Source organism: Loxodonta africana, chromosome 5 (genome assembly GCF_030014295.1).
Source record: "Loxodonta africana isolate mLoxAfr1 chromosome 5, mLoxAfr1.hap2, whole genome shotgun sequence".
Taxonomy (NCBI): domain Eukaryota; kingdom Metazoa; phylum Chordata; class Mammalia; order Proboscidea; family Elephantidae; genus Loxodonta; species Loxodonta africana.
This window is the reverse complement of record NC_087346.1, coordinates 121,281,410-121,353,498: the sequence shown is the minus strand read 5'-3', so window position 1 is coordinate 121,353,498 and position 72,089 is coordinate 121,281,410. Positions and strand designations below refer to the sequence as shown.

The 72,089-nt window shown below is 37.8% G+C and overlaps 1 pseudogene; it reads left to right on the top strand.

Moving 5' to 3' along the window:
* Positions 1 to 47,301: 47,301 nt before the first annotated feature.
* Positions 47,302 to 48,284, top strand: LOC100657540 (large ribosomal subunit protein bL19m-like; annotated as a pseudogene).
* The last annotated feature ends 23,805 nt before the right edge of the window (positions 48,285 to 72,089 follow it).

Sequence of the window (72,089 nt, the reverse complement as noted above, 5' to 3'; positions counted from 1 at the left end):
GGAGGCTTGAATTTTTCTTTAGTTCTTTCAGTTTGAGAAATGCCAAGTATGTTCTTCCTTTTTGGTTTTGTATCTCCAGGACTTTACACATTTCATTACAATACTTTGTCTTCTCAAGCTGCCCTTTGAAATCTTCCATTCAGCTCTTCTACTTCATCATTTCTTTGATTTGCTTTAGCTATTCAACTATAAAGGAAGTTGGTAAAGGTGGCTGCTGTAGTTACCTAGTGCTGCCATAACAAAATACCACTAAGTGGGTGGCTTTAAAGAAATTGATTTTCTCACAGTTCAGGAACCTACAAGTCTGAAGGGAGGTCTTGGCAGTGTCAATTCCTTCTGTGAGTCTCTCTTCTAGTTTCTGGAATCTGTTGGCAATCCTTGCCTTTCGTTTGTTTGTAGACAGGTTCTCATATGGCATCTGTCTTCACCCTTTGTGTTTGTCTCTATGTCTACTCTACTCTTTTTATAAGACAGCTCTCAAAAGTGATTAGGTTTAGGCCCCATTCCACTTTGGCATGGTCTCATTAACATAAAAAAAGAAAGCCCCTGTGTCCAAACAGGTCATATTTACAGGTACAGGGGTTAGGCCTTCAATATAACTTTTGGGGGGACACAATGCAATCCTGGGTGGCTATGTACCCAGGAGGAAAAGGTAGTAGATTTCAATTAACAACTAGCTATCTCAGCTACACTTGATTTAGGGCCAACTCTTTTCTCTTATGTAGAGCCCTCGTGGCACAGTGGCTAATAGCAAAGGCTGCTAGCCAAAAGGTTGGCAGTTTGAAACCACCAGGCACTCCTTGGAAAGTCTATGGGGCAGTTCTTTCTACTCTGTGCTATAGGTCGCCCTGAGTTGGAATCGACTCGACAGCTGTGGGCTTGTGTTTTTTGTTTTTCCTTTTCTCTGTATGCAGAGCCCTGGTGGCACAGTGGTTAACAGTAAAGGCTATTAACCAAAAGATCAGCAGTCCGAATCCACCAGCCCTTCCTCAGAAGCCCTGTGGGACAGTTCTACTCTGTCTACAGGGTTGCTATGAGTCAAAATCAACTTGACAGAAATGGGTTTGATCTTTTCTTAGATAGAAAACCCATATAAGTGATATCCACCAACTTAGAACCAACTCCAAGTCTACTTACAAATATTGTGGTCTCTGCAAAGATATATATATATTTTTTTTGTTTGGATTTGTTTTTTCTTACCACCTGCTATCCTAAGTAAAAGCAAGCTAGTTGTAACTTTGATCAAGTAAGATACCTGGTAGTCTAAAAGTATGAGAATGATTTTTCTAAGCTTTGTTATATCTTACCAACTCTTGGCATTTTTCATGCTTGACTGACAAGCTGTTTGTGATTGAACCGTCTTTAGCAAAACAGCCCTTATGGTTCTGGAACTCTTCTTAAAGAGTATTAGACCTTTAATATTAACCATCCTAACTCTCCTCCCCTGTTAATTAAGCAATGGACCCTTTTATTCTCACTGTTTTGACATTTACAAAGTATGAAAAGCATAGTGAACTAATAGAGTTATCTGCTTCAATTTCTTATGTATGCACCTCTTTGGCCCTTTAGGAACATTTCTTAATGAGATTATCAGGCATATATACCAATAAGATTGGGATTTATGCAATTACCTCTCTAATCTCAGCTCCTCATTAGCAAACAGCCTCTTCATCAGTTCAGTGAATTAACTGTTTAGCAAAGGAGAGCTTTCATTGCTTTACCCATTTTTATTTCTAGCTTTTAAGTATGCCATAACAAGACATCTCATTTTCATTATACAGCTGATGTGTTCTGAGCAAGCCTCCTTACATTTAATAAAGAAGAAAAAAAAAAAAACTTCACCATCGAGTCGATTCCAACTCATACCGACCCTATAGGACAGAGTAAAACTGCCCCATAGGGTTTCCAAGGAGCACCTGGTAGATTCCAACTGTGGATCTTTTGGCTAGCAGATGTAGCTGCTGTAGTTCTTAACTACTGCACCACCAACAGACATTAAAGTTAATTTTTGATTAATGTCAAGTCTTTTCCACCTGTCTCCCATACCCCCACGCCATCCCACTTTTTTACATTTCGCCAGCATAGGTGCACTGTAGCTGTCAAAATGAAGCTTACCCCTCCCGAATACTTGTTAACAAACCTAAAGATACACTTTATCTTTATTTGTGAGGAAGAATCATCCCTGTAACCCACATGCATTGGCTCCTAAACTTGTTCCCAAAACAGTATCTTGAGAAGATATATATCAACATTACTCAGAAAAAAATAAAAAGGATGAGGACTGGTATATTCTATCTTTAAAAAAAAAAAAAAAACTGCTGGGCATAAATATGTTTGGTAGGTAAAGCATCAAATAGACCTTGTTGTTGAAAGGGTTTATCTATAGGAATAACCATTCTAAGGCATTATGCTTTTGGAAGGTGCTATGCGTGTAACACAGAAACTCTGGAGACATAGTGGTTAAGAGCTACGGCTGCTAACCAAAAGGTCAGCAGTTTGAATCCACCAGGTACACCTTGGAAATTCTACAGTGCAGTTCTACTCTGTCCTAAAGGGTCCGCTGTAAGCCAGAATCGACTTGATGGCAACAGGTTTTTGTTATGCATGTAACACAGTTTCGAAAGTGCTTGATCTTTTCCCACTCCTGGCCTGTTTCAGCCATTCACTTTTGATTACTTCTCTGTGATATCCAGCATCTGAGAATATCTTGAATTTCCCAAATTTTTAGGTCAAAACATGATGATTAATATGTAATAGGATATTTCCATTATTCCACAAAACTCATACCTTGACAACACTCCTTATATGCTATTATAAGTAAAATATAAATAAAAAGCTATGGATTGCAATGTCAACTTTCTTTCTAAATGATTTTTTTTTTTTAATTGCAGCAGGAGAAAGATTTCTAGGCCTCTCACCTTGCTTATTTCTTTTCTCTTTACCATTAATGAAAGGGGAGCCTTTTAGTATGAAAATGTATTGACGTCATTCTATGAAAGGTATTATACACTGGCTAAGGAAAAGTTTGTTTGCCTCATAGATGCTTCATTCTGCAGGCTCTACCACAACAGGAATTGTGACTATTATTGCCCAGAGACCTGCTGTTGCCATCCTAAGACAAAGCCAGCAGGGAAGACAATCTTCAGAATGGAGCTAGGACTCCAAGGAGAAGGGTGATAGAGAGGAATGATAGAAAAGAAAGACCATGGAAAGCCAGAAAATTAAGGGACTCCAGAAAATCAAGCAGTCAACCAAGGTCACACTGCACTGACTATAATACTAACACTGTCAGGGAAAAAAATCACAGAAAAAGCTAAAACAGCAAGGATGACTTTTATTTTTAAAGGATTATGATAAGAAAAGGAGAAAGACAAGGAGGAAGAAACATTGCAAAGGAAGGGAACCATCACAATGAGAAGGGAAACCAGAAGGGAGTCTGAGTTCCTACTCCGCCTGAAGCAGAGAACTGAGAGTCTGTTAAAAGAAAGGGAGATTGAGCAGTAGTGTGCACAAGTGATTTGCTAAGATTGTGATGGTGTCCATTCTGTCCAGAATCTTCTCTTTTCTTATGATAAGTTCACATGGATCCTGAGAAACACTGGGGGAAAGAGGTCTAGAGACAAAGGTTGGGCACTTGGTAAATAAATAATGTTATTTTCAAAGGTCAGTGACAAAATCTATCAGTGGTAAAAGTAAAATAAATTGAATGCATTCATTTATTTGACAAAAACCAATTAGACAAAAAAAAAAGTGTTCTGATATTGACTGGGTGAGCCTACACTTCCTAATGGAACGATCAGCTTTGACCTTCTAGTAATCCTATGAGCAATCAGATTTAAGATGTTTTCATGCCTCTGCTATCGCTGTCAGTTATTAGAAGCAATTCTCCAAAAAAAAAAAAAAAAAAAGTATTTTGGTCACATATACTCACAATGCCATACAGAAAACGGTAGTGTGAATTCAAGAAGATAAAAATATCAAACCAAACCCATTGCTGTCAAATCAATTCCTTCTCATGGCAACCCTATAGAACAGAGTTGAACTGCCCCATAGGGTTTTCCAAGGAGCAGCTGGTCAATCTGAACTACCCACCTTTTGGTTAGTAGCCGTATCTTGCCATAGCTCTTAACCACTGTGAGAATAAACAAAAAAGAAAACCCGTTGTGGTCCAGTTGATTCTGACTCACAGCAACCCTATAGGACAGAGTAGAACTGCCCCATAGAGTTTCCAAGAAATACCTGGATTCTAACTGCCAACCTTTTGGTTAGTAGCCATAGCACTTAACCACTGCACCACAAGAGCTTCCTACAAGAATAGCTGCTACTTATTCTCAGGGATAGCGTTAATATTTCTCACATGCCTTTTCAATTTGAAATCCCTATGATTCTGAGGAGCCCTGGTAGTCAAGTGGTTAAGCAGTCAGCCGCGAACTGAAAGGGCTGCAGTTCTACTCCACCAGCTGCCTTGCAGGAGAAAGATGCGACAATCTGCTCCCGTAAAGATTTATAGCCTCGGAACCCCCATGGAGGTGATTCTACTGTGTCCTGTGGGGATGCTATGAGTTGGAATTGACTCAGCTGCAATGGGTTTGGTTTCTTTTTTTTTTTTTTAATGATTCTGGGGATGATTCTTGTGGCTTTTTGCATCGAACTTATCAACATATCCTATTTTCCAACTTTCACTTATCTTGCTAACTTCATAATCAAAAGACTGGGCACAGAAGGACAGATAAGAGAGAATTTTGGTTCATTCTGTTCCTGTGACTTGCCTATTACCATGAATACAAATCAACACCGGTAAAGTGAACAACTGACCTTGGTCTTACAACAGAGCTGTAAGGAAATTATCTCATAGCATGAGATTCATCCCCTAAGTAAATGCATCCCTCACTCCTTGGACAGATTACAGAATTATTTCATGAGGAGTTTCACCTTAGAGGAAAAATCTCTAGCAAATGAGTTTTCATTATTTTTTTTTCAAGTAGTACTTTCAATCAATTGCTACATCATCATCTAGAAATAATCTTAGTTGATAAAAAGATGCATATTACTGGCAATGGAAAAAATGTTTCTGTAAGTGATAAACGATTTTCCCACATTTATGTACAAGTCAAAATTATACACACACATACACTCATGTATACATATACATTAGTTGAAGATAACCTAAATTCTTTTGAAATATATAATCACAGGTGTATTATTTCTTAAAATAGTGTCTTAAATTTCTGCAGTAAAAAAAAAAAAATAGATTAACAATCTGAAGTGTAATCTAAAAAAAAACTTATGATTTCCACATTTACATCCTTGTACCAGGCCAATAATATTCAGTGACTGTAAACCAGATAGTTGTTACAGATTTCCTTTATTCTGAAAGCCTACAGTTTATGACCCAAAAATAGAAAAAGAAGAAGAAAGTCAGTGTCTCACATCATCCACACCATAACAGAAATAACAGGAGAGGATTCAAACTAAAACAATAAAGCAACTCTGATGTCCGAGTATTGCATAACTAGGACCCAAGCCCTTTGTGATCTCAGAGCCGTCACGTGTTATTATTGTTGTTAGTTGCCATCAAGTCCATTCTGACTCATGGCCACACCATGTGTGCAGAGTAGAGCTACTCCAAACTGTTTGCAAGGCTGTGACCTTTCAGAAGCAGAATATCATAAGGTGAAAATAGATCTCCACAATTCATTTTAGGGTCACTTGCTATAAAATTTTTAATGAAAGCAATTACTGAGCTCATCCAAGTTAGTCAGATGACATATACGTGTCATTCTTAGGCAGATTGCAAAAAGCAAAGGAGATTTTTGTAGAATACCTTGATAACATATTCAGGCCATGCGTATGAGCAACAGTTGAAAAATAGCTACTCACTCAGTTGAGAAAATTAAAGCTAAACCCTTAGCTTACACTTAAACATTATGTATAAAATTATAAAGAAAATTTTATAACTTATCATAAATTATAAAAGAATATCATGTGTTATAGTGTGAGTTTTTTTTTTTTTAATGAAATCATGATAGTACAAAAGAGAATGAAAAAACAGATGACTTTAACTTCATCAGTATTAAGGATTTATACTCAATGAAGTATGCCAAACTTAAGAGATGAGAAACTAGCAAAGCAATTGCCAGCTCTGACATGTAAAGAGTGTGGAAGCCAGTACTCCCATTCTCACAGGAGAAAACCTCAACAAACTGAAAATCAATGACTTTTCTTAGATTTATCACAGAATTGAGGTCACAGGGATAAACTGATACCCTGAAATATGAAGAGACAGGCAAAGAGATCAGCTTACCTGAAACGAAAGCTGCTGGATCTAGACTAATTGCTGGAGGCTGAGTGTGGACTAGCATGAGGTTTAAAACTCCTGGAGGCTCAGTTTGTGGAAGACCCTTCAATTTTCATGAATTTTACCTGCAGGAACGCCACCAGATTTTCACAGTGAAAATCTGAGAAAAATCTCTTCCTGCTTAGGAGAAAATTTAACATTTTGAAATATGCCTACTGTGTGCCAGAATTTTAGTAACTTTTAAAGGAAGGTACATATAGCAGAGTCTTATCTGACCTGTGGACGGGCAATTAACCAACTGCAATCCCCTGTAGCTTTTGTGTCTCACTTGTCGTTAGTTGCCTTTGAGTCAGCTCTGACTCAGGGTGACCCCATGTACAATGGAAGGAAACCTTGCCCAGTCTGGAACCATCTTTATGATTGCTTGTATGTTTGAGTCCATTGTTGCTGCTGTTGTGCCAATCCATCACATTGAGGGTTACCCTCATTTTTGCTGACACTGTACTTTACCAAACATGATGTCCTACCCTAGAAATTTGTTGCTCCTGATGACATGTCCAAAGTAAGTGAGCTGGAGTCTCTTCATTCTTGAAACCCTGGTGGCGTAGTGGTTAAGTGCTATGGCTGCTAACCAAGAGGTCAGCAGTTCAAGTCCGCCAGGCGCTCCTTGGAAACTCTATGGGGCAGTTCTACTCTGTCCAATAGGGTTGCTATGAGTCTGAATCGACTCGACGGCAGTGGGTTGGGTTAAGGAGAATTCTAGTTGTATTTCTTCTAAGACTGATTTGTTTATTCTTCTGGAAGTCCACAGCATATTCAATATTCTTTGTCAACACCACAGTTCAAATGCATCAATTCTTCTGTCTTCTTTCTTCATTGCCCAGCTTTCGTGTGTATATGAAGTGAAGGAAAAGACCATGGCTTGGGTCAAGCACCTCTTAGTCATCAAAGTGACATCTTTGCTTTTTAAAACTTTGAAGAAGTCTTTTGTAGGAGATCTGCTTAATGCAATATGTCACTGATTTCTTGATGGTTGCTTCCTTAGATGTTGATTGTTGATCTGTGTAAAATAAAATTATTGACAATTTCAGTTTCTTCTTCATTTATCATTACGTTGTTTTATCAGTTCAAGCAGTGACAATTTTTATTTTCTTTATGTGCAGGTGTAATCCACACTGAAGGCTGCAGTCTTTTACCTTCATCAATAAGTGCTTCCATCCATCTTCATTTTTGGCAAGGAAGGTTGTATCATATGCATATCACAAATTGTTAATGTGTCTTCCTCCTCCAATCCTGATGCTATATTCTTCTTCATATACTACAGCTGGACTGTCGTACATAAGGGGAGGGGGAAAAAAAGTCTAGAAACACTTTTGAATAACACTATGCAGGTACTTAGGCTAACTAAAACACTGAGATTTAATCATAAGGTTAGCGAATGCTTCCCCTCTTCCACAGTTTACCACCACATCAACAGGGCTTTAATGTGATAATAAAACTCAGACCAAACCCATTGCCCTCAAGTCAATTCCAACTCATAAGGACCCTATAGGACAGAGAAGTACTGTACCGTAGGGCTTCTAAGGAGTGGCTGTGGATTTGAACTGCTGACCTTTTCGTTAGCAGCCAAATGCTTAACCATCGCGCCACCAGGGCCTCAATGTAATGAGTGAATTACAAATGACAGAGTTGTAAAACACAAGGCTCTATTTAAGAAAGGGTTCTTAGGTACACTCCAAGGCAACAGGGGAGGAAGAAAGACCACAAGAACACTTGAGGAACTGAAGCTTCTAGAACCTTCAGCTACAGCAAACATTAAACACAGTCTAGCTCCTAGGTACAGCCTAATTAGCTTGGTTCCAATTACCTGGTGTATCATGTCTGACTTTCAACAAGCAAATTATAAAGCATGCTAAAATGCAAAAAACAAAATCTGAAGAGACAAAGCAAGCATCAGAACCAGACTCAGGTGTGAAACAAGTTTTAGAATTAACAAACTGGAAATTTATGAAAACTATGATTAATATATTTAGAGCTCTAAAGGGGAAAGTACGTGACATGCACGAACAAATTTATAATGTAAGCAGTGAGATAGAAATTCTAAGAACAATTAAAAAAAATGCTAGAAATCAAAAACACTGTATCAACAATGAAGAATGCCTTTGATAGGCTCATCAGTAGACTGGACGTATCCAAGGAAACAATCACCGAATTTAAAGATGTCAATAGAAACTCTCATACCAAATTAAAGAGAAAACATGAATGAAAAAAAAAGTACAAAATGGAAATACCAGAAGGAGAAGAAAGAGAGAAAGGATCTAAAGAAATATTTGAAGTATTACTGGCTGAGAATTTTTCAAAGTTAATGACAAAAATGAAAGCACAGATTCAGAAAGCTCAGATAACATCAAGCAGGATAAATACCAAAAAATTTACAGATATGCATCCTATATTTAAACTACAAAACCAAAGAAAAAGACAAAATCTTTTTTTTAATTTATTGTGTTTTAAATGAAAGTTTACAAATCAAGTGAGCCTCTCATACAAAAAGTTATACCCACATTGCTCTGTACTCCTAGTTGCTCTCCCCCTAATGAGACAGCACGCTCCTCCTCTCCAACCTGTATTCCCCGTGTCCATTCGACCAGCTCCTGTCCCCTCTGCCTTCTGATCTCGCCTCCAGACAGTAGCTGCCCACAGAGACTCATGTGAAAAGACAAAATCTTGAAAGAAGGCAGAAGAAAAAAATATCACATCTATAGCGGAACAAAGATAAAATTACATCAGAATGAGAAACCACACACACGAAGGTGAGTAAAATATTTAAAGTGCTAAAAGAAAAAAAAAAACAAAACACTGCGTTAGTTTTCTAAGGCTGCTATAACAAGTTGCTATAAACTGGGTGACTTAAAACAACAGAAGTTTATTCTCTCACAGTTGTGGAGGCTGAAAGTCCAAAATCAAGGTGTTTTAAGAGTCATGCTTTCAGAAGACTTTAAGGAAACGTGTGATCCAATTCCTTTATCTTAGCTATTATGGTTGTTGTTAAAAAAAATAGGTGAGGTCAATTTGATTTCAACTCATAGCTACCTTATGTACCAACAAAATACTGTCTTGTTGGCACCATCCTCACAATCATTGCTATGCTTGAGCCCATTGTTGCTGCCACTGTGTCAACTCATCTCATAGAGGGTCTTCCTCTGTTTCACTTACCCTCTACTTTATCAAGCATGATATCCTTCTCCAGAGACTGGTCCCTCCTGATAACATGTACAAAGCATGTGAGATGAAGTCTCACCATCCCTGCTTCTAAGGAGCATTCTGGCTGTACTACTTCCAAGACAGATTTGTTTGTTCTTATGGCAGTCCACAGTATATGCAATATTCTTTACTAACACCATAATTCAAAAGCATCAATTCTTCTTTGGTCTTCCTGACTCATTGTCCAGCTTTCACATGCATATGAGATGACTGAAAACATCATGGCTTGAGTCAGGCGCACTTTAGTCCTCAAAGTGACATATTTGCTTTTTAGCACTTTAAAGAACTCTTGCAGATTTGCTCAATGCAATGCATCCTCTGATTTTTTCACTACTTCTTCCATGGCCTTTCAGTGTGGATCCAGGTAAAGGGAAATCCTTGACAACATCATTTTTTTCCTCTGATTATGATGATATTACTTATTGGTCCAGGTGTGAGGATTTTTGTTTTCTTTATGTTAAGGTGTAATATAAACTGAAGGCTATGGTTTTTGATCTTCATCAGTAAGTGCTTCAAGTCCTCTTCACTTTCAGCAAGCAAGGCTGTGTCATCTGCATAGGGCAGGTTGTTCATGAGTCTTCTACCAATCTTGATGCCCTACTCTGCTTTATATAGTCCAGCCTCTCAGATTATTTGCTGAATATAAAGATTGCATAAGTATGGTGAAAGGATACGACCCTGACACACACCTTCCCTGACTTTAAACCACACAGTATTCCCTTGCTCTTTTCAAACAACTGCCTCTTCGTCTATGCACAGGTTCTTCATGAGCACAATTAAGAATTCCCATTTTTCATTAAAGTTATCTACATAGTTGAATGCCTTTGCATGATCAGTAAAACACAAGTAAACATCTTTCTGGTACTCTCTGCTTTCAGCCAAGGTCCATCTGACATCAGCAATGATATCCCTGGCAGATCCCTTTCGATGTACTGCCATAACCACTTCTGAATGATCTGTAGCAAAATTTTACTTGCATGTGATATTAATTATATTGTTCAACAATTTCCGTATTCTATTGGATTTCATTTCTTTGGAATGGGTACAAGTACGAATTTCTTCCAGTCAGTTGGCCAGGTAGTTGTCTTCCAAAATTCTTGACATAGAAGAGTGAGCACCTCCAGTGTTTGTTGAAATATCTCAACTGATATTCTGTCAGTTCCTGGAGCCTTTTTTTTCACCAGTGCCTTCAGTGCAGTTTGGACCTCTTCCTTCAGTATCGTTGGTTCTTGATCATATGCTAACTCCCGAAATGTTTGAATGTTGACTAATTCTTTTTAGTACAATGACCCTGTAGTCCTTCCATCTTCTTTTGTTGCTTCCTGCATCATTTAATATTTTCCCTGTAGAATTCATCTATATTGCAACTGGGCTTGAACTTTTTCTTCAGTTCTTTCAGCTTGAGAAATGCCAAGTGTGTTCTTCCCTTTGGCATTCTATCTCCTGGTCTTTGCACATTTCATTATAATACTTTACTTTGTCTTCGCAAGTCGCCCTTTGAAATCTCTAAATTCAGACATCAATCCTTCTCTGATCTTCCTTATTCATTGTCCAGCTTTCTCATGCATATAAGATGATTGAAAATACCATGGCTTGGGTCTAAAGAGGTCTTTTGCAGAAGATTTTCCCAGTGCAATAAGTTATTTGATTTCTTGACTGCTGCTTCCATGGAATTTGATTGTGGATCCAAGTAAAATGAAATCCTTGACAACTTTGATATTTTCATATTTATGTATTTCATTAATTACATACAAAATGATGCTCAACATGATAAATTAAGAAATTGCAAAGTAAAGCAATAAAATATCACTGCACACCTATTGTTGTTGTTAGGTGTTATAGAGTCGGTTACAACTCATAGCGACCCTAATGTACTACAGAATGAAACACTGCCCAGTCCTGTGCCATACTCACAATTGTTGCTATGCTTGAGCCCATTGTTGCAGCCACTGTGTCAATCCATCTGGTTGAGGGTCTTCCTCTTCTTTGCTCACCCTGTACTTTACCAAGCATGATGTCCTTCTCCAGGGACTGATCCCTCCCGATAACATTTCCAAAGTAAGTAAGACATAGTCTTGCCATCCTTGCTTCTAAGGTGCATTCTGGTTGTACTTCCTCCAAAATAAATTTGTTCATTCTTTTGGAAGTCCATGGTATATTCCATATACAATATATTCAATACACCTATTAGAACAGCTAAAAATCCAAAGATTGACAGTACCAAATGTTGACAAGGATGTTGAGCAACAGGAGCTTGTGGGAATGCAATATAGTATAGCCACTTTTGAAGACAGGCTGGAAGCTTCTTATAAAGGTAAACATAGTCTTACCTCACGATCCTAGGTATTACACAAATAAGTTGAAAACTTATGCCCACACAAAACCTGCACACAAATACATATAAAAACTTATTCACAATTGCCAAGACATGGAAACGACCAAGATGTCCTTCCATAGGTGAATGAATAAACAACTGTGGTATATCCATACAATGGGATATTATTCAGCAGTAAAAACAAGACATGAAAAGTCATGAGGGAACCTTAAACGTGTATTGGCAAGTGAAAGAAGTCAATCTGAAAAGGCTGTACACTGTATGACTCCAAATACAAGGCAAAACTGTAGAGACAGTTAAAAGATCTATGGCTACCAGAGGTTTTAGGTAAGGGCTAGAGGGAAGAATGGTGAAGCACAAGGGTTTTCAGGGTGGTGAAATTCTTCTTTATGGTACTATAATGTCATGGTAGATACATGACATTTTGCGTTTATTAAATCCATAGAACTATAGAACACAAATTGTAACCATGGATTTTATGTAATAATTATATATCAATTTTGGTTCATTAATTGCAGTTGTTAATTACAATTGTAAAAATGTACTGTTCTAATTTTTTTTTTAATGTATTAATAATAAGCAAAACTGTGAGTCGATGGATATATGGATACTCTTTGTACTATCTGCTCAATTTTTCTGTAAACCGAAACAAAAAAAGTAATTATAGCATCTAAAATTAACAAAACAAAATTATATAGGTTATATGGGAAATTCCCAAATATAAAGATGAAAAACCAGAACATTTAGTAGAAAAATAGGTGAAGGTTATAAATAAGCAATTTGTAGAAGAGAAGTACAAAGAGCTAAAAAATATGTGGTGATGTCTAATTCTGCTAGTATTGAGAGTAATGCAAATTGAAACAAAATGAAATATTTGATAGAAACCTTTTTTTTTTTTTTTTAGTCAGTTAATACCACGTTGTAAGGTCATAAGAGAATGAGAACTACAACAAATACCATCTATGTAAATTAAACATAGAAATTCATCGAGCATCACATATATTTAAGAATGCATACATATACAAAGACATGTATTATACACATTATAGATGTCTATTGCGGAGAGGAAGTACAAGTCAAGATATAAATTGAAAAGAGAAATAACTAATAGTAGAAAGAAGCATACCAATGATGATAATATGCCATGAACTGAGGAATAGAATTACCATATTTTTACGTAAATAATCCATGCCTTCTACATTTGTTTGCCAACCATGCCTTCACCCCGAAGGTATTTTCATAAGTGCCACTATGCCAATTTTCTTTTACATGTTACTATAAAAAAAAATCAGCATAATGCACTTAAGAAAATACCTCACAGGAGGAGGGCGTGATTGGCAAACAAATATATAAGGCACACGTTACATGAGTAAAAATACGGTAATTCAATTCCACGCCTTAGGTTCAAAAATTAATAATAAAATATAATAGAAGGCCTTGCAAACTGAGAAAATTATGTACTATGTCCAAAGTGGCAGATGAAAGATATTTCTAAATGTCTCAGCACAAGCTGTTTCAATGAATGTTGGAAAGTTGGAAATCAAGATGGAAGAAAATAACCAGTGGTCAAAGTGTGCAATTGTAGAAACAATGCCAAAGGCCTAAAATCTCACAAAAATGAAGGAAATAATGAAAAGTTTTAAAGTTTAAGTGGGGCATGAAGGTATAATGATGAAATAATTTGAAATGTCTTCATTCTATTTTTACAATGGAAATGTCCAGTGCTAAAGAATTAAGAATTATGGTAGGGAAAGGATTTCAAAAAGAGATTTTTTTTTTTAATCTTATATGTGAACTGAAAATAATGCTCTCTACATTTTAAAATTGGCCTTGACATGTACATGACACTCAACAATTAACTTTGCATTTGATTATGTGGTGAAATAAGTTCCTTTACGTGGCCTTTTGCCTTTGTTCTTTGGAAAAGCAGTTCGTGACATTTTTCTCGTAAGTCCTGAGGAGTTACCTTTGCCTAGTTTTCTACTCCAGGAGATTTGTTACTTTTGTCCACATATAAGATGATTGAAGCCCAAAAAGAATAAAAAATATACACAAAGTCACACAGCATACTAGCATATCAAGGATTACCCCATTCCAAGTTGACAACTCCTTCTACCACACAAGGTACATTTCACCATTAAACATTACTACTTCCATTTATTCTTCATGAATATTCTGTAGGATGGAGTCTTTGTCAGTGCTAAAAGAGTAATGCTATGTGAGGTCGAAGTTTGCCAGGAGCACCAAGGTTATTCACATTGGGACGCGTCGTGGGAGAATTCAAGCAACATCTGCTGGTCCTCCATGGTCCAGCACACAGAACTATAAAAATGCAAAATGTTCTTTCTTTTTTTTTAAATGAACAACCAGTCCCAAAGGAATCAGTGAAGGGAGAAGGCAGGCTTTCAACTCAACCATAGAATCATTTCAAAACTAATTAGAAGCAACAAATGTGAAAAATAAAAATTTAGTACAGTGTTTTAGAGCAAGAAGAGAATGAATTGGCAGGCTCTGTTATATCCACTGCCAAAGGATATCATCCAGTCCAACACTACTCTGTTTTGTTTGATTAGCATGGCCTTCACTGTACTCATGAAGCAATGTGAAGAGCCTGGTGATACTCTCCTCTCTATCCATTGTAAAATGCCCCTTTGGACTAGTCAATCACTACGTGAAGAATTGTATTCAAAAGCTGAAACAGGCAGTGGAACCATAGCTGAGCCTTTGCGCATGGGTTGTAAGGAGCCCGTGAAATTAGGGGACTCTGAGTCAAAATCACACCCAGCTTCCCCCTTCAGTCCAGCCACTGCTGTCTCAGAATGTAGACCAACAGAAAATTATGACAGAAGAAAGCTAGAATTAGGGAAGACTTATGAGTGAAATAAGAGGTTAGGAGAGCTCCATGGGGACACAGCACCATCTTACAGCCCACAGTTTAATGTTCCATCTGTGATTGCTGATGGCTGACCACCACAATGCTTGATTTCAAGTCCAAAGCAACCTCAATCATTTCTGGAAAGTATCACAATAGCACTAAGGTCTTTTGAAACCACAGTACCTACAGTGGTGAGACATCATCCTACTCTACTCTTCTTCAGTAGATTTGCTTCCACCACTAATTGAAGAAATCAGTCCTTAGTCCTTCTTCTCACACCTATATGCCTAAGAGAAATATCATCTTTGCTAAAGTCAATCCATAGTATTTACCTAAAAAAGAAAGGAAGAAGGCTTTTTCTTTGAAGCAGATAATCACTTTTAAATTTGTATTATTAAATTTTATACTACTGGCTGAAATATACAATTTTAAATAAATGAAATGGCTAACAAATGTAGTATACATGAAGGAAAGCAACTGAAGTTGCAAAAACTCTTTTCAGGGTTGCCATAGCTCATTTATCTAGATGTCAACTGCCAACTTTGGCCCTCTGCCACATATGCCAGAGCTCACTGGCTTGAGAACTGGAACTAATACTCACCACTAAGCACTTTACAGAAAATTCAATTAATTAGCAGCTGGTTCAGAACCTACTATGTGATTGATATTAGGTTAAAATGTTTAGCAAGCATCCTGCCAACCCTTTCTCCTAGCCAACATTTGCCTGGGCACATTGCTGTTCAAAATAAAAGACCACATTTCCCAGACTCCCTTGCTGCTAGGGATGGTCATGTTGTTGAATTCTGATTAATGAGATGTAAGATGAGTGTGGTATGGAACTTGCAAGAAAGTTTCTAAAAGAAAAAGGCTGTACATTTCTCCACTTCCTTCATATAATTGATAAACTATATGAAAGAAGTGTCTAGATTTACAGTAGCCATTTTGAAACATGAAGTGGCATTAAAATCATTCTCTAAGATGGTAAGGTAGGAAATCCATCAATAGTAATATCTTAGGCTTTGTGGGCCATGAGGTCTCTGTTACAACTACTCAATTCTGCCATTTTACTGAGAAAGCAGCCATAGGCAATGTCTGCAAGAACAGACGAGGCTGTATACCAATAAAGCATTGTTTACAAAATAGATAGCCACCCATGAGCAGTAGTTTGCCAAACCATGAATAAGAGAGCAAAATGAGAAGATGGACAAAATTTGCATCTTGCCAATGGAAAAGTTGTTATATAAGCCTTAGAGTTTCTAACCTCTAGATACTATTTACGTGGAAAATAAATCAATGTATACCTTAAGTCACTTTCATTTGAGGATGTTTTTCTATTAAATAAAGTGAGAACTAAATGTAAGTATTATAAAAACACAGTTCCTGCATCAAAATTTTACAATTTTGTGGGTTAGTTAAACATTAAACTTTTATACAGTATGATAACTATTATGATAATGGAAGCAAAAAATATAGAGGAGAGGTATGTAATTTAGACAGAGGAGACACTGAAGATGAGTTTGAAGGGTGATGAGATATTATCCAAGTAAAGAACATGTAAAAAGAATGTTCCAGAAAGAAGCAGCAGTATGTACAAAGTTCCTCAAATGATAAGGAGCAAGTAAGCCATGTAATGAGGTGTCTTATATGCCAAATGAAAGAATTTGAACTTTATCCTAAAGGTATTAGCTCACTGAGGCATATTTAGGAGGAAATGATTGTATCAGGTTTGCATTTTAGGAAGATCAGTTTGACTGCAGGTGTGAGAGTGACAGGAAGTGGGCAAGATGGAAGATGGTGAGATCAGTTGTGAACTTGTTTCAATAATCCATGTAAAAGAGGGTGGGCCTGGTATGAAGGGGCTTGACTTGAGAGAGATTTAGAAGGTAGAATTTATGACATGATGATGGATTGGATTGAGGAAGAAGATGGTAAGAACAGAAAGAAATCCAAAATGAGGCTAAAGTCAGTGGTTTGAACAACTGGAAGCCTAGGTACCATTCATGGAGGTTGCAACAGGTGGTAAAATAAGAGATAAATATAGAGTTGAACTATCTGGGTTAAATTCCCAGCTCTGACCCATACTAGCTCCCTAAACTTCAGCAAGCCCCTCATTTTTCTGAGCCTCATCTAAATATGTGAGTAATAATACCTGGGTACTAGGACTGATGTGAGGCTAACAAGCACTAACCATAAGGCCTGGCACATATCAGACACCCAATAAATATTTGTGCCAAACTTCCTTCCTTGTTCATCCATCCAAATGTAAGACTTTTACCTAATATCAAGAATAAATTAAAATTAATGGTTTATTCAGTATTACAACTCTTCAGAAGTTTAGAAGCCATAAACTAGAAAAGGTGTTGGAAGGGTTTTTGAAGGCTTGTATTCTAACCTATCCAAAGTGGAGACAAATAATGACCTGCTATTGAGGAAAAGGGCCAAAGCTGGATTATCATGTAGGAAACCTACAGGTGTTCAGAATTATGACCCAAGGTCATCCACAAAAGCTAAAATTGCCTTCCATGGATTCCTAGTTAGAAGGCATCAATTCAAGTTACAGGTTTTAAAAATATATAACAAAAGTATTACAAGGGGCAGTGTTCATTTAATTGGAAATTTCACTTGTACTGTATACTTATTCTCCAAAGAAGTTAGCTAAATGAGGCATATGTCTATTAATAGTCTTTTGATAATTTAGGTTTTGAGTTCTCTTGCTTTTAATTGATTGTTTTAACGGATTTTTTTTTCACTGTTCTTATTAAACAGCAGGACTTCAGGGAATAGTGAAATGAATTAATTATATTGATGTGTTTAGAAGTGCAGGGCCAGAAAGGACCCTTAGAGGTCAAACAGCCTAGAATGTCCTCCCTCCTGCCTCCCTTACTCTCCTTCACTTGAATACTTGCTACTTAGCCTTTTAATAGCAGGTCTATTATTACCTCCCCTATATGGTCACTAAGAGTCAGAATCAAGTCAAAGGCAATGGGTTTAGATTCACTTCATTTTTCCTTGCTACCTCATGCATATCTCTTTCACTGCATTTGCTACCTCACATGATTTTTTTTCCAGTTGCCATCAAGTCAACTTTACTCATGGCTATCCCGTGTCAGAGTACAACTATGCTCCATAGGGTTTTCAATTACTTATTTTTTCGAAGTAGATTGACTGGTCTTTCTTCTGAGGTGACTCTGGATGGACATGAGTCCCCAAACTTTTGGATAGCAGTCTAGCAAAACTCTGCATACACAGAGACTCCCCTCATAGGATAATCACCTGTTAATGAGTGGGTTTCTTCCACTAGACTAAGAGTTCCTTGAGGGTAGAACTGCATCTTAATCATCTTTGTAAATTTGGTACAGCACAGTGCTTGGCACAAAGGAACTCCTCAATAAATGTTTAGTAAATAAGGCCATGAATAAAACCCAGCCTTTGCCTTCAGCTACAACTTTCTTTCAAACCATCCATGGAAAAATTAGAATGTAGCCTAGTTTGTGGTAAAGGGATATAATCACGTTTATGTTTTATTACATCAAACGTTAGAAGTCAGCTCCAGGAATGATTAAAACATACTTACGTTTGCTTTCCCAAAACTCTGCATGGAATTCTAAGAGTCTGATTCCACAATAGTTTCTTGTGGGAAAGCTTGGGTAAACCTTTGTGACCTATGAACTATGAAGGATCTGATCATATCCTAGTTAGTTTGAGGTTTTTTTTCCCCCTTTTTGCCATTTTTTGTTTTTAGTTTGGGCTTCAGAACGAATAATGGGGCACTCAACTCTTGTTACCTTGTGTCCTTGGTGAGAAAAATAATCATCTATTTTTTAAAAATTTCACTTCTACAGTATATTACTATGTTAAGATATTAACTCACCAGTCATTCCATTACGAAGATATCTCTTATCAGAAATATTCAAGTGATATAATACACCAAAAATCAAACCCACTGCCATCAAGTCGATTCCAACTATAATGAGCCCATAGGGTTTCCACGGCTGTAAATCCCTAAGGAAGCAGACTGCCGCATCTTTCTCCCTCAGAGCCCCTGGTGCTTTCGAACTGCCAAGCTTTCAGTTAGCAGTCAAGTGCTTTAACCACTGCACCACGGCTAGATTCTGCTTTTCTTTGAAAAATAAAAACATATTCCAGTGTTCCACAACCTACTCTTTTTTCTACTGAGAACCTGTCACAACTCACTTGACCAACAAATGCATCTATCTATTCACCCTAATTCTTTATTCACCTTCAAAATCAGACCCTCCAGAGGTGTATACAGATTGCATAGCTGAACCAACCCCACAGATCCAGTTAGCAATTCTATTTGTCCTGTCAGAAATCTACCCTGAAAAGATTGATCTTTGGGAGAATGGAAAAGACAATGTTTTGTAAAAGGTGATTGTGCGAATACAGATGTCTTAGTTGGAAGATATGGGTGACTCCTTATAAAGGATCAATGTAGATTTTCTGCCTCTGAACACTGGACACTAAGGATGGCCAATGAATGGTCCATAATAATGAGCACTGTAAGGTCCTCAAGTGCCCCAAATATAGTATGTTCTATTTCAGCATTGCCTATGGCTTGCTCTTCCCATGCTTTAGGCTTTCTATATACATTCTGATCCTAATCTTCAGTTGTTTCTTTTTTCCTACTCTGGACCTAACAAGAGTGCCAGATTGAACAGCATCTGTGCAGTCCCTATTTAAAAGTTCCACATTCTGAAAGGCTAAGGCAGGGAAAATCTTCCCCTTTCTGCCCCTTCCTCCAGGTACACTGTTCATTGTCAAGAACCATTAAATTGATATTTTGGAGTAATTTCCAAGAAAGGACAAAAGGATTCTTCAACTCATTCCCACTAGTCATTAAAAAAAGACATTGTTGTTTTTGTTCAGTGATGTTAATTCAGAGAAATTTAAACTTAGGTTTCTTTTTAAGTGGGAAAGGCAATTTAATTAACATGTCATATAGCATGAATGCAATACATTCTTGTACAGAGAACTGTCATCTTCCCGAGCGCTGAACATTCATTTTCTTGCATCACTTTGAGGTGGCTAGTTCCAGTAGTTTTTAGGATTCATATTGTATTCACAAGAAATATACATGACAGCTGTGGGTCTAAATAATTTTGTAATAGTAAACCACTAATATTACCTTTTTAAATATGTATATTGATTTGTCAGGAAATAACAGAAAACATTTGATACTGATTATTTGTATTACTGGATGAATCTAGTTATTGTTTTAAGAGATTTAAAAAAAATTTTAAGTAAATCATTACCTCCTTAATAATTTCCTCCAGTTCAATAACTCTCTTGTGCTTCTAGAAATTGGATTCACTGTACGTGTACTTTTTCATTCTCTTACCTGTGTCTCTTAACCTCTTTTTCTTAATTTCCATCTCCTTGTATCTCTGAGCTGAATTCTGGATAACTACTCAGTTATCTCTTCCAATTCAAGAATTCTTTTTTCATCTTTGCCTAATTTTGCTCTGAAATGCATCCATGAAGCTCTTGATTATGTAAGAATATTTTTTATTTCTAAAAGTACTTGTAAGTACTTTTAAAAACATGTGTTCTTTGTTTTGGTGATTGCTTATTCCCTGCTAAATTTTATTCTGTAATTTTAATTTTTAAAATATTATCCCTGGATATTTTACCACATCTAATGAATCCATAACTGATTTTATTTCAGATTCCAAAACTGCTGCTTGTTTTTTTTTCTACTGAATTTTACTCATGATTTGTTTTCTCATTTGCCGCATTTTCTCATGTGTTGCTAGTTCCCAGATGCCCCATACCAGTTGCCCTGATGTTAACATCTTACATTAGTAAGATACATTTCCCAAAATTAATGAAACAATATTGATACATTATTATTAACTGAAGTCCATGGTTCATTCGGATTTCCTTATTTTCTATCTAAAGCTCTGGATCCCATCCAGGATACCACATTACATTTAGTTGCCATGTTTCCTTACACATCTCTTAACACTGACACTTTCATAGAATTACCTTGTTTTTATGGCTGTGACAGTTTTTAGGAGTACTGATCAACTATTTTGGAATTTCCTGATGTTTTTCTCATGATTAGACTGAAGTTATGAGTTTTTAGAAAGGAGACTAAAGAAGTGAACTGGTCTTCTCATCACATGATATCAAGGGTATATGCTATCAACATAACTTAATCTTGATGACATTTATCTTGAACACCTGACCGAGGTAGTATTTGTCAGGTGTCTCCACTCGAAAGTTATTCTTTCTTCCCACTGCTCACACTGTACTTTTTGGGAGGAAGTCACTGTGTGCAGCCCACACATAAGGAGTGAGAAGTTGTGCTTTACCTTCTTAAAGGCAAAAAAAAAAAAAGCATCTTTAAAATATTGTTTGGAATCCTTCTACATGACAGATTTATCTCTTCTCCCCCATTTATTAATGTATTCAATTATTTATATCAGTATGGACTCCTGTATTCCTTTGACATAGCCCCATCATTGCATTTTGTTATTGTTATTGCTGTTGTTGTTATTGATGTTTGAGCACTTTCTTCCTTTCTGGCTGTAAGATGCACCATGCTTATATTGCATGTATCCTGCCCCAGTCCTAGAAACAGCCATTTCTCCAAGAAATCCAATTCTTTCCATTGGAGAAGGGTATTAGACCAAGATCTGGGAACTACATGTGTTTATTGTTAGGGAGGTGTTGTTACTTAGAGGTTCTCTCAGCTGACCAAAACCAAAAACCAAACCCAGTGCTGTCGAGTCAATTCTGACTCATAGCGACCCTATAGGACAGAGTAGAACCGCCCCATAGAGTTTCCAAGGAGCACCTGGCGGATTCGAACTGCCAACCCTTTGGTTAGCAGCCGCAGCACTTAACCACCATGCCGCCAGGATTTCCTCTCAGCTGACAGAGAAAGGAAATGTATATATGTATACTGATCTGTACACATATCTATACACATATCTATATATATTTCAATATGTATCTATTTGTATCTACATTAAGCTAAACATGAGTTTATACTGACATCTCTAATCCATTCCAGCATAGATCTTTCTAGCTTTCTCATTTTTCCTATCTGTAATCTTCCGTTCCAGCTGTGATTAATGCTACCCCCACCATCTGACAGCCATTTATTAATTGTTCAATTTCAATTTACATGTAGTGGTTTTAGAACTGTTAAATTGTTGTTGTTGTTCAGACTCATGATGACCCTATGTACAACAGAACAAAATACTGTCCGGCACTGCACCATCCTCACACCTCCCACTCGTTGCTCTGTTTGAGCCCACTGTTGCAGCCACTGTGTCAGTCAATCTCATTGAGAGTATTCCTCTTTTTTGCTGACCCTCTACTTTCGCAAGCATGATGTCCTTCTCCAGGCACTGATCCCTTCTAATAACATGTCCAAAGTATGTGAGACAAAGTCTTGAAATACTCTCTCCTAAGGAGAATTCTGGCTGTACTTCTTCCAAAACAGGTTTGTTTGTTCTTCCGGCAGTCAATGGTATATTCAATATTTTTCATCAACACCATAATTCCAGAGCATCAATTCTTTGGTCTTCCTTATTCATTGTCCAGCTTTCACATGCATGTGAGGCGACTGAAAATACCCTGGCTTGGGTCAGGTGCACCTTAGTCCTCAAACTGATATCTTTGCTTTATAACACTACGAAAAGGTCTCTTGTAACAGATACTCCCAGTCTAATACATCATTTGATTTCTTGACTGCTGCTTCCATGGGCGTTGATTGTGGATCCAAATAAAACGAAATCCTTGACAATTTCAGTATTTTATCCGTTTATCACCACCACTCATCTGTCAGTTTGTGGTACATGCTGGCTGCATGTTGCTGTGATGCTGGAAGCTATGCCACTGGTATTTCAAATACCAGCAGGGTCACTCATAGTGGACAAGTTTCAGCAGAGCTTCCAGACTAAGACAGAGTAGGAAGAATGACCTGGCAATCTACTTCTAAAAACAATTGGCCAGTGGAAACTTCATGAATAACAGCAGAACATTGTCTGACCTAGTGCTGGAAGATGAGCCCCTCTGGTTGGAAAGCACTTAAAATACCACTGGGAAAGATCTGCCTTCTCACAGTAGAGTTGACCTTAGTGGCACGGATGGAGTAAAGGTGTTGGAACCTTCATTGGCTGATGTGGATTACTCAAAACGGGAAGAAATAGCTGTAAACATCCATTAATAATCGGAACATAGAATGTATAAACTATAAATCTAGGAAAATTGGAAGTTTTAAAAAATGAAATGGAATGCTTGAAGACAGATATGTTAAGCTCACTTGAAGACAGATATGTTAAACAATACATGGGAAAGAACTTTATCAATAGTCCTTATGTGCAGTTCTATTTGCTCTTAGTCTTGCAGACTTCACTCATGCCCAAAGTTATTTAGGTCAGCAAATTTTTCTCCCACCCCCTTAAATAGATTCTTTCAGACATTTGTAATATACAATTAGATTCTTTTGTCACAGTCCACATTGCAGTCACCTGACCTCTTCAATGATTTTTTTTTTAATTTGCCTATATTAAGGTTCACCCTCCTGCTATAAAACTCCATGAGTTTTGAGACATGCACAGTGTCATATATCCACCACTACAGTATCATATAGAAGAGTTTCACCACCCTAAAACATCACTGTACTTCACTTATTCAACCCTCCCCCACTCCCTCAAGCCCCTGGAAAGCACTAATCTTTTTGCTATCTCTACAGCACTGCATTTTCCAGCATATCATATAATGGAAATCATACTGGCTTCTTTTGCTTACTCATATACATTTAAGATCCATCCATATCTTTGCAAGGCTAGATAGCGCATTCCCTTTTACCACTGAATAGTAGTATCACATTGAAGAGATGGACCACAGTTTATCTATTCACTTACTGAAGTACATCTTAATTGCTTCTAGCTTTTACCAATTATGAGCAAGGCTTCTATAAACATTCACTTGCAGGTTTTTATGAACATAAAATTGGGTAAGCACCTAGGACCATGATTACTGGATTTAATGGTAAGACTGCCATTTAACATTATATGCAAATATCAAACTATTTTTAAAAATGACTCTACAACTTTCATTTCCACCAGCAATGAATGAAAGATTCTATTGTTCCACATCCTTGCCAGCCATTGGTACTGTCACTTTTTTTTGGATTTTACCTGTTCTAATAGTATTTTTTGTTTTAATAGTATATACTGATATCTTACAGCTATGGATTTTTCATTTTCCTGATAATTAATGTTAAACATTTTTTCATATGCTTATTTGCCATCTATATAATTTCTTTGGTGAGGTGTCTATTCAAATCTTTTGACAACTTATTTTACTATTGTTGAGCTTTAAGATTTCTTTGCATATTTCCCATTAAAACCCTTTATCAGATTTTAATGTTTAGTAAATATTTTATCCAGAGTGGCTTGTTATTTCATTCTCTTAACAATATCTTTCATTCTTTACAAAGTTTTTAATTTTAACAAAATCTAACTTACATTTTTTTCTCTTACAGATCCTTTGTTTTGTGTCATATCTAAAAATAATCACCAAAAACAAGATCACATATATTTTTCCTATATTTTCTTCTATAAGATTTATAGATTTTTTGTTTTATATTTAGGTCTATGACCAATTTTAAGTTCATTTTGTGAAAGGTATAAGGTCTTAATCTAAGTTTATTTTTGGGAAGTGGACATTCAATCATTCCAGCACTATTGGTTGAAAAGTCCATATTTTTGTCATAGAACTGCCATTTTATCTCTTTGAAAAATAAATTTACCATACTTATATGCTTTTTCCTTTTGGTTTTTTGAGGGAAGAACACACTTGACATTTCTCAAGCTAAAAGAACTTCAGAAAAAATTCAAACCTCAAGTTGCAATATTGAAAGATTATATGGGCAAAATATTGAATGATGCAGGAAGCATCAAAAGAAGAGGGAAGGAATACACAAAGTCACTGTACCAAAAAGAATTGGCCGACATTCAGTCACTTCAGGAGGTAGCATGTGATCAAGAACCGGTGGTACTGAATGAAGATGTCCAAGCTGCACTACAGGCGTTGGAGAAAAACAAGGTTCCAGGAATTGATGGAATACCAACTGAGATGTTTCACCTAACGGATGCAACTCTGGAAGCACTCACTCATGTAGGCAAAGAAATTTGGAAGACAACTGCTTGACCAACCAAATTTGTGCCCATTCCAAAGAAAGCTGATCCAAAACAATGCATAAATTATCAATCAATATCTTTAATACCACACACGAGTAAAGTTTTCCTGAAGGTCATTCAAAAGAGGTTGCAGCAACACATTGACAAGAAAGAGCCAGAAATTCAACCACATGCAGAAGGGTTATGTGGAGCTAGGGTGTCAGATGGATCCTGGCTGAAAGCAGGTAATACCAGAAAGATGTTTACCTGTGTTTTATTGTCTAGGCAAAGGGATTTGACTGTGTGGATCATAACAAATTATGATAACATTGCCAAGAATGGGAATTCCAGAACACTTAATTGTGCTCATGAGAGATCAAGCAGTCATTTGAACAGAACAAGGGGACAGTGCATGGTTTACGATCAGGAAAGGTGTGTATCAGGCTTGTATCCTTTCACCATACTTATTCAATCTTTATGATGAGCAAGTTAATCCAAGAAGCTGGACTATATGAAGAACATATAGACCAAACTACTATTGCCTCCTAAGAAAACTCCCCTTTCAACTGATTGGCTGCTTATAGCAGATCTCATCATGAAGATGATTACATCACATCAGATCTCATCATGTTGGTAATTACATTATATTACATCATGGGAGAGCAATCAGTCCAATGTCTGCCAAACCACTAAGAATCATAGTCTAGCCAAGTTGGCACATAATGTTAACCATCACACCATATAAATTTTAGAATCAATTTGTTGAAATTTACAAAATGTTGTTGTTGTGTGCTACCAAATTGCATCCCATTCATAGCCACCCTGTGTAAAACGGAATGAAACACTGCACAGTCCCACATCATCCTCACAATCATTGTTATGCTTGCGCCCATTGTTCCAGCCATGGTGTCAGTCCATCTCCTTGAGTTCTTCCTTTTTTTCATTGACCCTCTAATTTACCAAGCATGATGTCCTTCTCCACTGAGTGGTACCTCCTGAGTACTTGTTCAAAATATGTGAGATGAAAGCTCCCCATTCTCGCTTCTAAGGAACATTCTGGCTATACTTCTTCCAATACAGATTTATTTGTTCTTCTGTCAGTCTATGGTATATTCAATATTCTTTGCCAACACCATAATTCAAAAGCATCAAGTCTTCTTCGGTCCTACTTATCCAGTGTCTAGCTTTCACATGCATATGAGGCAATTGAAAGCACCGTGGCTTGGGTCAGGCACCTTAGCCCACAAAGCGACATCTTTGCTTTTTAACACTTTAAAGAGGTCTTTTGTAGGAGATTAGTTCAATGTAATAAGTCATTTAATTTTTTGACTGCTACTTCCATGGATATTGATTGTGGATCAAAGTAAAATGAAGTCCTTTACAAATTTAATCTTTTCTGTGTTTATCATGATGTTGTTTACTGGTTGAGTTGTAAGGATTTTCGCTTTATGTTGAGATGTAATCCATACTAAAGGCTGTAGTCTTCTATCTTCATCAGAAAGTGCTACAAGTCCTCTTGATTTTCAGTAAGCAAGGTTGTGTCCTCTGCATATTGCAGGTTGTAAATGAGTCTTCTTCTAATCCTGATGCTGCATTCTTCTTCATATAGTCCAGCACCTTGAATTATTTGCTTAGCATACAGATTGAATAGGTATGGTGAAAGGCTACAACCCTGACGCACAACTTTCTGGATTTTAAATCACACAGTATCTCCTCGTTCTGTTTGAATGACTGCCTCTTGATCTATGTAGTTTCCTCATGAGCACAATTAAGTGTTCTGGAATTCTCATTTTTCAAGATGTTATCCATAGTTTTGTTAGGATCCACACAGTCGAATGCCTTAGCATAGTCAATAAAACACAGGTAAACATCTTTCTGGTATTCTCTGCTTTCAGCCAAGATCATCTGACACCAGAAACAATATTTATTGTTCCAACTCCTCTTCTGAAGCTGGCTTGAATTTCTGGCAGTTCCCTGTCAATGTACTGTTGCAACCACTTTTGAGTGATCTTTAGCAAGATTTTACTTGTGTGTGATATAATGATATTGTTAGATAATTTCCACGTTCTTTGGATCACCTTTCTTTGGAATGGGTACAAATATGGATCTCTTCCAGTTGTTCGGCCAGGTAGCTATCTTCCAAATTTCTTGTCTTCCAAATCTTATTTACAAAGTAGCCTGCTATTATTTTGACTGAGATTGCATTGAATCTATCCATCAAGTTGGGAAAAAGTGACACTTTAACAATACTGTGTCTTTAAATCCACAAACAAGGAATATCTCTTTGTTTAAATCTTGGATCTCTTTCATCTGTGTTTTATAATTTTCTTCACAAACATTCTATAAATATTTTGTTAATTTTACATCTAAGTATTTCATTTTGGAGGGTACTTTTGTAAGAATCCCTCGGTGGTGCAAATGGTTAATGTGCTCTCCTGCTAACGAAAAGCTTGGAGGTTTGAGCCCACCCAGAGGAGTTCAGAAGAAAGGAGGCCTGGTAATCTACTTCTGAAAAATCAGTCATTGAGACCCCTACAGAACACAGGTTTATTCTGACACACGTGAGGAAGCCATGCATCAGAATCAACTCAGTGACAACTGGTTTATTATAACTAGTAGTTTTGTTTTAATTTGAAATCCCAATTGTTCATTGTCAATATCTATTAAAACAATTGGCTTTTGTAAAGCATTTTTCATATCTGTTACACTAATTTTTGTTTCTGTCATTTCCTTTTGATTCATGCTTAGAGTTTCCCTTTATCTGCTTGTGTTGAGCATCTGTTCTTGCAAGTCATGTACTTTTTCCATTAGAGCACTTAGCATATTAATCACAGTTATTTTAAATTCTCTGTCTGGTAATTCCAACATCTGTGTTATATCTAAGTCTGGTTCTGATAATAGTTTTGATTGTTCAGACCGTGTTTTTCTTATCTATTGGCATGCCTGGTAATTTTTTGTTTAAAATCAGACACCTGTCTTAGGTAACAGTACTTGAGATAGTCATTTATGTTAATCTAGTTAGTATCTACAGGTTCCAGAGGTTACAAATTTTCCTAAGGTTCTTGTTTTTGTCTCTTTTCATTACCTTTTACTTCCTTGTTTTCCTATTCAAAAAGAGTCCATGTCTTACAGCTCTTTCAGCTGTAATACACTATTATTTTCCTGAAACCTTGGTGGTTCGATACTAAGGTATGAGGGAGGGAAGTATTTTATACTCTTCTAACTAAACTTGTCTTTTGTTTTGCCTGTGTCTCATGACTATAATTTTCAGAAGTGCTTTTTCCAATTTTTTTTTCTCCCTGCTCTCCCTCTTTTCCTTAGCTGTTATGTTTTCTATCCATTTCCCCAGATCCTTTTTGACTCTTTCCCCCCTGAGTTGAAATAAGAAGACTGGTAGGGACTTAAGTTGGAAAAAGGCCCTTCCTTCAGGTGAAATAAGGCCCTAACAAAGTCCTTTCCCCCTAAAGAGTTATTTGTCGTAAAGAAAACCCTAAGAAGATTTCATGGGGATAACTCTTTCATTTCCCCTTCCATGGCCATGAGGGGATTTTGGCCATGAGAACCTGGCAGGTTTTCAGAAGATAAAACATAGAAAATTTGTGCTCCCTCAAGTGTGAGGCTACCCAGGCATTTCTTATTCTCATTCTAGCCCACATTCAGCCTCCAGCAATTCATCATCAAAATTGCCATTCAGGTGTTCCTACTAGTTTACGGCTCCCAAGGCTTCTGTTCCAAGAAAATAGATCTCAGCTGTGACTCTCTGTATGCACCTGTCTCTCCAGATTTAGGTGTGACAGTCTGCCCTATGACCTTAGTTCTCTGATGTGGCCAAGAACAGTTGTTGATTTTCAGTATGCCTGGCTTTTTCTAAGAATGGGAGAGATGATTTCTGAACTCTTTATATTTCAGAGCTGAAATTGGAAACTGGAAGTTTAGTTTGCTATTCATTTCCTTATGCATTGCTGGCCTACTTGATAGTAAGAACAGACTTAAACACAATGGGGCTGGTGCCAAATCTTATCCAAATAGATAAATCTGCTGTCTGATCTTGCCTGCTGTCACCAAGTTCTGCTGCTGAAGTAGTTGCACATTATTCAGAGCTATGTGAAGACTCCAACATAAATTCTGGGCATTGCTTATGCATGCAGAGAACACTAGTGACTTGGTTAAGAATGTATCAGGAAAACAAGTGCAAATGCAAAAATCTCAGACAGAGCTTTGAATTGGATCAGTGTAAACTGTGTTTTAAAAATCAGAAATTTTTTCTGTAAAAACTGAGCATGCAGTTATAAACACAGTTTATGTACAGCCTTGATCTGAGAATCCATATTCTTACAAAATCTTAACAAAAATTTATGCTTTAAGTATGAATTTATGCATTTGTTCTGATTAATTCTATCAAAAACAGTATAACCAAACCAGTCTTCTTCTTACTAAAATAAAAAATCAAGGTAGAAAAGAAATGGGTCACTGGATTAGCTTTGTGGGAGGGTGTTATAGATTGAATTTTTTTTCTCCCCGTGAGAAATGTGGAAGTCTAAAACCCTACAGCTGTAAATATAATTTTATTTGGAAATACGGGATTTCTTTTGTTATGTTAATGAGGTCATGCCAGAGTAAGGTAAGCCCTAAACCTAAGACACTCAGAAGTGTCTTATGAAAAGAGCAGAATAGAAACAGAGAAGCATGCACACAGTGGGAAGAGAGACAGCATGTGAGGACTCATCTACATAGAAATGCCAAAGATTGCCAGCAGACACCAGAAGCTAGGAGAGAAGCACATAGAGAAACTGACACACCCAAGGCCCTCATTTGGACTTTTAGCCTCCAGAAATGTGAGAAAATAAATTTTTGTTCTTTAAAGCCATCCATTATGGCATTTTTATTTATGGCAGCACTAGATGACTAAAGTAGAGAGTAACTATATTTGATAAAGCAACTAAGATGGTGAAAATATTTGGTTTTCCAATTCTTTTACTTTCTCAATCACTAAATGCGCAACTATACTTGAACTAGACTTCGACTGTAGTCTGTTAGTTTGTTGTACTGTGGTGGCTGATGTGTTGCTGAGATGCTGGAAGCTATACCACCAGTATTTCAAATACCAGCAGGATTCCCCATGATGAACGGGTTTCGGTGGTGCTTCTAGACTAAGGCAAGGCTGGGAAGAAAGGCTTGGTCTTTTCAATCTCCACATATGCATGCAAAATCCAGACAATGAAAAAAGAAGACAGAAGAAGAATTGATGTATCGGAATTGTCGTGTTGCTGAAGAATATTGAATAGACCATGGACTGCCAGAAAAACAAACAAATCAGTCTCAGAAGAAATACAACTGGAATGCTGGAATGCACTTCAGCTTACTTTAGACACATCATCAGGAAAGATCAATCACTAGAAAAGGACATCATGTTTGACAAAGTAGGGGACCACTGAGAATGAGGAAAACCCTTAATGGGATGGACTGACACAATAGCCTCAGCAATGGGCTCTAACATACCAACAATCATGGAGATAGTGCAAGAACTGACAGTGTTCATTCTGTTGTATATAATGTCACCATGAGGTTGACTGGATGGCTACTAACAACAAAAGTATACTTGAACTACTGTTGTGAAATTATCTGGATCCAGTACAAACAGAAAGGAATATTTAACTTAATCCTTCTCTTATACTTGAAAGTAAGTAGCCTTGTCCTAAAATTTTTATCAGCCACACTAATTTTCCCTCCTCCCCTCACATTTTCAAAAATATTTGAGAATTAGAGCCACAGAAGTTATTGCTTGTAGGATCTTTACAGATAAGCCAGGGAAAAAAGAACATTTCTATTCATTTAACGATGGCTATTTTTTTTTTTATTATGAGCTAGGCATATAATAATATCTAATGCCAACTATTCTTTTGCATTGTGCTAAAAGTTATACAAGAATTAGCGGATAAACTCTCAGTGCTCATTTGTTCATTTTCATTTTGCACATAAGAAACTTCAAGCATAGAAAGAGAATGTTCCCACTGCCACCAAGTGTCTTAGTTATCTAACGCTGCTACAACAGAAATACTGCAAATGGGTGGCTTTAACGAATAGAAACGTATTTTCCCACAGTTTAGGAGGCTTGTTGTTATTGTTATTATTATTATTAGTGGCCATTGAGTTAATTTCAATTCATGATGACCCCATGTGTGCAGAGTAGAACTGCTCCATAGGCTTTTCAAGGCTGTGACCTTTCAAAAGCAGATGACCAGGCCTCTCTTTCAAGGTGCCTCTGAGTGGGTTTGAACTGCCAACTACCAACCTTCTGGCTCCTAGTTGAGCACTTAACAGTTTGCTATCATACGGGAGGCTAGAAGTCTCAATTCAGGATGTCCACTGTCAGGGAAGTCTCATTTCAGGATGTCCACTATGGGGGGAAATTCTTGTCTCATCTTCTCTAGAGTTCTTCCTTGTGTTCCTTGGAGATGTCCACATGGCCACTCCCCCCCCCCCCCAATTTGTGTTTGCTTCCTTCTGCCTAATCTTTCATCTTTATACCTAAAATGTGGTTAAGTTTAAGACACACCCTACACTGACAGGGCCTTAATAATGTAACAAGAAAAACCCTATTCTCAAATGAAATTACATCCACAGATACCTTGTTGTTCTTAGGTGCCACAAAGCTACAGTAATAAAGACATTGTGGTATTGGTTAAAGAATGGATACATGGAGCAGAATAAAGAGCCCAGAAATATACCCACATAAGTATGTAGTTGTTGTTGTTGTTAGATGCCATCCAGTTGGTTCCCATTTGTAATGGCCCTATGTACAACAGAATGAAACATTGTCTCATCCTGTGTCACCCTCAAAATCGTTGCTATGTTTAAGCCTATCTTTGCAACCACTGTGTCAATCCACCTCCTTGACGGTCTTCCGCTCCTTCTCTGACCCTCTACTTTTCCAAGCATGATGTCCTTCTCCACGGACTGATCCTTCCTGATAACATATCCAAAGTAAGTGAGAAGTCTCGCCAACCTCTCCTCTAGGGAGCATTCTGGCTGTACTTTTTCCAAGACAGATCTGTTTGTTCTGCTGACAGTCCATGGTATATTCAATATTCTTCACCAACACCATAATTCAAAGGCATCAATTCTTCGATCTTTTTTATTCATTGTCCAGCTTTCATATGCATATAAGGCAATTGAAAATAGCATGGCCTTGTCAGGTGTACCCTAGTCCTCATAGGGACATCTTTGCTTTTTTCCCCTACTATACAAATGCAGATTTATTTTACTTCCATTCATCCAAATTTTTGGAAAAGGTGAAGATTGTTATGAAACAAATTTATATACAAAACACCTCTGAGATTACACTTTATTTTTGCAATTTACAAAAAATAATAAATATTAAGAACTCAAGTCTTTTTAGTATTTTGTACTTCTAAATGTCAAAACTCCATGTTTCCTGAAAAAAAAAAAAAAACTCGTAAAGTGACACTGATTTGGATTCCATGGGATCCTGGACAAATACGTGTTTCCCTATAAAGTAAATTTGTTTGTTCTATATGGGCAAAACCACAGTAAAAATATGCTTCTCTGATTAACACTGAGATTTATTTTACTCTCCAGTCAATGTCTACAGAAGACTGTTGTTGTTGCTGTTAGGTGCTGTCGAGTCAGTTCCAACTCATAGGGACCTTATGTACCAAAGAAGGAAATGCTGCCTGGGCCTGCACCATGCTCACAATCATTGTTATGCTTGAGCCCATTGTTGCAGCCTCTGTGTCAATCCATCTTGTTGAGAGTCTTCCTCTTTTTCACTGACTCTCTACTTTACCAAGCATGATGTCCTTCTCCAGGGACTGATTCTTCTTGATGACACATCCAAAGTATGTGAGACGTAATCTCGCCATCCTTGCTTCTAAGGAGCTTTCTGGTTGTACGTTTTGCAGGACAGATTTGTTCGTCCTTTTGGCGGTCTGTGGTATATATTCAATATTCTTCATCAACACCACAATTCAAAGGCATCCATTCTTTTTTGGTCTTTCTTATTTATTCTCCAGCTTTCACATGCAATTGAAAATACCATGGCTTGGGTCAGGCGTTCTTTAGTCTTCAAGGTGACATCTTTGCTTTTTAACACTTTAAAGAGGTTCTTTGCAACAGATTTGCCCAATGCAATACGTCTTTTGATTTCTTGTCTGCTGCTTCCATGGCTGTTGATTGTGGATCCAAGTAAAATGAAATCCTTGACAACTTCAATCTTCTTCCGTTTATCATGATGTTGCTCATTGGTCCAGTGGTGAGGATTTTTGTTTTCTTTATACTGAGGTATAATCCATATTGAAGGCTGCCTTCTTTGGTCATCATCAGTAAGTGCTTCAAGTTCTCTTCACTTTCTACAAGCAAGGTTGTGTCATCTGCATACCACAGGTAGTTAATGAGTCTTCCTTCAATCCTGATGCCCCGTTCTTTTTCATATAGTCCAGTTTCTCGGGTTATTTGCTCAGCATACAGATTGAATAAGTACGGTGAAAGGACACAATCCTGACGCACACTTTTCCTGACTTTAAACCACACAGTATCTCCTTGCTCTTTCCTAACAACTGCTTCTTGATCTATGTACAGGGTCCTCATGAGCACAATTAAATGTCCTGGAATTTCCATTCTTCTCAATGTGATCCATAATTTGTTATGATCCACACAGTCAAATGCTTTTGCATCGTTAAAGAAACACAGGTAAAAATCTTTCTAGTATTCTCTGCTTTCAGCCAGGATCCACCTGACATCAGCAATGAAATTCCTGGCTCCACATCCGCTTCTGAATCCAGCCTGAATTTCTGGTAGTTCCCTGTCAATATACTGCTGCAGCCACTTTTGAATGATCTTCAGCAGAATTTTACTTGCCTGTGATATTAACGATATTGTTCGATAATGTCCACATTTGGTTGAATCACCTTTCTTGGAAATAGCCACAAATATGGATCTCTTCCAGTCAGTTGGCCAGGTAGCCGTCTTTCAAATTTCTTGGCATAGATGAGTGAGTCCTCCCAGTGCTGCATCTGTTTGTTGAAATATCTTGATTTATATTTCATCAGTTCCTGGAGCCTTGTTTTTCCCCAAAGCCTTCAGTGCAGCTTGGACTTCTCCCTACAATACCATCAGTTCCTGATCATATTCTACCTTTTGAAATGGTTGAACATCGACCAATTCTTTTTGATATAATGACTCTGTATATTCTTTCCATCTTCTTCTGATATTTCCTGCTTCATTTAATATTTTCCCCATAGACTCCTTCAGTATTGCAACTCAAGTCTTGAATTTTTTCTTCAGTTCTTTCAGCTTTAGAAATGCCCAGCATGCTCTTCCCTTTTGGTTTTCTAACATATCATTATAATATTTTACTTTGTCTTCTTGAACTGCCCTTTGAAATCTTCTGTTCAGTTCTTTTACTTCATCATTTCTTCCTTTCACTTTAGCTGTTTGACGATCAAGAGTAAGTTTCAGAGTCTCTTCTGACATCTATTGTGGTCTTTTCTTTCTTGCCTGTCTTTTTAATGACTGCTTGTTTTCTTCATGTATGATGTCATTCCACAACTTGCCTGGTCTTCCATCATTTGTGTTCAATATGTAAAATCTATTCTTGAGATGGTCTCAAAATTCAGGTGGGATATACTCAAGGTTGTCCTTTGGCTCTCGTGGACTTCTTCTAATTTTCTTCAGTTTCAACTTGAACTTGCATATGAGCAATTAATGGTCTGTTCCACAGTCGGCCCCTGGCCTTGTTCTGACTGATGATATTGAGTTTTTCCATCGTCTCTTTCCACAGATGTAGTTGATATGATTCCTGTGTATTCCATCTGGCAAGGTCCATGTATATATATATAGTCACGGTTTATGTTGGTGAAAAAAGCGTATTTGCAACGAAGAAGTTGTTGGTCTTGGAAAATTCTATCATGCGATCTCCAGCATCGTTTCTATCACTAACGCCATATTTTCCAACTACCGATCCTTATTCTTTGTTCCCAACTTTCCTATTCTATTCACCAGTAATTATCAATGCATCCTGATTGCATGTTTGATCAATTTCAGAGTGCAGAAGCTGGTAAAAATCTTCAGTTTTCATCTTTGGCCTTAGTGATTGGTGCATAACTTTGAATAATGGTCATAGTAAGTGGCCTTCCTTGTAGGTATATGGATATTATCCTATCACTGACATCATTGTTCTTCAGGATAGATCTTAAAATATTTTTCTTGACCAATGAATGCAACGTCATTCTTCTTCAAGTTGTCATTGCCAGCATAGTAGGACATATGATTTTCTGATCCAAAATGGCCAATACCAGTCCATTTCAGCTCGCTAATGCCCAGGATATAGATCTTTATGTGTTCCATTTAATTTTTGATGATTTCCAATTTTCCTACATTCATGCTTTGTACATTCTACCTTCCAATTTTTAATGGATGTTTGCAGCTGTTTATTCTCATTTTGAAGGGTCACCTTCTGGCACTGTATCAGACAACATTCCACTGCTATTCATAAGGTTTCCACTGGCCAATTTTTTAAGAAGTAGAAAGTCAGGTCCTTCTTCCTAGTCTGTCTTAGTCTGAAACCTATCCACCATGGCTGACTGTGCTGGTATTTGAATACCGGTGGCATAGTTTCCAGCATCACTGCAACAGGCAAGCCACCACAGTACAACAAACTAGCAGACAAGTGGTGTTCAAATGGTTTAGGGTTTAGGATTCCAACATACATATTTTCAGTACACAATTCAATCTATAACACTCCGTTATTAAAAAGAAAAAAAATACAGGATATTATGCTAACTCTTTTATAGAATTGTATTTATAATACTGTTATGTATGATTATTATATGGTAATATTGTTCAAAATATGATTGTTTATAGTTCGTGTTGCCATATAAGCAAATAAAAATACAGAACACCCAGTTAAGCAATAAATATCTTTTTAGTACAAGTATGTTTCAAATATTGCATGGGCCTACTTATACCAAAACTTACTGGTTATCTGAAATTCAAATTTAACTGACTTGTATTTTTTCTTACAGCCCTGTCTATAGTATTATTGTTTATCTCCATGTTAGAGATGAGAAAATCAAAGACTGGGGTAGAGCTGTTAAAGGAAAAGCAACATGCTTTAAAGGTACAACACTTATTGGTTTTTGCTAGTTGCAACCAGAGTAACATAATATTACTCTTCTAGTCATGTTGAAACTTTATTATGAGAAAAAGGCTGTAGTTTCATAACTCCTCTGCCCACCTGAGCTCTCCCAGGGCGAAGAGAGTTCACAGCTCACTGACCGCTTCCCAGCACAAGGGCCTTTTCTCTGTCTCTTTTCTCTCTGCCTGAGATTTCTCTTCAGGACCTCAGACCTTGCCAACCTGCACTCAGAGGCAACCTGAAAGAGCCAGGAAGTTAACACCTCTGGAAACAATGCACATTCAATGAGAGAAAGAAATGGGTAGAAAAATGTCCCAGACTCTCCAACTTTCTAGAAGATCCAGAGCAGAAGTGAGCCCAATGGTCCACCGAGATAATCTGCACATTAACACCCTCTCTTCTCTTCTCACCTGTCTCACTCCCCCACTTCCTCGATTGTGTCATTTGGGTGCAATAGCCAAATATACCATCTCTGCTCAAATCCTTGTTCCAAAGACTTTGTTTGGAGGGGCCCAAACCAAGATATTAGTCTAGTACATAAATTGATGGGGATGAAGAAGGCTATTTTCCAGCTGACAATTCTACTACATTAAAACCGTGAAAAGTCAAAAGAAATGCATTGTTCTTTTTATGAGGAAGCTTATAGGAAACCAGCCTCAGATCAACAGAGAAAGCAATAAAGCTGGCCAACTAGAAATAGAATATTGGGAGTTTAGGTTCAAAGTAATGGCAATTGAGAGAAAATAAGGGTCACAGTTAGCAGTCTTCTTTCCCTCAACTCTTGTGTTTTCCTTACCACTTTCTTCCCTAGGCCACAAACACCCGCTACCCTATCTCCTCCAGTGATTTTCCTTTATTATAACAGACTCAATCTTTAGTTTCAATGAAATATTAATGTGTTCTCCTGGAAGGGCAGCCCAAACTTTCATACTTTGTTTGAATTATGTGGCTGTTTTCTTCAGGCCAGTGTAGCACTACAGCTCTCTCTGAACGACCTCTTCCATTCCTCCTCGAGGAAAGCAGTTAATGTGCCTTCCAATTTCATGGAGCTATTACTTTTATTGACATTTATCCTGGAAGCCAAAGAAAGTTACATGATCTCACTAATGGCACAGTCACCCTGTGATATTGTGTAGGGCATAAATATTCATTAGAACCAAGCCTTGTCTCTTCCAGAAAGTTGACTAGATCGGGTCAATAAGAATTCATGCTGGAAAATGTGTTCATCTGAACCAAATAATAAATCCATTTGTCATAATGATTAACACGGAAAAAAAGGAGAAAAATGTTTTCATTTTTATCAGACTTTTATTTGTTTATAGTTTATCCTAACAATCAGCCACATAATTTATTTGTATAAGAATTACCAAGAAAACACAGTTCCATTCAGAAGAAAATTTATGCTTTTTTTCTAATTTATAATCCATTAAGCTTCTTGATAAACCCCTATCACTTGGAAAATCTTTATCACTTGGAAATTCCTATCCTCTTATAAACAGTTAGAGGAGAAACGGTTTCTGTATTTAAAATTTTCCAGTTTTCCAAAGATGCTAAGATCATATTTATCTCTAATAGTGCTTTTCATGTGATGCTGAAATGCCCTATTAAAAGCATTTCTGTAGCATTGCAACATTTCATTAATAAAATGTTGTCGAAAACTATCAGCTTTTAAATAAACAAATAAAAAAAAAGTTCTATTTGGAGCATGTATACATTTACGCTGTGACATTTAAAAATTTTTTTTTGTTCCTTAAGTATCACTAGTTATATACTTCAATAACTTCCCTGCTTCAAGAAGCCAAGTGTATATCTGATAATAATGAACCCTGAATAATGTCATTTAAAATGATTCTGTATTTTTATCATTAGGTACATACCTATCCATAACCAAACACTTTTGAGAATCTGAAATGTGTTTAAAGATTTTTGAAGCAAACTTAAGTCTATTTCAAGATAAAGTACATACTTGGGAGGAGTAAAGATATTCAGCTGATTTTTAAGAGGGCTACAATTTCTAAGCTTAGAATATATAAAACCAAGACTTATAACTAGTGAATGCAGAATGAAATGGATACTGCCCAGAGAAATAGGAATAATTCCTAAATGAGAGATATTTATTATCCATATTAATGGTTCTAGAATTTCCCTTTCTCTTTTCACTTTATAGCATCTTAGTTTCACCACCTCCAAAGGAAGTTTTAGGGGACTGTCTTGTCTCCATCTCCTGCAGAATATGTGAGTAATTTTCTGGAAGGGAATTGACAAGACTGATTTCAGCCCCATTCACTTAAACTGTATCTGCTAACTATTATTGTTTACGTCACATCACATCAGCTGGAAGATGAAATCTGAGTGTTTAGGTGACAAAAAAATCACCTACATTTTCTTCACCCTAGGGTATACGAAGGAGCCTGTTGGTGCAATAATTAAGTGCATGGCTGCTAACCAAAAGATCGGTAGTTCTAACTCACTCAGTGGATCTATGGAAGAAAGACCTGGTGATCTGCTACTATAAAGATTACAGCCTAGAAAACCCTATGGGACCGTTCTACTCTGTCGTATGGGGTCACTATGAATCAAAATCAACTCAACAGCACACAACAACAACAACACAGTATACAAGATGCTTATATGTTAGTGTGGATCATAAATAACCCACTAGGTACATAGTATTCATGACACTGTAAAGGCTGCTTAATTTTTTTCCCAGTCCAATCAATGAATCAGTGAGATATTCTTAGATCATACGGATACTCCAGTGCACTTGGGAATTTTGCCCTTTCTTCCAAGTCATTAGTGGTCTGCCTTTCTACTTATTGTTACATGTACAGCACAGCCATAATTAGGCTGGCCCCAATTAGCCACCTGACAACTAAATTACCATTAGCACTAGCAGAAGACATAAAATTACGGAGGTTGTTGCATGGGGTAGGGGACAGAGGAAGGGCCATATACAGATTTCCTGGGAAGAGCCAATGCAAGGAAGACTAAAACATAACCCCCCCCCCTTTTTTTTTTGAAAGCTCACAGAGAAAAGGAAGTTGCAGCCCAGAAAAGAGAAAAAAAAAAAAAAAAAAGGCTCTCACAAAGGAAAATGATGAATTTTCTCCCCAGCTATATTTAGAACTAGAAAGAGGGCCTTTTCATCCCATGATGTGTTGGATCTGGCTTGTACAGGCTTAGGAAAGCCAATTAAACCCATCTCTTCCCAACCCACATTCAATGACATTACATTGGTAGCTGGAAATCAGTCATGGTGGGAATATTTATACCATGGAAATGGTTAAATGCTACAAACCACATCTTTTTTCCCCAGGGAGCTGGTTCTTACACATGTACCAATACACCACATGTTTTGTTAAAGACATTACTTCATGAATTAACTACCTAAGGACATGTTGGAAGGGTGCCTGGCACAGGTGTGAGGCACACAGTACTCTGGCAGACAACAGTCCTTAAGCAGTTTTCACATGGGTTGGTTACCAATGATGAGGGATTCATCAAGTGAAAGCTTTAACCATGTCATCATTTTTACTTTCTTGGTGCTATCTATTCAAAAATTATATTTCATTTATCAGAATTCACACTACTGCTTCCACAATAACTATGCTTGACAACAGCAAAGCAGTCATTTGAAATGTATAATGTCAAAGGCCCATTTTTTTAAAACAAATTATAAATAACCACCTGTTTTGGCAAAGTATCAACTGGCTTACTTGGGACATGTCATCAGGAAAGACTACTCACTACAAAAGAACATCATGTTTGGAAAAGCAGAGGGTTAGAAAAAAAATGAGGGAAATCCTCAATGAGATGGAGTGACACAATAACCCCAACAATGGAATCAAACATAGCAATGATCATAAAGATTGCGCAGAATCAGGCAATGTTTCATTTCTTTCCATATAAGGTTGCCAAAAGTTCGAGCTAACTCTGTGAACCAAAAGTGACAACATAGTAGACCAAGGTAGAATGTATTCTGCTCACTTTCATGTACACTTTTTGTTTTTCCCCTTAAAGAATGTTTTGCCTTCTTTCTCTTGCAGACCTGAGAAGCTTGTAAAAAATTGTGGATGGCACGATTGCATTCGGTAACATTAGAGAAATGTTCAGAAGCCGTGAATAGACTGAATATTGGCACCCTGAGCATTAACTACGCATCTGTCAGTTTGTTGTACTGTGGAGACTTGTGTATTGCTGTGATGCTGGAAGTTTTACCACCAGTATTCAAATACCACCAGGGTTGCCTATGGTGGACAGGTTTCAGCTGAGCTTCCAGACTATGGCAGCCTAGGAAGGAGGACTTGGCAGTCTACTTCTGAAAAGAATTAGCCAGTGAAAACCTTATGAACAGCAGCGGAACGCTGTCCGATATAGTGCCAGAAGATGAGCCCTCAGGTTGAAAGGCCCTCAAATTACAACTGGGGAAGAACTGCCTCCTCAAATTAAAGTCGACGTTAATGACATGGATGGAGTCAAGTTTTCAGGACCTTCATTTGCTGATGTGGCATGACTCAAAATGAGAAGAAACAGCTGCAAAAACATCCATTAATAATTGGAACGTGGAATATACGAAGTATGAATCTAGGAAAATTGGCAATTGTCAAAAACAAAATGGAACACATAAAGATCAATATCCTAGGCATTAGTGAGCTGAAATGGACTGGTATTGGTCATTTTGAACTGGACAATCATATGGTCTACTATGCCGGGAACAACAACTTGCATTCATTGCCAAAAAGAATATTTCAAATCTATCCTGAAGTACAACGCTCTCAGTGATAGGATAATATCCATACACCTACAAGGAAGACCACTTAATACAAATATTACTCAAATTTACACACCAACCATTAAGGCCAATGACGAAGAAATTGAAAATTTTTACCAACTTCTACAGTCTGAAATTGATCAAACATGAAATCAGGATGCACTGATAATTACTAGTGGTTCGAATGCAAAAGCTGGAAACAAAGAAGAAGGATTGGTACTTGGAAAATACGGCCTTGATGATAGAAATGATGCCTGAGATCGTATAACTGAATTTTGCAAGACCAACGACTTCTTCATTCCAAATACCTTTTTTCATCAAAATAGATGGCGACTATATACATGGACCTTGCCACATGGAATACAAAGGAATCAAATCAACTACATCTGTGGAAAGAGAGGATGGAAAACCTCCATATAATCAGACAGGACAAGGCCAGGGGCTGACTGAGGATCAGACCAGCAATTGCTATTATGCAAGTTCAAGTTGAAACTGAAGAAAATTAGAACAAGTCCGCGAGAGCCAAAGTACAACTTTGAGTATACCCCACCAGAATACAGAGACCATCTCAAGAATAGATTTGACACATTGAACACAAAGGACTGAAGACCAGACGAGTTGTGGTATGACATCAAAGACATCACACATGAAGAAAGCAAGAGGTCATTAAAAAGAAAAGAGAGAAAGAAAAGACCTAAATGGATGTCAGAAGAGACTCCGAAACTTGCCCTTGAACATCAAGTAGCTAAAGCAAAAGGAAAAAATTGTGAAATAAAAAAGCTGAACTGAAGATTTCAAAGGGCAGCTTGAGAAGACAAAGTAAAGTATTATGATGACATGTGCAAAGACTTGGAGATAGAAAACCAGAAAGGAAAAACAAGCTCAGTATTTCTCAAGCTGAAAGAACTGAAGAAAAAATTCAAGCCTTGAGTTGCAATACTGAAAGATTCTACAGGAAAAATAAACGACACAGGAAGCATCAAAAGAAGATGGAAGGAATACAGAGTCACTGTATCAAAAAGAATTGGTCAACATTCAACCATTTCAGGAGGTAACATATGATCAGGAACCAATGATACTGAAGGAAGAAATCCAAACTGCACTGAAGGCATTGGCAAAAAACAAGGTTCCAGGAATTGATGGAATACTCATTGAGATGTTTCAACAAACAGATGCAGCACTAAAAGTGCTCACTCTTCTATGCCAAGAAGTTTGGAAGACAGCTACCTGGCCAACTGACTGAAAGAGATCAATATTTATGCCTATTTCCCAGAAGGGTAATCCAACCAATGCCGAAATTATAGAACAATATCATTAATATCACATGCAAGCAAAATCTTGCTGAAGATCATTCAAAAGCAGCTGCAGCAATAGAGTGACAGAGAACTACCAGAAATTCAAGCCAGATTTAGAAGAAGACATGGAACCAGGGATATCATTGCTGATGTCAGATGGATCCTGGCTGAAAGCAGAGAATACTAGAAAGGTGTTTACCTGTGTTTTATTGACTATGCTAAGGCATTCGATTCTGTGTATCATAACAAATTATGGATAACATTGTGGAGAACGGGAATTCCAGAGCACTTAATTGTGCTCATGAGGAATCTGTACACGGATCAAAAGGCAGTCATTCAAATAGAATAAGGGGATACTGCAGGGTTTAAAGTCAGGAAAAGTGTGTGTCAGGGTTTTATTCTTTCACCATACCTATTCAATCGGTATGCTGAGCAAATATTTCGAGAAGCTGAACTATATGAAGAAGAACAGGGCCTCAGGATTGGAGGAAGGCTCACTAACAACCTGCATTGTGCAGATAGCACAACTTTGCTTGCTGAAAGTGAAAAGGACTCGAAGCACTTACTGATGAAGACAAAAGACCACAGCCTTCAGTACGGATTACACCTCAACATAAAGAAAACAAAAATCCTTACAACTGGACCAAAAAGCAACATCATGATAGACGAAGAAAAGATTGAGGTTGTCAAGGATTTCATTTTACTTGGATCCACAATCAACACTCATGGAAGCAGCAGCCAAAAAATCAAAAGATGCATTGCACTGGGCAAATCAGTTGCAAGAGATCTCTTTAAAGTGTTTAAAAGCAAAGATGTCCCCTGGAGGACTAAGGTGCATCTGACCCAAGCCATGGTGTTTTCAATGGCCTCATATGCATGTGAAAGATGGACAACGAATAAGGAAGACCCAAGAAAACTTGACACCTTTGAATTGTGGTGTTGGCAAAAAATATTAAATATACCATGGACTGCCAAAAGAACAAACAAGTCTGTCTTGGAAGAAATACAGCCAGAATGCTCCTTAGAAGCAAGGATGTTGAGACTATGTCTCACGTACTTTGAACATGTTATCAGGAAGGATCAGTCCCTGGAGAAGTATATCATGCTTAGTAAAATAGAGGGTCAGTGAAAAAAAGGAAGCCCCTCAACCAGACGAATTGGCACAGTGGCTGCAACAATGGACTCAAGCATAGTAACAATTGTGAAGATGCCACAGGACCAGACAGTGTTTCATTCTGTTGTGTATTGGGTTGCTATTAGTTGGAACCAACTCAAGGGCACCTAATGACAACAACAACAGCATTAACTGACACAAATATCTACCCAGTGAAATTTAGTTTTGACTTATAGAAACAGGAATCATTTGTCCAGAGAAAAACTCACAGCACATGGCCTGACTTATAAATCAGAGATATCATGGGAAACTAAAGATGTGTGGCACTGTACCCACATGTTGCTGTTGTTAGGTGCCATCAACTCAGTTCTGACTCATATTTGACCCCATGTACAACAGAATGAAACACTGCTTGGTCCTGCACCATCCTCACAATCATTGCAATGTTTGAGCCCATTGTTGCAGCCACTATGTCAATCCACCTCCTTGAACGTCTTCCCCTTTTTAGCTGACTCTCTACTTTACCAAGCATGATGTCCTTCTCTAGGGACTAGACCCTCCTGACAACATTTCCAAAGTACATGAGATAAAGTCTCGCCATCCACTCTTCTAAGGAGCATTCTGGCTGTACTTCTTCCAAGACAGATTTGTTCATTCCTCTGGAAGACCGTGGTATTCGGTATTCTTTGCCAACACCATAATTCAGATGAGATCAGGAGCATTCAGGGTTGTGTGGCCATAGACTACCAACACTATAATTTAATGCATCAATTCTTCTTTGGTCTTCCTTATTCATTGTCCAACTTTCACACAGATGTGAGGCAACTGAAAATACCACGGCTTGGGTAAGGGACATCTTAGTCCTTAAAGTGACATCTTTGCTTTTTAACACTTTAAAGAGGTCTTTTTTTTTTTTTTTAGCAGCAGATTTTCCCAATGCGATATGTCGTTTGATTTCTTGACTGCTGCTTCCGTGGGCACTGATTGTGGATCCACGTAAAATGAAATCCTTGGCAACCTCGATGTTTTCTCCATTTATCACTCTGCTTATTGGTCCAGTTATGAGTATGTTTTCTCTATGTTGAGGTATAATCCATACTGAAGGCTGCAGTCTTTGATCTTTATCAGTAAGTGCTTCAAGTCCTCTTCACTTTCACCAATGTTGTGTCATCTGCATGACGCAGGTTGTTAATAAGTCTCCCTCCAATCTTGATGCCTTGCTCTTCTTCATAGACTTCAGCTTCTTGGATTATTTGCTCAGTACAGATTGAATAAGTATGGTGAAAGAATACAACCCTGACGTACACCTTTCCTGATTTTAAGGCATGCATTATCCCCTTGTTCTGTTTGAACAACCACCTCTTGGTCTGTGCACCTGACTTATAAATTGGAGATATCATGGGAAACTACAGATGTCTGGCACTATACCCACAAAAAAATACCCTAAAAAAAAAAAAAATGCTCATGAACATCTTCGAACTTGGTTGTACAAGTCCACTCTGAATAGATCTATCTAGTTTCTTATACGTGACACTACTGTTCCACAAAATGATTTTGAAAATTTTTTTAATATACTCTGTTAGTTCTAGGGACATGTAAGCTCTTTGCTATCTCAGAGCCTCGGTATTTGCTATTCCCTCTGACTGGAACACTATTCCCTTGGCTTTTCTCGTGACTGCAGCCTTCTAACCCTCAGGTCTCAGCTTAAATGCTTCCTTTCCAGAGAAGCTCAACAGCCTCCTAGGAAGCATCCTACTCTCACACACCCCATTGTTCTTAATCACTGTGTTATAAATTGAATTGTGTCCCCCCAAAATATGCATTGGGATTCTTACCCCTACACAGGTGAATGTGATCCCATTTGGGAGTAGGGTTTTCTTTGTTATGTTTTGAGGCCATGTCAGTGTAAGGTGTCTTAAGCCAATCACTTGTGAGATATAAAAGAACAGATTAGGCATATAGAGAAGCAAGCACAAAAGGAAGCACAAAAAAGATACACACCATATGAAGATCACCAAGGAACCCAGGAACAGAAACTATAAAAAGACAAGGAACTTCACTCAGAGCCAACAGAGAGAGAAAGCCTCCTCCTAGAGCTGGTGCTCTGAAGTCAGACTTTTAGCCTCCTAAACTGTGAGAAAATAAATTCTGTCCATTACAGTCACCCAATTGTGGTATTTCTGTCATAGCAGTACTAGATAACTAAGACACACAGTTCCCTGTTTACTTCTTCATAGCAATAAACTGAATTTGATATAAAAATGAATAAAATGTATACTTTTGAAATACATATTTCAATTCTGCCCAAAGGTTTATTTAGAATGAGGCTTGAGCCAATATAGCCACAAAAGCAATTAGTCAAAGCTTCATATACTGATGTGTTAAGACAGGGCTGACATCCACCCTGCATATATCACAACAGCTGGACAGTTTGTTAAAATGTTGAAATATGCCTGTACTGATTAGTAAACAACTGTTGCCCTGAGCCCCATCCCTGTAGTTTCTATTACTTAGGTTTCCCCAGATTTCCCAGGGAACCCTGTTAAAACTCCCTTTGATCCATAACTAAGAGTTAATGCTTGCACAAATGGGAACCTTGGGAACCTGATCCAAACTTCAAAGCCTGTACCCTTTCAGACTGATGGTTTCCAGTACCTTTCAGCTCCTCAAAGTCTTTCCATCTGGACCTTCTTTTTGGTTCTTCCTCCTGAGGACCACTGAGGATCATCCTGTGACCCACCCACTCCTGGGCCTACACCCAAGACACTTATGCATAATTCCTAGAGCCTGGAAGTCCACCGGAAACCCTGGTGGCATAGTGGTTAAAGTGCTACAGCTGTTAACCAAGAGGTCAGCAGTTCAAATCCACCAGGTATTCCTTGGAAACTCTGTGGAGCAGTTCTACTCTGTCCTATAGGGTCGCTATGAGTCGGAATCGACTCAACGGCACTGGGCGGGAAGCCCACAAGCTCATCAGACAGCCCTTTTCAGCAGCCAACAATCCCGCCCCCATCAACAATCCAGTACTCTTCCTGTGTGTGCTCCCCACTAAAGCAGTGCAGATGCACTCATGGGTCCATGGCCCTTCCAACAGCCCAGCACAGCGTCAGGCAAACACTTGCCTGTATACATCCAATAGTATAGACACTACCCCAGGGTTAAGTCACAGTAGCCTCATGGGGGACACATCTGTCCAGCAGATATGAATCATAAATTAGCAGATAATTTAGTTCCCCTTCTCTAACCCAGAAAACCAGTTGCAATCAAGTTGATTATGATTTATATTGACTCCATGTGTTCCAGAGTAGAACTGCACTCCATAGGGCTTTCACTGACTATGACTTCTCTGGAGTAGATTTCCAGGCCTTTCTTCTGAGGCACCACTGGGTGGATTCAAACCACTAAGCTTACAGCTAGTAGCCAAGAGCTTAACTGTATGTGGCACCAAGGGAGTCATTCTCTAACCCAGAGGAAGCTACTAATCAGAGTAAGAAATTGCCCTTTGGTAGACCTTAGCTTATTTATAAACGAAGCCCTAGGTTCAGAACTTCTTATTTTTCCAAGCCCAGTACTTTGTAACATGTTGTGTTGTAATAATATTTTTACTAACGTGCTTCCCCTCCCAGACAATAAACTCCTTGAGGACAAGGGTTGGGGCTTTTATTTCAGTATTCATGAAATCTCATAAAAAACCTGGCAAAGAGGAGGAACCGTTACATGTTTGATGAATGAATAAATGAACATCGCCGGCCTTAGTCAAAATAAGCTGCCAATTTTGGAGGACTCAGGGTGCAAATTTTGAGATCTCACAACTTCATTTCTGCAGAACAAGGAAGGCAAAAATTGACTGATAAATATTTTCAATTATTATTACACTGCACTCAGACTCTCATTTGCTGATATGGCATGACTCAAAATGAAAAGAAAAAAGCTGCAAACATCCACTAGTAATCAGAAGATGAAATATATGAGGTATGAATCTAGGAAAATTGGAAGCTAACAAAAATGAAATGGTAGTCTCCACCGGAGGAGCAGACATGGCAGCCTGCATTGCAGGGGGCTGTGGGGCCGCGGTGGGCCTGGCCCGGAGCTTCAGAACCGCCAGGGTACTGCTCCCTGCACCAGCCTCTGCTGTTTACCGCGCCCACGTGGGGCCGGGACGGCCGCAGAGTACTAGGCCTTTGCGGCCCGGCAGTTCCAGCCACCGCCCAAACCCGTCATCGTGGACAAGCGCCAGGTCCCGCGCCAGGAGAGGAGGTTCTTGAGTCCTGAATTCATTCCTCCAAGAGGAAGAACAAATCCTCTGAAATTTCAAATAGAAAGTAGAAAGGAGGAAGGTACTACACATTCCAGAGTTCTATGTCAGAAGCATACTTCGTGTTACTACAGCAGACTCTTATGCCGGTGGAAAAATCAGCCAGTTTCTGGGGATTTGCATCCAGAGATCAGAAAAAGGACTTGGAGCTACCTTTATCCTTAGGAATACTATTGAAGGACAAGGTGTTGAGATTTGCTTTCAACTTTATAATCCCCGAATTCAGGAGATCCAAGTGGTCAAATCAGAGAAACGGCTGGATGACAGCTTGCTGTACTTAAGAGATGCCCTTCCTGAATACAGCACTTTTGATAGGAACATGGAGCCAGTAGCACATGAATCTGACCAAGAAGTTCCTGTGAATCAGCTGAAAGTAAAAATGAAGCCTAAGCCCTGGTCCAAACGCTGGTAACGTCCAAAATTTAATGTGAAAGGAATCCAGTTTGATCTTTATTTAACTGAAGAGCAAATAAAAGAAGCTCAGAAGTGGGGTCAGCCTTGGCTTGAGTTTGATATGATGAGGGAATATGACACTTCACAAACTGAAGCTGCAATATGGGATGAAATCGAAGCATCGAATAAGTCCTGATTCTGCGAATCAGTTTGGTGACTCAGAGGATACACTGACTCTTCAGAAGATGTATTTAGAGGCCAATTTAATTTCATTTATAAGAACACAGTCATTAAATCAGTAAGCATTTCGAAAAAAAAAAAAAATGAAATGGGATACTTAAAGATCAATGTCCCAGGCATTCGTGAGCTGAAATGGACTGGTATTGGCCATTTTGGAGCACACAATCATATTTGTGGTCTACTATGCTGGGAATGGCAAATTGAAGACGAATAGTATCACAAACATTGTCAAAAAGAACATTTCAAGGTCTATCCTGGAGAACAGTGCTATCAATGATAGGATAATATCCATATACCAACAAGAAGACAGTTAATACAACTATTATTTAAATTTACACACCAACCACTAATGCCAAAGATGAAAAAATTTAAAACAATTACCAATTTCTGCAGTCTGAAATTAATCAAACATGCAATCAAAGTGCGTTGATATCACAGGTAATTGAAATGTGAAAGGTGGAAACAAAGAAGGATCGGTAGATGGAAAATATGGCCTTGGTTGACAAAGACTGAATAAGAATAAGGCCTTGGACACCCTTTTAGCTCAGTAATGAAGTCACCCTCAAGGTTCACCCTTCAGCCAAAGACTAGACAGGCCTGTAAAACAAAACAAGACTAAAAGGGAACAAGAGCCCAGGGGCAAGGACTAGAAGGCAGGAGAGGACAGGAAAGCTGGTAATAGGGAACCAAAGGTCAAGAAGGGAGAGTGCTGACATGTCATGGGGTTGTTAGCCAATGTCATAAAATAATATGTATACTAACTGTTTAATGAGAAACTAGTTTGTTCGGTAAAACTTCATCTAAAGTACAATAAAAAGAAAATAGACAGCCTTGGTGATAGAAACTATACTGACGACCCGAAGACCACATGATAGAATTTTGCAACACCAACAACCTACTCATTGCAATCTTTTTCCAACAACATAAACAGCAACTATACACATGGACCTCAGCAAATGAAATACACAGGAATCAAATCTACTACATCTGTGGAAAGATATAACAAAGAAGCACAATATCATCAGTCAAAGCAATGCCAGGGGATGACTGCAGAACAGACCATCAGTTGCTCACATGCAAGTTCCAGCTGAAGCTGAAGAAAATTAAAACAAGTCCATGAGAGCCAAAATAGGACTTGAGTATATCCCAACTCAAGAATAGGTTTGATGCACTGAACAATAATGAACAAAGACAGATAAGTTGTGGGATGACATCAAGGACCTCATACATCAAGAAAGCAAGAAGTCATTAAAAAGACAAGAAAGAAAGACCAAAATAGACGTCCAAAGAGACTCAGAAACTTGCTCTTGAACATAGAGCAGCTAAAGCAAAACAAAGAAATGATGACTTAAAACAGTTAAACAGAAGATTTCAATGGCCGGCTCAGGAAGACAAGGTAAAGTATTACGATGAAATGTGTAAAGATCTAGAGTTAGAAAACCAAAAGGGAAGAACATGCTTGGCATTTCTCAAGCTGAAAGAACTGAAGAAAAAATTCAAGTCTTGAGTTGCAACATTGAAGGATTCTCTGGGAAAAATATTGAATGCACAGGAAGCATCAAAAGATGGAAGTAACACACAGAGTCACAACACTAAAAACAATTGGTCAACATTCGACCATTTCAGGAGGTAGCATATGATCAAGAACCAATGGTACTAAAGGAAGAAGTCCAAGGTGTGCTGAGGCACTGGTGAAAAACAAAGCTCCAGGAACTGAACGAATACCAATTGAGATGTTCCAAAAAAAAAAAAAAAAAAAACTGCTGCAATGCTGGAAGCACTCATTTGTCTATGCCAAGAAATGTGGAAGGTAGCTACCTGGTTAACTGACTGGAAGAGATCCATCTTTGTGTCCATTCCAAAGAAAGGTGACTCAACAGAATGCAGAAATCATTAATATCACAGGCAAGTAAAATTTTTTCTGAAAATAATTCAAGAACAGTTGCAGCAGTGCCTCGACAGGGAGTTGCCAGTAATTCAAGCTGGGTTCAGAAGAGGATATGGAATGAGGGATATTATTGCTGATGTCAGACGGACCTTGGCTGAAAGCAGAGAATACCATAAAAATGTTTACCTGTGTTTAATTGACTACACAAAGGCATTTGACTACATGATAATGAAAAATTATGGATAACATTGTAAAGAATGCTAATTCCAGTACCCTTGATTGAGCTCATGAGGAACCTATACAGGCATACATCAGAGATATTGCAGGTTTGGTTCCAGATCACAATAATAAAACTAATATCAAAATAAAGTGAGTCACACAGATTTGTTGGTTTCCCAATACATAAAAAGTTATGTTTACACTATACTGTAGTCTAATAAGTGTGCAATAATATTATGCCAAAAAAATGTACATACCTTAATTAAAAAAATACTTAACTGCTAAAAATGCTAACCCTTATTTGAGCCTTCAGCTGTTGGAGGGGGTCTTGCCTCAGTGTTGATGGCTGCCGGCTGATCAGGGTGGTAGTTTGCTGAAGGTTGGGGTGGCTGTGGCAATTTCTTAAAACAATACAATAATGAAGTTTGCTGCATTGATTGACTCTTTCTTTCACAAAAGATTTTTCTGTAGCATGCAAAGCTTTTGATAGCATTTTACCTATGGTAGAACTTTCGAAATTGGAATCAATCCTCTCAAACCTTGCTACTGCTTTATCAACTAAGTTTATTAATATTCTAAATCCTTTGTTGTCATTTCAGCAATGTTCACAACATCTTCACCAGAAGTAGATCCCATCTTGGGAAACCAATTTCTTTGCTGATCCCTAAGAAGCAACTCCTCATCCATTAAAGTCTTAACACGAGATTGCACCAATTCAGTCCCATCTTCAGACCCCACTTCTAATTCTAGTTCTCTTAACGATTTCCACCAAATCTGCAATGACTTCTTCCACCGAAGTCTTGAACCCCTCAAAGTCATCAATGAGAGTTGGAATCAACTTCTTCCAAACACCTGTTAATATTGATATTTTGACCTCCTCCCACGAATCACAAATGTTCTTAACGGCATCTAGAATGATAAATCCTTTCCAGAAGGGTTTTCAATTTGCTTTGCCAAGATCCACCAGAGGAATCACTGTCTACGGCAGCTATAGCCTTACGAAATATATTTCCAAAATAATAAGACTTGAATGTCGAAATTACTCCTCGATCTATGCACTGCAGAATGGATGTTGTGTTAGCAGGCATGAAAACAACATTAATCTCCTTGTACATCTCTATCAGCTCTTGAGTGACCAGGTAAATTTTCAATGCTAAGTACTATTTTGGAAGGAATCTTTTTTTCTGAGCAGTAGTTCTCGGCAGTGAGCTTAAAATATTCAGTAAACCGTGTTCTAAACAGACATGCTGTCATCCAGGCTTTATTGTTCCATTAATAGAGCACAGGCAGAGTAGATTTAGCATAATTCTTAACGGCCTTAGGAATTTCAGAATGTTAAATTAGCATTGGCTTCAACTTAAAGTCACCACCTGTATTGGCCCCTAACAAGAGAGTTAGCCTGTCCTTTGGAGCTTTGAAGCCAGGCATTGGCTTCTCCTCTCTAACTGTGAAAATCCTAGACAGCATCTTCTTCCAATATAAGGCTGTGTCATCTACACTGAAAAATCTGTTTTTACTGTAGCCACCTTCATCATTTACCTTAGCTAGATCTTCTGGATAACTTTTTGCAGCTTGTACATCAACACGTGCTGCCTCATCTTGTACTTTTAGGTTATGGAGATGGCTTCTTTCCTTAAACCTCATGAACCAACCTCTGCTAGCTTCAAACTATTCTTCTACAGCTTCCTCACTTCTCTTGGCCTTCATAGAATTCAGGAGAGTTAGGGCTTTACTCTGGATTAGGCTTTGGCTTAAGGGAATGGTGTGGCTGGTTTGATCTCCTACCCAGGCCACTGAAACATTCTCCGTATCAGCAATAAGGCTGTTTTCTTTTCTTATTTGTGAATTCACTGGAGTAGCACTTTTAACTTCCTTCAAGAACTTTCCCTTTGCATTCACAGCTTGGCTAACTGTGGCACAAGACCCTAGGTCTCAGCCTATCTCGGTGTTCAGTATGCCTTCCTCACTAAGCTTAATCATTTCTAGGTTTTGATTTAAAATGAGAGACATGCAACTCTTCCTTTCACTTGAACACTTACAGGCCATTGTAGGATTATTAATTGGCCTAATTCCCATATCATCACGTCTCCGGGAATAGATAGGCCCAAGGAGGGTAGAGAGATGGGGAATGCCAGTCAGTAGTGCAGTCGGTGGAGCAATCAGAACATACACAATATTTATCAATTAAGTTTACTGTCTTATATGGGTGTGGTTCATAGCACCTCAAAACAATTATAGTAGTAATAATCAAAAATCACAGATAACCATAACAGATATAACAATAACGGGAAGTTTTGTATTGCGAGAGTTACCAAAATGTGACACAAAGAAATGAAGTGAGTATATGCTGTTGGAAAAATAGTGCTGATTCAGACTTGCTCAACACAGGGTTGACACAAACCTTCAATTTGTTGAAAAAAAAAAAAACACAGTGTCTACAAAGCACCATAAAACAAGGTATGCCTGTACATAGATTAAGAGATAGTCGTTTGAACAGAACAAGGGGATACTGCATGGTTTAAATTCAGGAAAGCTGTGCATTAGTGTTCTTTCCTTTCACCCACCATACCTGTTCAATTTGTGTGCTGAGCAAATAATCAGTGAAGCCGGACTATATGAATAAAAACACAGCATGAAGATGTGAGGAAGACTTATAAACAACCTGTGATATGCAGATGACATAATCTTGCTTGCTGAAAGCAAGGAGGACTTGAAGCATTTACTGTTGAAGAATAAAGACTACAGCCTCCGGTATGAGTTTAAAAAAAAAAAAAAAAAAACCATTGCTGTTGAATCGATTCCGACTCATAGCGACCCTATAGGACAAAGTAGAACTGCCCCTCAGGGTTTCCAAGGAGCAGCTGGTAGGTTTGAACTGCTGACCTTCTGGCTATCAGTTGATCTCTTAACCACTGTCCCACCAGGGCTCCTCAGTATGAATTACACCTCAAAATAAAGAAAACAAAAATCCTCACAACTTAACCAGTAAGCAACATCATGATAAATGGAGAAAAGATTGAAGTTGTCAAGGATTTCGCTTTACTTGGATCCACAATAAACACTCACAGAAGCAGCAGTAAAGAAATCAAACAACATATTGTTTTTGGCAAATCTGCTGCTAAAGTCCTCTTTAAAGTGTTCAAAAGCAAAGATGTCATTTTGAGGGCTAATGTGTGCCCAAGTCATGGTATTTTCAATCGCTTTATATGCATGTGACAGATGGACAATGAATAAGAAAGACTGAAGAAGAATTGAGGCCTCTGAATTTTGATGTTGGCAAAGAATATTGAATATATCATGGACTTCCAGAAGAATGAACAAATCTATCTTGGAAGCAGTACAACTAGAATGTTCCTTAGAAGGGAGGATGGTGAGACTTCATCTCATATACTTTGGGCATGCTATCAGAAGGGATCAGTCCCTGGAGAAGGACATCATGCTTAGTAAAGTAGAGAGTCAGCCAAAAATAGGAAGAGCCTCAACAAGATGGATTGACAGAGTGGCTGCAACAATGGGCTTAAATGTAGCAACGACTGTGAGGATGGTGCAAAACTGGACAGTGTTTCCTTCTGTTGTACGTGGGGCTGCTATGAGTGGAAACTGACTTGAGATCACCTAACAACAATAACAACACCCAGACCATGGGAAAGGCAATCAGTCTTAGTTATTTTCATTTACTGTAAATTAACCACTTGCTTTCTAAATACTATGGCATCAGAGAGAGTCAGTAACAGCACAAGTTGTACAATTTTTGCTATCAACTAGAGCACTGTGGTTGTTCAAATATTGATTACGGAGTATTTTATCGAAACACAGACAACTTTCCTTCTTTTTCAAAGTGATTAATTATTCACAAATAGTTTTAAACTGCCATTAAAAACAGCTATCTTTACAAATTATTCAGATTTATAGGATTTTATTAGAGTATCAACATAAATTCACACATGCAATAGGAAATTGATCCCTGAGAAACTTTATGACCTACTTTCTTAACTTTTCCCAGGGTGTGACACTGAACTCTCAGGAGGTAAAATGTTCCACTTTCTAGCTATTTGAGGCAAAAAATAAGAACAGTGAGCAACATTAATTTCTAAATATGGTTGTTGAGGTGAAAGATGAATGGTAAATTTTCTCATTATCTTTTAAAAGGTGAATAGAATACATTTTGTTTCTTAGAAGCTTTCTATTCCATGTGTATACATTAGGAACTGTGTATAATGTGCTTTTTGAGAGAAACAGGATTAAGATCAAGATTACATATCAAAACAAGAGGATTACAACCAATGTCTGAGACTTGTTATGTGCCATCAATCCATTCCAACCCATAGCAACCTTATGTGACAGAGTAGAACTGCTTCATAGGATTTTCTTGGCTGTAATCTTTACAGAAGCAGATCACCAGGTCTCTCTCCCATGGATTTGAACTGCCAACCTTTTGGTTAGCAGCCAAGCTCTTAACCCTTACACCACAACGGTTCCTTAACCAAAAAACAAATCTTTTGCAGTCAAGTCGGTTCCGACCCAATAGGACAGAGTAAAAATGCCCCATAGGGTTTCAAAGAAGTAGGTGGTGGCTTCAAACTGCTGACTTTTTGGTTAGCAGTCAAATGCTTAACCACTGTACCATCAGGGCTAGACTCTGGGAAAATAGCAAATAGGTGATAGCTGTCTTTGAAGCCCTTCTACCTCCCTTTCTCTGTTCATTTCTCAACTTCTGTAGTCCCTTCCCCTCTACTCTGAGACAGTTCACGCTGATCTCCAGCTCCCCAGTTCAATCTCACGATCAATACCAAGTAATCTCGCCTTCTTAGTTCCCTAAATAGAATTTCTGTTTGAAAGACAGGACAACTACTCCAGATTACAACTTCTCAAATTTGTCCAAAAGATGCTAACATTTTAATAGCGAAAAAAGAATCTCAAGTGTCTCATAGATATCTTTCTATTTAGTAAACTAAGTGATTCTATTCTACAAAATGACTTCTAATTTGTAGAAATACAAATTTTCCTCTATGGAATTCAATATAACTATTTTCCTCTTGAATACAAAAAAATGGCCCATAAAAAAGCTTATATTTTTTCTTTGGCCCTCATGCAAATATAAATACAGATGAAGATAAAAATACAGATAGGTACAGACATAGATACAGACATAAGTATACGTATAGGTCACCTTTACTCTACGTCATTTTACATAGGATTTCTCTTCTCCTCCGTACTCTTTTCCCCAAATAAAGCTCTCTTTTTCATAGGATATCTGCCCTCAGCTAGTAAAATCAGAAAACATCGTCAGAAAATTTTATATTAAAAGCAGTCTTAGAAACACAGATGAATACTTTGATCAAAGGAATTCAAAGCAGCTTGATAAAACAAAATCAATCATTTTATATTGCTCATGCCAGTGATGAGCAAGTATTCCAGTAACGGAGAAGGTATCATCTACATTACTGTTTAAATCAAACCTCATACCACGTGTGAGTATTGGAGTATTGCATAGGTTCCCAACCAGTGCCAGAATTCTATTAATTTCGGGGAAGTGCTTGACTCCTAACCCAAAGATTGGCAGTTCGAAGCCACCCAGAAGCACTTCAGAAGAAAGGCCGGGTGATCTGCTTCTGAAAGGTCACAACCTTGAAAACCCTATGGAGCACAATTCTACTCTGCACACATAGGGTCACCATGAGTGAGAACTGACTCAATGGCAACTGAAGAGGAAAAAAAAAAAAAAACTCAGTAGCATAAGATCAGTCCATCAACATTCTAAAAGATTGAAAAGGATATGATAATGATACTCAAACATTAGGGGAAAAATTCCTGTTCTATGTTTTAAAATAGCAAGTCACCTGCTTATGCCTTTAGACAGGAGATCGCATTTGTAAAACATGTGGTTGAATTTAGATTTTTATTTTGTACCTTTCTGTGAAAATTCAGTTGGATTAACATGCGTGGTCATTGAGTTCGGTTTCCATAGATATAGTTACAGTTGTATCAACTAGAGACAGATTGTGTGCTTTATTAGTTTGTTTTAAATGTCATTCAAACATTTTTAATATATACTAGCACTACACAACATCACATATTAACGTAATGGTAATAGTTCATCTACTTCAAACCATTCTGAGGTCTTAGTGGCATAAAAATAATGTGTACCTAGATGGGACGCTGAAAGTCTAACCCAGCCTGCTGGCTCGACCTCCTGGGAACTCCTTACGAAGCCAGAATTAAAGGAGTATGTGGTCCCAGAGAAGAGTTAACCAGGTAACCAGACATTTCATTGACCCCAATTCTAAAGAACTTTAGATAGAAAAGATTGTTGTTGTTGTTAGGTGCTGTCGAGTCGGTTCCAACTTACAGCGATCCTATGCACCACAGAATAAAACACTGCCTGGTCCTGTGCCCTGCTCACAATCGTCGTTATGCTTGAGCCCTTTGTTGTAGCCACTGTGTCAGTCCATCTCATTGAGGGTCTTCCCCTTTTTCACTGACCCTTTTCTTTACCAAGCATGATGTCCTTCTCCAGGGACTGATCCTTCCTGACAACATGTCCGAAGAATATAAGACGCAGTCTCACCATCCTTGCTTCTAAGGAGCATTCTGGTTGTACTTCTTCCAAGACAGATTTGTTCATCCTTTTGGCAGTCCATGGTATATTCAATATTCTTTGCCAACACCACAGTTCAAAGGCATCAATTCTTTTTCTGCATTCCTTATTCATTGTTCAGCTTTTGCATGCATATGATGTAATTGAAAATATCATGGCTTGGGTCAAGCACACCTTAGTCTTCAAGGTGACATCTTTGTTTTTCAACACTAAAGAGGTCTTTTGCAGCAGATGGGGCCAATGCATCTTTTGATTTCTTGACTGCTGCTTCCATGGCTGTTGATTGTGGATCCAAGTAAAATGAAATCCTCGACAACTTCACTCTTTTCCCCATTTACCATGATGTTGCTTATTGGTCAAGTTGTGAGGACTTTTGTTTTCTTTATGTTGAGGTGTAATCCATACTGAAGGCTATGGTCTTTGATCTTCATCGGTAAGTGCTTCAAGTCCTCTTCACTTTCAGAAAGTAAGTTTGTGTCATCTGCATATTGCAGGCTGTTAATGAGTCTTCCTCCAATCCTGATGCCAAATTCTTCTTCGTATAGTCCATTTATAACCTCTTATATTTGTCTTATGCTTTTTCTTCACATGCTTTTTAATGCCTATAAGTTTCATAGCTTTAGTTCTTTTCCACATTTATAATATAGTTACATTTAAATTCATCCATTGCTTTTTCATTTCTTTGTCTATGTTGTCTGTTTTGTTTTGTTTTTCCTAGTTTTTCCAGATGACCTCATATTCATGCAGTTATAATTTATTTTAACTGCCAAGTTTTACAGATGAAGTTATCTAGCATTACCTGAATTTCAAAACCCTATGGGGCAGATCTATCCCGTCTTATAGGGTCGCTATGAGTCAGAATCGACTTGAGAGCAATGGGTTTCCTTTTGGAGCCCTGGTGGAGCAGTGGTTAAGAGCTTTGGGTGCTAACCAAAAGATTGGCAGTTGGAATCCACCAGCCACTCTTGGAAACTCTATGGGTTAGTTCTACTCTGTCCTGTAGGGTCTCAGTTATCATCACATTGTTGAAGAATTTTTTTGAGACTTACAACTATGCTAGATATGACAAAATGATAATTATAAAATCATTTCAAGTGTTTTCATAAGTGTAAAAATGTCACAAGGCAAAAGTAGAATCAAGATCAGCAGCCCAAGGCTGATTATTATGAGGGGGGGTCAGACATATCTCGTCTTGCCAGCCATTTTTACCAATTCTGACACCATCTGTCCCTCCCACAGTGCACTCTACTTCTCTGCTGGATTCAATAATTCATTGCAATGCCCACACAGAACTCATAAACAATACTCAAGATTGTGGGGTTTACTGAGGAAGTAACAGGTTATAAATTCAGGTTCAGAAACACTCAGGATACAGTTCTCCAATCAGGACAGACTCTTTTCAGCCATCCCTGAAAGCAGGTCTCTCCCTGGACGTTGACCCCTTGGCCCTTCAGTCGCTGCTCTGCTCTGTGCAGGCCACTTGCCCTGGGCAAATATTACAGACTCTTTAGCTCTTCTGATGAGTGCCCAGAGGCACCCAACTCCACCAGTAACCTCAGCCTGAAGGCACTCAGCTTTAGCTCCATAGGTGGACAAACCTAGCTCCACCAAGTGCCTGGAGGCACCGTACTTTGCCAGCAAGCCTCCCGCCCAGAGGTGCTCAGCCTTCTCACTCCATGGGCTGGGAAGCCCACTGTGCCGTCTCCTGCCAGTCTACTTGTCTCCTGCCGGTCTCCTGGTTGTGCTGCCACCATTTCTCTGTCACTGGTTCTCGTCATATATGATGTTACAGCTTTCCCTCTTTCCAGTGTTATAACTCCTACTCTCTCTCTCTGTGTCTCCCTTCAAGACTAGCAGAATGGAAAAACCATGGCTAGACGGGCCATATTAAATAATTCATTGCACCACAACAAGGTATTTTAATTTCTTCAGTTTATAGAATTTTCTCTGATATGGTAAGGGAGCAAAGTGCAATGAATATTAAATTGAGAGTCAAGAGATAAATTCTATTCAAATTTGCTACAACTAATTGATTGTTTCAAACAACTGGTCTTTTACCCCTCCATTATCCAATTTTTCTTCACCTAGTAACAAACCCCAGATTTCCCTGTGGGAGAAGATTCTTCCACACTGAATTTTATAATAATTAACACATTTTCTGTTACAAGTAATAACCACAACACTGCACTGAAACATAACCATGATCATAAAGATGTCATAGGACCAGGCAATGTTTTGTTCTGTTATACATAAGGTCGGAGCCAACTGGATTGCAACTAACAGCAATTTTGCAAGTGAAAAAATATCCAAAATGGCTTAAACAATAGAGGAATTCATTTGTTCAGTCTGTTCAGGCAATGCTTGATCTGCCTGTTGCCGTCGAGTTGATTTCGACTCATAGCAACCCTATAGGACAGAATAGAACTGCCCTATAGGGTTTCCAAACCCTGGTGGCTTAGTGTTTAAAAGCTATGGCTGCTACAAAAAGTCGGCAGTTTGAATCCAACAGGCACTCATTGGAAACCCTATGGGGCAGTTCTACTCTGTCCTATAGGGTCGCTATGAGTTGGAATCGACTCCACAGCAATGGGTTTGGTTTAGTTTTTTTATAGGGTTTTCAAGGAGCAGCTGGTGGTTTCGAACTGCTGACCTTTTGGTTAGCAGCCACCAGGGCTCTATGCTTGGTCTAGCGCTCAAAAAATGGGGGAAGAGTACCTGGTTCCTTTCTCCATTTCTTGGATAATTTTATCCTTAAATTGTCTCCAGTCGATATTCAAGTGGCAATGAAAAATCTTATTTAAACACAAAACAAAATGTACAAATTAACATGAATGGCAGCTAAATAAAAACAAACATCCACCTCACTGTGTGACTTTAGTTAAATCATTAAATCTTTTTGTAGGTTAATGTTCTTTTTTCTGGGATTGGGCCAGACAAGGGAATCTCTAAGGTATATTTTATCCTTGTCTTCAATAAATCCCAGTATCCACAGAGAAGATAGCCTGGGTGTTGTATGTGCTGTAGCCTATGCCATGATTTTTAGGATTCCTTATTCATAAATGTATTCATCTACAATGTTTACATATTCTGGGTTTTCTTTTTTTTTTTTTCCTTTCCCATTTTGGACATTTTAAAGACCTACCATTATCAAATATGGCTGAATTAGTCAATGTGTGACTCCTAGTTATCTTCTAGATGATGTTAGTGGTAATGATACGCAGAAAAAAAATATTGTATTTTCATCTCCAAAGATTTTTGAGGCCATTTGCTCTTGTTCTCTCACTATTAGGACCTCCAGCCTTTTTAATAGTATGATCTAATTTAGCAAAAAAAAAAAAATGCTTGTTTTTATTTAGCTGCCATTCATGTTATATTTGCACTTTTTGTTTAAGACTTTTCATTGCTAGTTGGAAATCAACTGTAGACAATTTAAGGATAAAAGTAACCAAGCTAGGTTCATTGCATGAATCTGTTTCCCAGGGTTTGCTGATCTAACTTGACAGATTTGTCTAGCACGTTATTTAGAGGTAGATTTTTAGATTAATTTATGTTGAAATGAATTGTGCCTTTCCACAGACTTTATTTAAAGCTATTTTATAACTAAAATGTTTTATAACTAAAATTCTTCAGATAATATGATAGACAGCCTCATAAATGTTAGAGCTTAACTTGGTTGGTGATTGCCCTATTCTTATGAAGCTATGGACATGGGTTTTAAGCCTAGTGGCCATGAGCTGGAATTGACTCCACAGCAATGGGTTTGAAGCCGTCAACTAATAGGTTTTTGTCAAGCAGACTAGTGAATTGAAGTCAGCCAGACAGAGTTGGAAGAACAGAACGGTTTATCAACAGCTTGTAAACTGGGAGACAGGCATGGTCTCATGACCTAAAGCTGCCAGTTCCTGAACCAGGGCAGATTTGCTTCTTTTATAGGGGATGACATACATATGTATGAACAATGAGGGGAGGATCTTCAGTCTTGTGATGTATACGCAGTCCACATAATTCTAGTGAATGGGGTTTTGCGCACGGCTCTAAAAATATTGCTCACAGCCCTAAAAAAATGGCAACAGCTCGCTACTGCCACCCCAGAAAGGTCATGTAGCAGGTAGATTCCGAGTCACAGTACCTGAGCCTTGGACTCCTCCCAGAAGAGAAGCCTGGGGATTTGACCAATCATGTTAAAGTGCCGTAAAAGTTGCAATAAAAATGTAGCAAGAGTAGACTTTTCTGAAAAACAGCTATTATGGGATGGTTAATAACCCTTTCCTAACTGCCTGCTTTAGGTTTGCTTTGGTTTTGGTAGTTAGCATTAACATTGCTCTGTTATCTCATTCCACACATATATCCAGCAGATTTTATATCAAATATAAAGTCACAAATAGAATTAGATAACTGAACATGAATTGACCCTTCTTCCTACCTGGAAGTAACTTTTTACATATTTGCATGTCATAGCCCCTTATTTACAATTTTTTACAAGTAGACAATACTTTCTACCATTAATTATTATTATATATATATTTTTTTATATATATATTAGATCCAGAGAGAAACAGGTTTCGTCCTGAATGCCAACTCTATTAGTACTGGCTTTCTAGAGTGATGGGTTAGATTCTTTTATCTGGGCTCAGCTTTAAAAAAAAAAAAGACAAAAAAACTTCATCAACACATAATGCCTCGACAGTGATACCATGTGCTTGATCCTATAATTGGTATATTAGATATAACAGATCATTGCTTCTCAGACCTGTCTGCACATTAGAATTACTTGAGCTACTATAAAAAATACCATGGATATGGCAGTGACTATATGGTCATTTTTTTAATCTTCTAAATTCCTCTCTTCAAACTCGGAGGCAATTTTGTAGGCTCCAATTCACAGGGAGTACAAGAGAACTTTATGATAGTTGGGTGGTGCTGGGTGGTCTGGGACCTACGGACACTCAAAAATAACCAACTAAATCTGTTCTCCAGGACAAAGCCCCATACTTGGGAGTTGAATCCAAATTTAGAAGAAAGGAACTGTAGTGGCAAAGGAAAGAAAACGTTCAGATCGCAGTGAGAGAAAGAAAGGAAAATATCACAAAGTCTAAGAGGCTGTATTTTTAAACTTTTCATGGTAACAACAGAAGATGAAGCCTGGTATATAATACCAGGAAATCTGTCCTACCTACCCAAACTCACTGCACAAGACCCTTCACATAAAAGTACGAGGCTGGAGAGACAAAATTGAAGATTTAAAGAGCCAAGATCTAGGATGAAGAGTGAAGAGCGAGATTGCAGGTTTTTCTTTCAATACCTTTGCTGCATTCTAAATCCGTGCATGATGGAAGGCAAGAAGCTAATAAGAAGGCCTCTGAAAAGCAGACTAAGGTTTTTCAACAGTCTCACAGTACTGAGAGGGTAAGACTTACAGTTCAGGACCTGCATAAAACTACACCTCAGTTGGAAATTTGGGAGGCCTTTACACTAGAAGCAAGGGCAATTAAGAGGTAGAAAACTCTTTATCAAAATTGTAACCCAGTATGACTCATCTCCCACTTTGTGATCAGATAATATAATCAGTTCCACAGTACCTGCTAAGGAGAAAAAAGAGTGAATCCTCTCTGAAAGAAAGTAGCACGGTCTGGAGTCTCTAACATTACTACCCACTACTGGGCAAATCAATTCCAGCACTTGGAACCCCATGTGTTACAGAGTAGAACTGCTCCGTAGGGTTTTCTTGGCTATAATTTTACAGAAGCAAATCACCAGGCCTTTCTTCCACAGCACCACTGGGTGGATTCAAACCACCAACATTTAGATTAGTAGTTGAGTGCAAATTGCTCGCATCACCCAGGGACCCTGATATTACTGTTCTTGTTGTTACGTGCCATAGAGTTCATTCCAAGGGCTTCCTAGGCTGTGATCTTTATGGGAGCAGATCACAAAGTCTTTTCCCCCGAAGAGCTGCTGGTGGTTCAAACTGCTAACCTTTCGGTTAGCAGCTGAACACTAAGTCATTGCACTGCCAGAGCTTCCTCTCTAGTATTTCTGGATTTACCAGAGAAGAGACTGTATAAACAAAAATCAGGATACACGAGAGAAAAAAAAAAAAAATACTCCCAACACTGGAATTATTAGTCAAGGACTTTAAAATAATCTTGATCAATTTGTTCAAGATGCAAAAATTCAACAGAGCTTTGAAATGTATGAAAAAAAAGTCAAATGGAAATTCCAAAATGAAAATAAAGTAACTAAAATCAGGAACGCATTGTTTCTTTTCATAAAGGTTTGCTGGTTAGTTTAGGAAGAAGGAATGCTGTCTGTACTAGGGCCTAGGTTTTACTGCATTAAATTTGCTGCCTTGAAATTTGTGACCCTAGACGAGAAATTAATGTTACCTTTGTTTTCTTTGCTCGTTGTTTCTTGTGTATACATTTCCTTCCAGAGCTTCATCACGAGCTGTAGCTGTGGTCTAGTGCAAGATTTCTGTATCCCTGGTTACAGTATCATCTTAACACTATTAAAAAAAAAAAAAATTCACCTTATTTTCCAAAAGCCATAGGTAAGGCTGACTTTCAACATTTAGATATTGATTTATACAGTTTTACTAAAAATAAATGTATCCAGAGGTAATTTCTCATCAAATAGGTTAGGAATTAATTTTGAGAATTCAGTTCTAGAATGAGGAAATCATATTTGTGCCACACTCCCTATAAAGAGATTGCATATATTCACAAAATGTTAACATGGCACAGGAACAACATTGAAATATGTGTATAAGAAATAAGTTTTACATTGAAACTTGTACTTTAAAGTCAGAAAATTCATATTTAGAACAGCATGGATAGATAAAGGACAGGCAGATGGAAAATTCTAGCAAGTGCTTTAGAGAGCACAAATAGTATGTTAGAGAAATGTAATCATTTCCAAAAAAGAAAATTAGAAAACAAATGCCCATGCCTTAGTTTCAACTTTAGACTCTGGCTAATTATCCAGCCTTTATATTTTCCCTGAAGTTGCTTTATTTTGTGGTGGTTCACATTCCATTTACTCTCCCAGACAGAATGGTGAAATTTTCACATCCATGATACGAGTTATGTTTTTATAAGTAAATAAGAATCCTTCTCACTGATGGTTAACTCACATAATAGGTTTTTTATTTGGGGGTTGTTGTTAGCTACAATTCAGTCTGCCCCTGACTCGTGGGGACCTCATCCACAACAGAATGATGCGCTGCCCAGTCCTGGGCCATCCCCATGGTTAGTTGGTGAACCCGCCATTGTGATCCATCAGGTCAACATCCATTGGCTTATTTTTTGGAAATGGATTACCACATCTTTCTTCCTAGTTCATCTTAGTCTAGAAGGTCTGCTGAAACATGTTCAGTGTCATAGCAACACACAAGCCTTCACTGACAGACAGGTGGTAGCTATGCACGAGGTACATTGGCCAAGAATCAAACCCAGGTTTAGTGCTTGGCTGCTAGCTGCAAATACACCAATTCAACAATTTCTACATGGACAATTCAGTGACATTGATTATATTTTCAAGTTGTGCAACCATTCTCATTCTCCTTTCCAAATTGTTCATCCTCATTAATATTAACACACTGCCACCTAAATTTCCCATTATTTGAGTTGCTGTTGTCAATTTGATCCCATATAGATGATAGATCTTAAAAAAGCACAACGCTCAAGGCAAACACACTTTACTAGCCAAGCTAAACTATTGTTGGGTTTTAAGACTTCAGGGGTTTAAGGTTTAAAGGTTATCTCAGGGCAATAGTTTCAGGGTTCCTTCAGCCACCGTGGATCCAAAAACAATGGATGGATTCCATGAAAATTAAAAATTCTGTTCCATATTTTCCTTTTGATCAGGATTCTCCTATAAAATCTTTAATCAAAATATTTATTCATGGTGGACACCATCTCGTTCTTCTGGTCACATGGCAAAGGAGACAGTTGTCATAGATGAAATTTATTTTATTTACTCTAGATATATTCTTGAGGATACTGCTGACTTCATTAAATAATCTTGTCTTTTTGACATCTGCCAAAGTTCACCAATCAAATACTACCAGGTACATACCTAAAATCATACCAAGTACAAAGCTGATTTATTTAGCTTGTGTAAGGAAGAACACACTCCAGGTAAGGTGAATCTTAATAAGGAGAAGATGGGAGGTGCTTCTTAGAGAGTTTTGGTAAATGCTGGTTGATTCTGAGGAGAGATTGGGAAAGTGGCTGGATGCTATAAGGAAGCATGGACAATTCAGCGGCTGTGTATATCAATGATTGTTTTCCAAAGGGGGAGATGATTAAATCAAGGATAATGCTGCCATTGTAGGAAAACAGAGGTCACTCAAAAGAGGGGTATGGCAATCATTTTTATATTTGCACCGTACAGTTTGGCTAGAAATACTGTTTCTGTTAGAAATGTTACTAACTTACCTCTGGACTTTTCGCATCCTTTGAAAACACAGTTTAATTTCAGCTAGGACCATCACTGCTTACCAGCAGGGCACTTTTCTTATTCCTTCACAATCCATCTGTCAAAAAAAAATTCCTAGCTTTTAATACCAGAAATACTAATGTTTCTCCTAAACCACTGGTTTGTTTTTATCTTATGAATACTGGAAATTGTAATGGATTATGGTTCAGTCTTCTTAGTGACTGCTAGAAGCCTCTGAGATTAATTTCTGGCCCAACTCTGTCACACTCAGGAGACAACTCAGCTTCAGTCCATGCTTCTTATACAACTTAATCACTAGTTTCCTCTTATTTTCCTTACCCCTCTTCTCTCTTTACCCATTTTTCTGGCTTATTTCTATTTTCTACTTTACGTACTTTGAAAATCATACCAAATACTTTTTAAGTGGGAAAAAAATCAAACCCATTGCCATCCAAACCAAAAACCAAACCCAGGGCCATCAAGTCGATTCCGACTCATAGCAACCCTATTGGACAGAGTAGAACTGCCCCATAGTGTTTCAAGGAGCGCCTGGCAGATCCAAACTGCCAACCCTTTGGTTAGCAGCCGTAGCACTTAACCACTACGTCACCAGGGTTTCCCATTGCCATCTAGTAGATACTAATTCATAGCGACCCCGTGCGTTACAGAGTAGAAGTGCTCCATAGGGTTTTTTTTTTTTTTTTGGCTGTAATCTTTATAGAAGCAGATTGCCAGGGCTTTATTCCACTTTTAGGTGGCAACAGGGAGTAAATGAACAAATATCAAGCTTTTTTTTTTTTCAGTTTGTTAATTCAAAGTTGGGACAAAAAGGAGATATAAAGGTGCTATATATTTTTTTATAGATATAAATGACGTTAGTAGAGGCTGCTCTAAAACATAAGCCAATATCAGTCAGTGACTTGTGTAGATTAGGTTCTATTATTAATTGGCCTTGGGACCTACAACAAGTCATTGAACTTTCCCAAGCATTACTTTCATCAAGTTTAAAATAGAGATTCTAATATCTATATTATTAGGATAAAAAGAGAAAAAACATGTGAAAATCTTCTGGTATTTTGTCCATGAATATTTTGTTGATAATTTAGTGCCAAATGTTTTGTGCACAGAAGTATATTGTTTAATAAATTAATATCTACTTACTTTAAATGTTTTCATTATTGGAAACTTTAACATCACATTTAATTATAATATGCAACTGTAGAAAGAGAATAGGTTTCTAAATTTTCTAAAAAGCATAGTACCCAGGAGTTCTAAAGATAAATGAAAGTCAGTGGGGTTTTATGGTAGCCTTGAAAATGAGAAAAAAAAAAAAAAAAAGGAATATGAAAATTTACTTTTCCTTGAAGGTGACTATAATAAAATATTTCACTTCTCCTTCAGTTTTGAAAATAAGAATCACAATTATAAAGCAATTATGTAAACTCTGTCATGCTTATAAATGCTAATTTAGTGACCCCTGATTTGATTCCAATTCTAAATCACCTAATCAAATGATAATTTACTTATTCTCTTTAAAAAGAGTTTGCACTGATTCTATTCATTTCTTGACCTTTGAACATATGAAGTCCAGTTTAAAGATAAAGGAAAAAAGAACTGCTGCTAGATCATGTGTATAATCCTAAGAAGAAAGTAGATAGGCAATACGGAACACTACGGTCAACATAGACGAGAAGTGTCTATAAAGTCGTGAAACATATTTTTAGCAAATACACCCGGATTTTGCATTGAGATGACTATCGCCTCCTAGAAAGAGTCGTTAGAGACACATTGTGCTCATTGCTATCCTGCCTTCATTGATCAAAGCTGGCATGCAGTTCATCTTTGCTCATCGCCTTCAGAGAGAGTTTATGAGCAAAATATAATAACCATTTTTCTATCTACCTCATTTCAATAGGCAAACCCTGGTGCCATAGTGGTTAACTGCTATGGCTGCTAACCAAAAGGTCGGCAGTTCAAATCCACCAGGTGCTCCTTGGAAACTCTATGGGGCAGTTCTACTCAGGCCTACAGGGTCACTATGAATCAAAATCAACTCGAAGCAATAGGTTTGTTTTTTAGTTTTTGTTTTCATTTCAATAGCAGCCACACATAGTGTTTTCACCTATCTTATTCAACTAAAACAGCTCTGAATGGCCTGTGGTTGTTTACCAACACCAATTTCCCCTTCAAGATACTAAGCTTTGCCACCTTTGAGGATATGCAGACTAGGCTCTGAAACAATTCTATGATTGACAACGGTCCACATACGCTTCATCTCATGGTAGTCTCCTTAGGAAAGGGATGGCTATCCTATAGGAAGTGATAGTCAGTGGGAAGTCAACATGCTCCTATGCTTGGTCAACTGTCAGAGCCACACTTTGTGTGTGCAGAAAACTGATGTGACACATGTTCAAAGGCACCAGATATTTTCTTTTCTTTGACTCAAGAATTCAACCCATTTTATAATATTAAGGAGTATCAAAATGTTAAGTTTGCAGAGGCTGGCATCATAAAACCCTAATATTGAAGAGAAACAGAATAAGTTAAGATGATAGAAATGCCCATTCTCTGTTGCATGAAGTGACTGCTTATCTGGAGAATTTTCTTTCTTTCCAGGAAATTACTTCATAAACTGATTTAAACTGGGATTTAGGTCTGTGATCAGCTTTCTCTCCAGCAGGGCAAAGATAAGGAAAAGGGAAGATTTTATGGTTCACCAGTGTGGCATATAAAGTCAAGGTAACTTAGATTGTATGATGGCAATGCAGGTCAGCTCGGAGTCTGGGTATAGCTTTTCTACTGTAAGGCAAAGGACAAGACAAGCATCCCAGGCAATATAAATTTTAGAAATCTCTCTTTGGCTCATTTTTCCATAGGCACTGTCATGATGATGGGAAGAGGAAGAATTGGGAAAAGATCCTAGATATTAAAATGATGAGTCTTATAGAATCTTCATGAGATTTTTTTCCATGTTTGAGGCAGGCATTGTCAGGGAACTGAGTGCAACCTCTAGTAGTTGACGGCCAGCAAGAAGCCAGAGAATTCAGTCCTACGACCAAAAGAAAATGAATTTTCCCAACAACCTGAGTGAGCTCGGAAGTTAATTCATCCCAAGTTGATCCTCCAGATGAAAATACTCCCCAGATGACACCTTAATTACAGCCTTGTGAGATCTAAACAAACTGCGTGCAGACCCCAGACCCACAGAAACCATGACATAAAAAGTGGGTGTTGTTTTCAGTTGCTATGGCGGTGCCAATTTCTTATGCAGCAGTAGAAAACTAACACATTATCCTCTTTTCTTTGTTTCTTTCCTTAAAAGCCAGTTATGTAGCTCATGGCTGAAGATTTGTTCTATTAGTATATTGGAATTCTCACATAGAGAATTTGGAAGTGGGCTAACAGATAGATGATGCAATTATATTAATGGCATCAAAAAAAAAACTGGTAGTCTTATGAAATGTCAAGGAGTAAAGAAAAATGATTAAGAAATCAAAATACCTTCTTTCTACCTGGTGCTCATCTTGAAGCTCAGTTAGTGGTAACGTGAGTAGACAAGGAATTATTGAAAAGTGAAATGTCACAGCCACTCTGCGGAAGAGAGGCATCCAGGGCTCTTCATTAGAGAACACAGTATTATACCCTGATCTCTTCAGAAGCCAAGGCCTAAGCATTCCTACATGAATAGCTTTTAAAGCTTAATTAAAAGCAGTAAGTGATAAAAATTTATAAGCTTCTACTAATAATTTTTTAATGGTATCATTTTCAACCTTTAGATTGTGATCCCATGGTGTGCCATCCAGACCCCAGCTATTCAGGGTTCCCATCAACTTAAAGAAGTCAACATACTCAAGTTTCCTTGCATTTTCCAGGACAGTTTTTCACAAGGTTTTCTTTAGTGAGCACAAACAACTTCCTCAAGCTGTTAGTAGGTTTTCACTTGTCAATAGGATGTCCTCCTCTTGGAGATTCACCATCTACATTAGCATTTAAGAAATGTCAAGCCCGGCAGCCAAAAAAAAAACTTGCATTTTTTTCACCAGCTTTGCTTATACTTATTTGTCCTCAGAAACTTTTTCTACTCCCAAAGTATCTCCCAACATGAGTAACTCATGCTTGAGAAAGAATGTGTGAGAGGGATGGCCATCAATTCACTACCCTTTTTTCAAAGCAATACTTCCAGTAATCTGGTAGTTGAAATTTTAATCATCAGCTCTATTAAATAATAACATACTTTCAGAAAAAGTAAAATTAAGTACGCACATGAAATTATTTAATAATAAACATCACTAGAATTAAATAGTGTGATGTGGAACAAAGACTGGTCCAGGTATAGACTTAATATTAAAGTTATTATACTCAACTTTCTTTGCATCAACTTTAGACTAAGAAAAAAATGAAATAAATGTTAAGAAACAATTAATACAGACCGTAATGTTTGTATTGTCAATTTGAATGTATTACTGGATTATCAGTACATATTTTCATCTAATTTTTCCAAAAATAGTGTTCAATTTCCTTCCATCCCTTTAACATTATCCTAACATTATTAGTCATTACCCACCACCCACTGCTGTCAAGTCGATTATGACTCATAGCAACTCATAGGGTTTCCAGAGCTGTAAATCTCAACAGAAGCAGACTACCACATCTTTCTCCAGGGGAGACACTGGTGGTTTCAAACAGCCGGATTTTTGGTTAGCAGTCAATTGCTTTAAACATCGCACAATTTAGGAATTAAAAATTTAAAAAAATAATGAGATACCACTACATTCTAATTAAGATTGATTACATCAAGTGTTGGCAAAAATGTGAAGCAACTTCAACTCTCATATGCTGCTGTTGAGAATGAAATATGGTAAAACCGCTGTGAAAAGTATTTTGTCAATTTCTTACAGAGTTAAGCATACACCTTCCACATGACTCATTCGTTCTACTTGTAGTAATTTTCATAAGAGAGATAAAAGTGTTTGTTCAAAAAAGTCTTGTGTGTAGCTTTATTTATAGTAGCTGGAAACTGGAAACAAACCAAATGTCCCTCAACAGATGAATGGATAAACAAACTGTGGTATATCGATAAAATAGAATACTACTAAATAATATAAAAGATTGAACTATGATATACCTCATCACATAAATGAATATCAAAATAATTATGCTGAATGAAATAAGCCAGGTAAAAAATAATATATACTGTATGATTCCATTCATATAATATTCTAGAAAATGCAAACTAGTCTATTGTGACAAAGTAGATTGGTGACTGCCCGTTGGAGGGTAGAGCAGGGAGAAAGGGTAGAAGAAAGGGATTAGAAAGGAGCACAAGGAAAGTTCTGGAGGTGACTAAAGCTCATTAGTTTTATCATAGTGATGGTTTCACAGGTGTGTTACGTATGCCAAAACTTATCAAATGTACACTTAAAATATGTGCAGTTGATTATTGTATACCTTTTATAGCTCAATGAAGCTATTAGAGAGAGAGAGCAGATCTGAAGAAAAAGGAAAAAGAATGAAGTTGATTTATGTTGCTTCTACCAAGATGAGCTCGTTTGATAAACCAGTTATAGTTCCTCTTGGGTTTGTGTGGGATAGGATGGGGACATATGTAAAATGACTATCAGATGCCACATTTTCCTCAACTCTTGGCTAATTAGCAATATGCCTCTTTGTTTACACTATTTCCAGTGTAATAATTTATGGTTTTAGGATTTCTTAACCTTAACTATCCCTTCCTCAAAGAAACTCATTGAGAGATTTGTTTGGATTATTAAAAGTAATCTCGAATTGCTTAGTCATGTCAACCAGGATTCCTGTTGCTAGGCCAGTAGTCCCTGGATTCAAGGAACTTTCAGTTTATCTTAATCATGTAACCACACATAAAGTCTATTTATAGTGCTGTTGCTTCCAACATATATTTTACAGTTGATTAATCTCCAAATATGCTTTACATAATGATCCTTAATAGTTAATGAACAATGATACTCAAACCTGTATATCAGGATCCTCATTTTCAACTGCCTGATGGGCATATGCATTTAGATGTCTTCTGAAATTGAAGATGTTTAAGAAAAAGTTATTATATTACCCTTTCAAAATTGTATTTTCCTCTGGCTTCCCATTTTGAGTGATAATTACAAAACCAGAGGCGCATAATAGATGTTATTGTTGTTAGTTGCCATAGAGTAGGTTCCAACTCAGGGCCACCCCATGTGCACAGGGTAAAACTGCTCCATAGAGTTTGCCAGGCTGTGGCCTTTTGGAAGCAGATAGCCAGGATTGTCTCCTAAGGTGGATTTGAACTGCCAGTCTTCAGCCAGTAGTCAAGTGCTTAACTGTTTATGCTACCCAGGGACTCCATACTAGGCATAGTGTAGGAAAAAAAGACCAAGTGATCAAATAATTTCCAGGGCATCAAAGAAAGCTTCAAATGAAGATATTTAAACTTGCAGGAAGGATTAAGCCTTGTAGGAAGAGGAAGGGTAGACAAGAAAATGTGTTCAAAAGCAAAGCCAACTAGATGAACCAATGCATGAAATGGAAGCAATTACATGGTGCCATAGAGAACAGCAAGGAATTCAATACAGCAGGACAAGGATGTGACAGTCAGCTTCAGTAAAGATTTATGCCTTGGAAGCCCTGTGGGGGCAGTTCTTTGTCCTCCAGGGTAGCTATGAGTTGGAATCGCCTCAATGGTGGTGGGTTTTATGACACACCATGACTTAGGTCAGGGGCA